Source organism: Apodemus sylvaticus, chromosome 11, assembly GCF_947179515.1.
Source record: "Apodemus sylvaticus chromosome 11, mApoSyl1.1, whole genome shotgun sequence".
Lineage (NCBI taxonomy): Eukaryota > Metazoa > Chordata > Mammalia > Rodentia > Muridae > Apodemus > Apodemus sylvaticus.
The window spans coordinates 84,988,427-85,060,515 of NC_067482.1; positions in this window are offsets into that span (position 1 = coordinate 84,988,427).

The window sequence follows — 72,089 nt, forward strand, 5'->3', positions numbered from 1 at the left end:
AAGAAAACTTCTCTAACCTAAAGAGAGAGATGCCCATGAATATACAAGAAGCCTACAGAACTCCAAACAGACTGGACCAGAACAGAAATACTTCCCGTCACATAATAATCAAAACACCAAATGTTCTAAACAAAGAAAGAATACTAAAGGCAGTAAGAGAAAAAGGCCAAGTAACATATAAAGGAAGACCTATCAGAATCACAGCAGACTTTTCACCTGAGACTATGAAGGCTAGAAGGTCCTGGGCAGATCTCATGCAGACTCTAAGAGAACACAAATGCCAACCAAAACTACTATATCCAGCAAAACTCTCAATCACCATAGATGGAGAAACTAAGATATTTCATGACAAAACCAAGTTTACCCAATATCTATCCACAAACCCGGCCCTAAAAAGGATAATAGGAGGACAACACCAATACAAGGAGGGAAACTTCACCCTGGAAAAAGCAAGATAGTAACCTTTCATCAAACCCAAAAGAAGTTAAGCATTCAAATTTAAAAAATAACGTCAAAAATGATAGGAAGTAACAATCACTATTCCTTAATATCTCTTAACATCAATGGACTTAATGCCCCAATAAAAAGACACAGACTAACTGAATGGATACGTAAACAGGACCCTACATTTTGCTGCTTACAGGAAACACACCTCAGGGTCAAAGACAAACACTACCTTAGAGTAAAAGGCTGGAAGACAATTTTACAAGCAAATGGTCTCAGGAAACAAGCTGGAGTAGCCATTTTAATATCAGATAAAATTGACTTTCAACCCAAAGTCATCAAAAGAGACCCTGGGGGACACTTCTTGCTGGTCAAAGGAAAAATACAAAAAGAAGAACTGTCAATCCTGAACATCTATGCCCCAAATGCAAGGGCACCCTCTTTCGTAAAAGAAACTTTATTAAAACTAAAAGCACACATTGCACCTAACACAATAATTGTGGGTGACTTCAACACTGCACTTTCCTCAATGGACCGATCAGGAAAACAGAAACTAAACAGGGACACAATGAAACTAATTGAAGCTTTGGACCAATTAGATTTAACAGATATATATAGAACATTCTATCCTAAAACAAAAGAATATACCTTTTTCTCAGCACCTCATGGTACCTTCTCCAAAATCGACCATATAATTGGTCACAAGACAGACCTCAACAAATATAAGAAGATCGAAATAATCCCATGCCTCCTATCTGATCACTATGGAGTAAAAGTGGTCTTCAATAGCAACAGAAACAACAGAAAGCCCACATACACGTGGAAACTGAACAATACTCTACTCAATGATACCTTGGTCAAGGAAGAAATAAAGAAAGAAATTAAAGACTTTTTAGAACACAATGAAAATGAAAACACAACATACCCAAATCTATGGGACACAATGAAAGCAGTGCTAAGAGGAAAACTCATAGCCCTGAGTGCCTCCAAAAAGAAAATGGAGAGAGCATACATTACCAGCTTAATGACACACCTGAAAGCCCTGGAACAAAAAGAAGCTATTTCGCCCAGGAGGAGTAGAAGGCAGGAAATCATCAAACTCAGGGCCGAAATCAATCAAGTAGAAACAAAGAGAACCATACAAAAAATCAACAATACCAGGAGCTGGTTCTTTGAGAAAATCAACAAGATAGATAAACCCTTAGCCAGAATGACCAAAGGGCACAGAGAAAGTATCCAAATTAACAAACTTAGAAATGAAAAGGGAGACATAACAACGGAAACTGAGGAAATCCAAAAAATCATCAGATCCTACTACAAGAGCCTATACTCAACACAACTGGAGAATCTGGAGGAAATGGACAATTTCCTTGACAGATACCAAATACCAAAATTAAATCAGGACCAACTAGACCATCTAAACAGTCCCATAATGCCTAAAGAAATAGAAGGAGTCATAGAAAGTCTTCCAACCAAAAAAAGCACAGGACCAGATGGCTTCAGTGAAGAATTCTACCAGACCTTCAAAGAAGAGTTAACACCAATACTCTTCAAACTATTCCACAAAATAGAAACAGAAGGAACACTACCAAATTCCTTCCACGAAGCCACAATTACGCTGATACCAAAGCCACACAAAGATCCAACAAAGAAAGAGAACTTCAGACCAATTTCCCTTATGAACATCGATGCAAAAATACTCAATAAAATTCTTGCCAACCGAATCCAAGAACACATCAAAACGATCATCCACCATGATCAAGTAGGCTTTATCCCGGGAATGCAGGGTTGGTTCAATATACGGAAATCCATCAATACAATCCACTACATAAACAAACTCAAAGAACAAAACCACATGGTCATTTCATTGGATGCTGAAAAAGCATTTGACAAAATTCAGCATCCCTTCATGCTTAACGTCTTGGAGAGAACAGGAATTCAAGGCCCATACCTAAACATAGTAAAAGCAATATACAGCAAACCGGTAGCCAGCATCAAACTAAATGGAGAGAAACTTGAAGCAATCCCACTGAAATCAGGGACCAGACAAGGCTGCCCCCTTTCTCCTTATCTTTTCAATATTGTACTTGAGGTACTAGCTCGGGCAATTCGACAACATAAGGAGGTCAAAGGGATACAAATTGGAAAGGAAGAAGTCAAACTATCATTATTTGCAGACGACATGATCGTCTACCTAAGTGACCCAAAGAACTCCACTAGAGAGCTCCTACAGCTGATAAACAACTTCAGCAAAGTGGCAGGTTATAAAGTCAACTCAAGCAAATCAGTGGCCTTCCTATACTCAAAGGATAAGCAGGCTGAGAAAGAAATTTGGGAAATGACCCCCTTCACAATAGCCACAAACAGTATAAAGTATCTTGGGGTGACTCTTACCAAACATGTGAAAGATCTGTATGACAAGAACTTCAAGACTCTGAAGAAGGAAATGGAAGAAGACCTCAAAAAATGGGAAAACCTCCCATGCTCATGGATCGGTAGAATCAATATAGGTAAAATGGCCATTTTGCCTAAAGCACTATACAGATTCAATGCAATACCCATCAAAATCCCAACTCAATTCTTCACAGAGTTAGAAAGAGCAATTATCAAATTCATCTGGAACAACAAAAAACCCAGGATAGCTAAAACTATTCTCAGCAACAAAAGGAAATCTGGGGGAATCAGTATCCCTGACCTCAAGCAATACTACAGAGCAATAGTGTTAAAAACTGCATGGTATTGGTACAGTGACAGGCAGGAGGATCAATGGAACAGGATTGAAGATCCAGAAATGAACCCACACACCTATGGCCACTTGATCCTCGACAAAGAGGCTGAAAACATCCAATGGAAAAAAGATAGCCTTTTCAACAAATGGTGCTGGTTCAACTGGAGGTCAGCATGCAGAAGAATGCGAATTGATCCATCCTTGTCTCCTTGTACTAAGCTCAAATCCAAATGGATCAAGGACCTCCACATAAAGCCAGACACTCTGAAGCTAATAGAAAAAAACTGGGGAAGACCCTTGAGGACATTGGTACAGGGAGAAAGTTTCTGAACAGAACACCAATAGCGTATGCTCTAAGAGCAAGAATTGACAAATGGGACCTCATAAAATTACAAAGTTTCTGTAAGGCAAAGGACACCATCAAGAGGACAAATCGGCAACCAACAAATTGGGAAAAGATCTTCACCAATCCTACATCAGATAGAGGGCTAATATCCAATATATATAAAGAACTCAAGAAGTTAGACTCCAGAAAACCAAACAACCCTATTAAAAAATGGGGTACAGAGTTAAACAAAGAATTCTCACCTGAAGAACTTCGGATGGCGGAGAAGCATCTTAAAAAATGCTCAACTTCATTAGTCATTAGGGAAATGCAAATCAAAACAACCCTAAGATTTCATCTTACACCAGTCAGAATGGCTAAGATTAAAAATTCAGGAGACAGCAGGTGTTGGAGAGGGTGTGGAGAAAGAGGAACACTCCTCCACTGCTGGTGGGGTTGCAAATTGGTACAACCACTCTGGAAATCAGTCTGGCGGTTCCTCCGAAAACTGGGCACCTTACTTCCAGAAGATCCTGCTATACCACTCCTGGCCATATACCCAGAAGACTCCCCACCATGTAATAAGGATACATGTTCTACTATGTTCATAGCAGCCCTATTTGTAATTGCCAGATGCTGGAAAGAACCCAGGTATCCCTCAACAGAAGAGTGGATGCAAAAAATGTGGTATATCTACATAATGGAGTACTATTCAGCCATTAGAAACAATGAATTCATGAAATTCTTAGGCAAATGGATGGAGCTAGAGAATATCATACTAAGTGAGGTAACCCAGACTCAAAAGGTGAATCATGGTATGCACTCACTAATAAGTGGATATTAACCTAGAAAACTGGAATACCCAAAACATAATCCACACATCAAATGAGGTACAAGAAGAAAGGAGGAGTGGCCCCTGGTTCTGGAAAGACTCAGTGAAACAGTATTCAGCAAAACCAGAACGGGGAAGTGGGAAGGGGTGGGTGGGAGGACAGGGGAAGAGAAGGGGGCTTGCGGGACTTTCGGGGAGTGGGGGGGCTAGAAAAGGGGAAATCATTTGAAATGTAAATAAATTATATCGAATAATAAAAAAAAAACAGAAAAAAAATAACTAAAATCCCTTTTTAAAGGAGAACATGAAATTGAGAAGTTAAGTTAGGGTGTATTATAAAAAGAATTGGAGGGAAAGAAGTGCAGAGGAGTCGATGAAAACACTTATACATGTATGACTTCTCAAATAATATGTTTAAACAATATCTCTAAATGCACAGAGATCTGTCTCTCTGCATTGTGATTACTCACATTATAGATATGTACCTCAACACTGGCATTTTAATATTATATTTTTATTAATTATTTGATAATTTTATAATTGATACAATGTATTTTGATCATATTTCCATTTTCTTCAAATTCCAAACAGTTACAGCCACCATTGCCAACTCCTCTCTTGACATATTTACACACACAGACACACACACACACACAAACACACAGAGAGAGAGAGACAGACAGACAGACAGACAGACAGACAGACAGACAGACAGACTCAGATACACACACATCCCATTGACTTCAATGTGTACTATCTATTTATGTATAATAATGTGTGGCCCTGTATTGCAGCATGGTTGCCCTACCAGGACTAAATCTCTCACAAAAACCACCTGACTCTCATTCTCTCACCAGCCAACAACTTTCAGTAAATAGCTGTTCAGCTACATGTGGTTGTTTATGATTTTTCACCCTTTTATGTCAAAATGTTGATTCGATTTATCTTATATGGGTCTTATACAGACAACCACAACTCCATGAGCGCATGTCTGTAGTTGTCTTGCCATATCCAGAAGAGACTGTGTCATAACAGTCTCTCCAAACTCTGGCTTTCACAATCTTTAACCCTTAATTCTGATATTGTCTTAGCCTTAAAAAGAACGGGCGTGCGATATAGTTTTTGCATTTGTAGGAACACTCCATACACATTTGGTATCAGATCTTTGACCAGTTGTGAATTTCTGTGTTAACCACTGTCTACAGCAGAGGGAAACCTCTCAAATGAATCCTTAAAGCTTTACAAATATTTGCTTACAAATTTACCTAATTAGAGGACTGTTTGATATTACATCTACTTAATAAAATAGTAATAGAAGGTTCACCAGGCAGTGATGTGGGTCTCAAACTCAGCCAGAAAGTAATTGGTTACACCTATAACACTCCTGTAATTATTACACTCCACTCATATGCGTATCTTGACAAGTTGGTTCTTTTTTTTTTTATTATTGAGTATCTTCATTTTCATTGCCAATGGTAAAACCTTTCCCAATTTCCCCCTTCCAAAAAGCCCCCTCTCCAAAGATTCCCAACCCCTCATCCCACCCCCTGCCTTCATGTATATGCCCCTCTACCGGACTCACTCCCACCTCCCCCCACCTCCACCCCAGTCCTTTCCCTTTGTTGGGGATTCTATTGAACCTTTACCTGACCAAAGACCACTCCTCCCACTGATGCACAGCAAGGCATTCCTCTGCCACATTTTTGGCTGGAACCATGTGTACCCCTTGGTTGATGGTTCAGTCCCTGGGAGTCTTGGGGTATCTGGGTGTTGAAGCCATTTTTCTTTCCATGGGGTTGTAAACCCCTTCAGCTCCTCTGAACCACCCTCCAGATCCTCCACTGGGGACCCCAAGCCCAGTTCAATAGTTGGTTGCCAATTTCTACCTCTGTATTTGTAGGGCTTTGGCTTTGGTACTGATCCTGCCAATCCATGAACATAGGAGATCTTTCCATCTTCTAAGACTTTCTTCGATTTCTTTATTCAGAGGCTTAAAGTTCTTGTCATATAGACTCTTCACTTGTTTTGTCAGGTTCACACCTAGGTATGAAATATTATTTGGAACTATTGTGAAGGGTGTCATATTCCTAATTTCTTTCTCATCTTGTTTATCCCTTGAGTAAAGGAAAGCTACTGATTTGCTTGAGTTAATTTTATATCCAGCCACTTTGCTGAAGTTGTTTATCAGCTTTAGGAGTTCTCTGGTGAAAGTCTTGGGGTCGCTTATGTATACTATCATATCATCTGCAAATAGTGGTTGTTTGACTTCTTCCTTTCCAATTTGTATACCTTTGACCTTCTTTTTTCTGCCTGATTGCTCTGACTAGGACTTCAAGTATTATATTGAATAGATAGGGAGAGAGTGGGCAGCCTTGTCTGGTCTCAGATTTTAGTGGGATTGCCTCAAGTTTCTCTCCATTTAGTTTGATGTTGGCTACCAGTTTGCAGTATATTGCTTTCACTATGTTTAAGTACGGGCCTTGGACTCCTGATCTCTCCATGACCTTTATCATAAAGGGATGCTGAATTTTGTCAAAAGCCTTTTCAGCATCTAATGAAATGACCATGTGGGTTTTTTTTTCTTTAGTTTGTTTATGTAATGAATTACATTGACAGATTTCCGTATATTGAACCATCCCTGTATTCTTGGGATGAAGCTTACCTGATTGTGGTGAATTATAGTTCTGATGCATTCTTGGATTCAGTTGGCCAGGATTTTGTTCAGTATTTTTGCATCAATGTTCATGAGAGAGATTGGTCTGAAGTTCTCCTTCCTTGTTTGGTCTTTGTTGGGTTTAGATATAAGCATGATTGTCACTTCATAGAATGAGTTGGGTAATGTTCCTTGAGTTTCTCTTTCGTGGAAAAGTTTGAAGAGTATTGGTATTAACTCTTCTTTGAAGATCTGATAGAATTCCCCACTAATCCGATCTGGTCCTGAACTTTTTTTTTGAAGGGAGACTATTAATGACTGCTTCTATTTCCTCAGGGCTTATGGGACTATTTACATGGTTTATCTGATCTTGTTTTAACATTGGTACCTGTTATATATCTAGAAAGTTATCCATTTCAGCCAGGTTTTCAAACTTTGTTGAGTATAAACTCTAGTAGTAGGATCAGATGATTTTTTGAATTTCCAGTTTCTGTTGTTATCTCTCCCTTTTCATTTCTGATTTTATTAATTTGGATACTGTCTCCATGCTCCCTGACTAGTCTGGCTAACGGTTTCTCTATATTGTTGATTTTTCTCAAAGAACCAGCTCTCTGTTTTGTTGATTCTTTGTATAACTCTTTTTGTTTCTGCTTGGTTGATTTCGGCTCTAAGTTTGATGATTTCCTGCCATCTACTCCTCTTGGGGGTATTTGCTTCCTTTGCTTCTAGAGCCTTCAAGTGCGCTGTCAAGCTGTTAGTGTAAGCTCTCTCCATTCTCTTTTTTGAGGCACTCAGAGCTATGAGTTTTCCTCTTAGCACTGCTTTCATTGTGTCCCATAAACTTTGGTATGATGTGTCGTCATTTTCATTGAATTCTAAAAAGTCTTTAATTTCTTTCTTTATTTCTTTCTTGACCAAGCTATCATTGAGAAGAGCATTCTTCAAAGTCCATGTGTATGAGCGTTTTCCATTGCTTTTGTTTGAGCTTAAGACCAGCCTTAGGCCATGGTAATCTGATAAGATACGTGGAATAATTTCAATATTTCTGTATCTGTTGAGGCCTGTTTTGTAACCAATTATATGGTCAGTTTTGGAGAAGGTACCATGAGGTGCTGAGAAGAAGGTATATTCTTTTGCTTTAGGGTGGAATATTTATAAATATCTGTTAGGTCCAGTTGGTCCTTAACTTCAGTTAGTTTCACTGTATTTCTGTTTAGTTTCTGGTTCCATGATTTGTTCATTTTTGACTGTGGGGTGTTGAAGTCTCCCACTATTATTGTGTGGGGTACAATGTGTGCTTTGAGCTTTAGTAAGGTTTCTTTTATGAATGTGGGTGTCCTTGAGTTCAGAGCATAGATGTTCAGAATTGAGAGTTCATCTTGGTAGACTTTTCCTTTGACCAGTATGAAGTGTCCCTCCTTATCTTTTTTGACAGCTTTAGGTTGAAAGTCAATTTTATTCAATGTAAGAATGGCCACTCCGGCTTGTTTCTTGGTACCATTTGCTTGGAAAATTGTTTTCCATCCTTTGACTCTGTAATAGTGCCTGTCTTGTCACTGAGGTGGGTTTCTTGTATGCAGCAAACCGTTGGATATCCAGTCCGTTAGTCTATGTCTTTTTATAGGGGAATTGAAACCATTGATATTAAGAGATATTAAGGAAAAGTGATTGTTGCTTACTGTTATCTTCTTAGTTAAAGGTGACATTCTGGTTGTGTAGCTATCTTCTATTGGATTTGATGAAAGATTACCTTATTAGTTTTTCTATAGTGTGGTTCATGGTCTTATGTTGATATTTTCCACCCATTATCCTTTGCAGAGCTGGATTTGTGGAATGATACTGTGTAAATTTGCTTTTGTCATAGAATGTCTTATTTTCACCATCTATGGTAATTGAAAGTTTTGCTAGGTATAGTAGTCTGGGCTGACATTTATATTCTCTTAGGGTCTGTATGGTATCTGCCCAGGCTCTGCTGGCTTTCATAGTCTCTAGTGAGAAGTCTGGCGTAATTCTGATAGGTCTGCCTTTATATGTTACTTGACCTTTTCCTCTCACTGCTTTTAATATTCTTTCTTTGCTTAGTTCATTTGGTATTATGTGACAGGAGGAATTTCTGCTCTGGTCCAATATGTTTGGAGTTCTGTAGGCTTCCTTTATGTTCATCAGCATCTCTTTCTTTAGGTTAGGACGTTTTCTTCTATAATTTTGTTGAAGATATTTATTGGACCTCTCAGATGTATATCCTTGCTTTCTTCTATTCTTATAATCCTTAGGTTTGGTCTTCTCATTGTGTCCTGGAGTTCTTGGATGTTTTGGGTTACAAGCTTTTTGCATTTTGCATTTTCTTTGACTGTTGAGTCAATGATTTCTATGGAATCTTCAGCATCCGAGATTCTTCTATCTCTTGTATTCTGTTGTTAATGATTGCATCTATGAGTCCTCAATTCTTTGTAAGGTTTTCTATTTTCAGAGATGTCTCACTTTTTGATTTCTTTATTGATTCTATTTCCAGGTTTAGATCCTGGATAGTTTTTTTCAGTTCCTTCACTTGTTTGTCTGTTTTTTCCTGAAATTGTTTAAGGAATTTTTGTGTTTCCTCTTTAAGGGCTTCTACCTGTTGATCCATGTTCTCCTGTGTTTCTTTTAAGGATTTCTGTGATTCCTCTTTAAGGGTTTCTGCATATTGACCCATGTTCTCCCGTATTTCTCTATGGGATTTTTGTATTGCTTCTTTAAGGGCTTCAACCTGTTGACCCATATTTTCCCAAATTTCATTAAGAGATTTTTGTTTCCTCTTTAAGGGCTTCTACCTTTTGATCCATATTCTCTTGTTTTTCTTTAGGGGATTTTTGTGCTTCTACCTGTTGACCCATGTTCTCTTGTATTTCTTTAAGGGAGTTATTTATGTCCTTCTTAAAGTCCTCCATCAGCGGTATGAGATGCGATTTTAAATCTAGTTGTTGCTTTTCTGATGTGATGGAGTATTCAGGATTTGCTGTTGTGGGAGAGCTGGGTTCTGATGGTGCCATGTTGCCTTGGTTTCTGTTGGTAATGATCTTGCATTTGCCTTTGGCCATTTGTTATCTCTGGATTTAGCTGGTCTTGCTGACACTATCTTCTCTATCCTGCAGGCCTGTGTTTCTGTACTCCTGGGATTCTCTTTCTGTCCAATGCCCTGCAAACAACTGATTCTCCAGGAAGTATCAGTTGGTGGTTGCCAATTTGTCCTTTTCACAGTGTTCTTTGCCTTACAGAAACTTTGTAATTTTATGAGGTCCCATTTGTCAATTCTTGATCTTAGAGCATAAGCTATTGGTATTCTGTTCAGGAACTTTTCCTCTGTGCCCATGTCCTCAAGAGTTTTCCACAGTTTCTTTACTATTAGTTTCAGTGTGTCTGGTTTTGCATGGAGGTCCTTGATCCACTTGGAGTTGAGCTTAGTACAAGGAGATAAGAATGGATCAATATGCATTCTTCTGCATGGTGACCTCCATTCTTATCTCCTTGAACCAGCACCATTTGTTGAAAAGGCTATCTTTTTTCCATTGGATGTTTTCAGCCCCTTTGTCGAGGATCAAGTGGCCATAGGTGTGTGGGTTCATTTCTGGATCTTCAATCCTGTTCCATTGATCTGCCTGCCTGTCACTGTACCAATACCATGCATTTTTTAACACTATTGCTCTGTAGTATTTCTTGAGGTCTGGGATACTGATTCCCCCTGAAGTTCTTTTACTGTTGAGAATAGTTTTAGCTATCCTGGATTTTTTGTTATTCCAGATGAATTTGAGAATCGCTTTTTCTAACTCTGTGAAGAACTGAGCTGGGATTTTGATGGGATTGTGCTGAATCTGTAGATTACTTTTGGCAAGATGGCCATTTTAACTATATTAATCCTGCCAGTCCATGAGCATGGAACAGGTTTCCATTTTCTGAGGTCTTCTTCGATTTTCTTCTTCAGAGACCTGAAGTTCTTGTCCTTATAAATCTTCCACTTGTTTAGTGAGAGTCACACCAAGATACTTTATATTGTTTGTGGCTATTGTGAAGAGTGTCATTTCCCTAACTTCTTTCTCAGCTGTGACCTCCCGCTGCCCACTGCTCTCAAGAATAGCAGCCAGCAACCTGACCACCCACCTCCTGAAGAACAAGAAGAACCAGTTTCCAGCCTACAGGGGAGGGGATTGGTCTGCCTTTGTTTCCTGGGAGAGAGGCATTATCATTAAAGATGGAGACTTGAACCAAAAGCCATGTGTTTTGTGTCTTTCCATGTAATTTCTCTTGCAGCCTCTTCCTCACGCATCTTTCCTTCCAGAGAACCCACGATTAAGATGTGTGAGCTGGACCCAACATATGGCGCCCAACATGGCATAAATGGAAACAGAGAGGCAAAATGAGGTATGTTTGTCTGGATTTAGGAGCTCCAAGGAAAAAGAAAAGGAAAAAGTTTATGTATCGGGCACGGTAAGCAACAGGGTATTAATTTAGCGCTAATAATGTAATTTATTTCTAAAGAATGTTGCTGCAGAAGTGTGTAAAGATACAGGCTAGACTGACTCAGTATGTAGGCCCTGCACTGAGATCAGCTGGGATATAGAGACAACATGGAACAGGAAATTAATTTAGGCAGGCATTTGTCCGCAGTCTAAGAATTGCACTAGGCAAGAGAAATAGGGCACAAAATAATATAAAACAAAATAAAAACAGTAAAAATCAAAAAAACAAAAAATATTTCTAGAAACATAAAAGAAAAAAAAATGAATGCAATTGCTTAACAACAAGCATGCTTATCTTTCTATGTTGTTTGTCCCGGTGCAGCGATTGTATGTCTACATGTATATTTATTTGTCTATGTTTTGTGTGAATGAGTGTTTGTTTCATGTTAAAAATAAAAATTGATTAAAATTCCATCTACTGGGGCCTTGAGCCAGCAGGCCGCAGGCTAATTCAAAGCTGAGTGCAGCAGCTGGGCTGGGCGGTGGTGGCACACGCCTTTAATCCCAGCACTTGGGAGACAGTGCAGGGACTGAGCCCATAGCTCAGTGGACCTTGAGCCTGTGGCGGTGGTCGTGTGCTCAATCCTTTCTTTTTTTCTCTTAAGCCCAGGCTAAAGAGAGTCCAGAACTCTGCGGGCCATGAGCAGGTTGCCCAGGCGGCACCGATGGCGGCCTGGCTACAAGGAGACCAGTATTCCTCGGGCCCTAGGCCAATGGCCCCCCGCTGCCTGCAGCGGGTGACTCAGCCTTAGCAAGCGGGCGGCCCTGGTCGAGCAAGCACGCACCGGTTGCTCCAGGCCCGGTATGCATGCTGCCTGTGGGAGGAGAAAAGCGGGGTGGCCCAGGCAGTGGTGGTTGCAGTGAGGTGGCCTGCAGCAATGGAGGAACACAAAGCAGTGTGGCATGGGCAGGCCTGGGACACAGGCTATGACTCTAGACTCGCCAAGTGGCCTCTGGCCATGGCCTAAGGGACTCAGGTTTTTCTTGGGTCTCCCCTGCCACTTCCTCCCTGCACGCCATGCCTGGGGCCGTGGTTTTCTAAGTGTATGGTACGGTGGCATGGTGTCTAGAGTCCGCTCAATGCTAGGCTTGGGCTCCCTGCTACTTCTGGATAGCAAGGCACAGAAGTATGCCCTCCTCCCTCCTCCTCTGCCTTGGTGCTCTCCCACCAGGTGCGCTCCGCTCCGGGCCTAGAAAATATTGTGATAGATTCATGCAGATATAATTCAAAATACAATTCAAATATAGCCTTGTCTTGTGTGAGAAGGAGTGTTTTGTCTTTGCTTCAGTAGAAGAAGCCGAGATCTTACATTTTTAAATATATTTTATTTATAAAAATCTCTTTTGTTTTATAAAAATATTTGTTTATAAAAATGTTTTGTTTATAAAAAACAGGCCTTTGCTTATGGGTTTTTAAAATATTTTAAATAAATAATTTTCAAAGGTTATTAAATAAGTTAATTGGCTAAGACATCTTTTTAAGTTTGCCACAGGAAAAACTATTGATGTGGTGTTAAAATGTTATAGAGATACTTTGAAGAAATGATTTAAGTGCCTAATAAAACGTTTATTCCTTGCTTCAAGCAGCAATCAAATTAATTATTATTAATGGTTGATCTATTACATGGCAAGCCTTTTTAGACAAAATTAATAATTGTTATCCAAAAAATAAGTTGTTGCAATTTACTTTATATTTCTATATGTACATCCCATAAATTATACATTAACTATGGGACTAAAGTTTATATAATGTGTATTCCTTTAAGTTTTCCCTGCTTCAGCACTTGGGTGCTATAGCAGCTATTTTTAAGATGTTAAAAATCAATCTTTTAATAATAGTAAAAACATATAAATCTCATGGTTTACAATTGCTTAAAATTGTTCTATTTTTAATACTGCTAATTCTTAATTTTTACAATTGTTTATACAAATATAATTCAAATTTCAAAGGATATGTTATCTAAGTTACTATCCTTTAGATATTTATATGCTAACCCAAAGGCTGGAGAGATAGCCATGGGTGCTATATTTTATGTTTATAAGACTAGAGAGATAGCTCAGCCGCTAAAGGCTAGGTCCTCATTCATGGAGCATGAAATCCCAGCGACCACATGGTGGCTCACAACCACCTGTGGTGGGATCTAATGCCCTCTTCTGGTGTGTCTGAAGACAACTTATTTATAATTTAATCTTTAAAAAGGTGCCTAGACAGGACCCCTTGGGTCAGGGCACATAAAGTTTGTATCCCAGACGGCTATATAGAGACAGTCGAATATACAAGCATATTGTTTATATCCATCAAAAAGATAATGGCTTAAAAAATAATTTTATATTTTTATATACATCAAATTATAAAGATTTGTTCTTGATGTCCTCAATTTCTATTTCTACCACATAATGCTGTTGATTCTAGAAGACTTAATTAACTTTAACAGATAATTGATATTCATATTTCTAATTTAAAAAATCAAAATATGTGCATATAACTATGATTCATTTGGGAGCATTCTAGTTGCAACTGCTCTACCAAAAGGCAACTGATAATGCTATATTTATTTTCTATAGTTACATAGTTATTGCATATGTTATGGTATATGCTTGGTGTTCCAACTTAGATTGGAACAAACAATAAAACTGGCCATTTAATAAATAAAGGCTATTCATTTGAGGTATCTTTGACAATTTGATTCTTTATTATCTTCAAAGATGAGGTAATATAAAACATTTTTTTTATAAAACAAAACAATATATTCTTAAAAGGAAAAACAGAGGGGGAAATGGTATCCCCGTGCATTTCATTTGAATTATTCATATATATTTTTAAGAAATTTTTAAAATTTGGATGCCAAGGAAATCTTGCTAAATGTATATGGCTTCCTATCACTAGGAATGCTGGTGCCTAGATGACATAGAAGAATTCACTTATTGGCATTGCTGTTGTCCTCAAGATAGATTAATAATGTTTCTTAGATATGCATGAAGTGGCATTTCCAAATATGATCTTTATAGCCTCTGCATAAAAATACTCTAGATTTTCATAGATGGCTCTTCTGAAGGAAGAGCTAGATATCTTATTTATAATCAACAGGTGGTTATAGAAACACCTGGGCTCAGCTCAGTTAGAGCTGACAATGATACTAAATGTTTTTCAACCTATAAATAATACTTTTAATCCTTTTACAATTATCTTGTATGTTGCAAAATTTGTCCTTTATTGGAAACTTATGGCATGTTTAATTTTAATACGCCATCAGGATCCTTGTTTTCACTATTGTAAAACAATGCCCTAACGCCTTTTTTTATCTCCAGCTCCCAATTTAGGGGTGTATCTATGTGGCCTTATGCCCTATCATTTTTGACAAATGGATGTAACTCACTATGCAAAAATTGGAAAAAAAGATTTCTTTTCACTTCTCTACATTCAAGAGAAGCCTCTAAATGTAATCTATCATTGTTTACAAGCCTTTAATACCACGGGATTACACAAGGTCATTAAGACAGACAATGAACCAGCCTACTCTGGTAAGAACTTTATCTTGTTTTGTAAAGAATTTGGTATTAAAACATAAAACTGGAATTCCTTATAACCCAAAGGGTCAAAGAATTGTCGAGTGTGCTCATCCCACCCTTAAAGACTGGCTTTTTAAAACAAAGAAGGGGAATCTATACCCCCCCCCCCCCCCGAGGTCACCCAAAGCACACCTTGCTTTTGTTTTATTCATTTTAAATTTCCTGCAGACTGATGCTAATGGTCAATCTGCAGCGGACAGGCACTGGTACCCTACCAATTCTAATTCCTATGCCATGGTTAAATGGCGCGACCCTCTAACTAATACATGGAACGGCCCAGATCCCGTTTTAATCTGGGGCAGAGGGTCGGTTTATATCTTTTCTCTCAAAAAGAAGATGGAGCCCGATGGCTGCCAGAAAGATTGATATGGTAGGTAAATAGAGACCCTAAATCAGCTGGTAAGTATGACTAATTCAATAATGTTCTTAAGCCTACTTCTCCCATATTGGGAAGGTAGGCTGCTTTTCCACTAGCCATTAATTTGCAAGCCAGGTTTTATTCCTGAGCTACTAATTTACAACCAAATTAAATACCACAGGCCCTCCAGAGAAACAGTCCAAGCAGTTTTCCCCTTTAATCTCTTATTTTGTGTTTCAAACAGATATCTTTCAGATACAACACTCGAAGGTGGGCTGCTACAGCAATGGCTTCCAGGACTCGAAGATGGGCAGCTATGAAAGCTAGCCTACTCATATTCACAGGGCATTTACTTTACCAGTGGATCCTCAGATAGGAGGCTGCACAGACCTCAGATCTATGCATGTTTGTTAATTAAAACAAACATGGGCACCAGTTAATAGGTGCGAGGAGAGGCACTTCAAGGGAAAAGGAAATGTCCTGTTTCTGAGTTTCCCTGAAAGTAAGCCTGGCTGCATAGGGGTCGACATTGAGAGACTGTCCTTTAAAATAATAAGGCAGTCTATTTCCCCTCCCCTGAAAAGGACATCAATTAATATTTAAGGGGGTCGAGGCCTCTGCTTTCCCTCACTGGTCAACACCCATCGTCTTCTGATGAATATAGTTATCCGCTGATTTTCCTTAAAAAAAAAAAAAGGAGGAATTGTGACCTCCCCCTGCCCACTGCTCTCAAGAATAGAAGGGAGGAATTGTGACTTCCCCCTGCCCACTGCTCTCAAGAATAGCAGCCAGCAACCTGACCACCCACCTCCTGACGAACAAGAAGAACCCATTTCCAGCCTACAGGGGAGGGGCTTGGTCTGCCTTTGTTTCCTGGGAGAGAGGCATTATCATTAAAGATGGAGACTTGAACCAAAAGCCATGTGTTTTGTGACTCTCCATGTAATTTCTCTTGCAGCCTGTTCCTTACCCATCTTTCCTTCCAGACAACTCATGATTAAGTTGTGTGAGCTGGACTCAACAGTCAGTTTGCTTATCCTTTGAGTATAGGAAGGCCACTGATTTGCGTGAGTTGATTTTATAACCAGCCACTTTGCTAAAGTTGTTTATCAGCTGTGGGAGTTCTCTGGTGGAGGTTTTCAGGTCACTTAAGTAGACTATCATGTCATCTGCAAATAGTGATAATTTGACTTCTTCCTTTTCAATTTGTATCCCCTTGACCTCCTTATGCTGTCTAATTGATCTAGCTAGGACTTCAAATACTATATTGAAAAGATATGGAGAGAGAGGATAGCCTTGTCTAGTCCCTGATTTTAGTGGGATTGCTTCAAGTTTCCATTTAGTGTGATGTTGGCTACTGGTTTGCTGTATATTGCTTTAATGATGTTTAGGTATGGGCCCTGAATTGCTGTTCTTTCCAAGACTTTAAGCATGAAAAAATGCTGAATTTTTTCAAATGCTTTTTCTGCATCTAATGAGATGATCATATGTTTTTTTTTCTTTGAGTTTGTTTATGTAGTAGATTGCATTGATGAATTTCCTCATATTGAACCATCCCTGCATCCCTGGGATGAAGTCTACTTGATCATGGTGGATGATCATTTTGATGTGTTCTTGGATTCGGTTGGCAAGAATTTTATTAAGAATATTGCATCAATATTCATTAGGGAAATTAGCCTGAAGTTCTCTTTCTTTCTTGGATCTTTGTGTACTTTTGGTATCTGCATAATTGTGGCTTCATAGAAGGATTTGAGTAGAGTTCCTTCTGTTTCTATTTTATGAAATAATTTGAAGAGTATTGGTGTTAGGTCTTCTATGAAAGTCTGATAAAATTCTGCACTGAAGCCATCTGGTCCCATGCTGTTTTTGGTTGGGAGACTTTCTATAACCCTTTTTTATTTCTTCAGGTGTTATGGGACTGTTTAGATGATCAATTTGATCCTGATTTAGTTTTGGTGTCTGATATCTGTCTAGGAAACTGTCCATTTCCTCCAGATTCTCCAGTTGTGTTGAGTATAGGCTTTTGTAGTAGGATCTAATGATTTTTTGAATTTCCTCAGTTTCTGTTGTTATATCTCCCTTTTCATTTCTAAGTTTGTTAATCTGTATACTGTCTCTTTGCCCTTTGGTTAGTCTGGCTAAGGGTTTATCTATCTTGTTGATTTTCTCAAAGAACCAGCTCCTGTTTTTTTTGATTCTTTGTATGGTTCTATTTGTTTCTACTTGATTGATTTCAGCCCTGAGTTTGATGATTTCCTGCCTTCTACTCCTCCTGGGTGAAATAGCTTCTTTTTGTTCCAGAGTTTTCATGTGTGTCTTTAAGCTGTTAGTGTATGCTCTCTCTATTTTCTTTTTGGAGGCACTCAGGGCTATGAGTTTTCCTCTTAGCACTGCTTTTATTGTGTCCCATAGATTTGTGTATGTTGTGTCTTCATTTTCATTAAATTCTAAAAAGTCTTTAATTTCTTTCTTTATTTCTTCCTTGACCAAGGTATCATTGAGTAGAATATTGTTCAGTTTCCATGTGTATGTGGGTTTTCTGTTGTTTTTGTTGCTATTGAAGAACACTTTTACTCCATAGTGATCTGATAGGAGGCATGGGATTAGTTCGATCTTCTTATATTTGTCTTGTGACCAATTATATGATCGATTTTGGAGAAGGTACCATGAGGTGCTGAGAAAAAGGTATATTCTTTTGCTTTAGGATAAATATTCTATATGTATCTGTTAAATCTAATTGGTCCACAGCTTCAGTTAGTTTCACTGTGTCCCTGTTTAGTTTCTGTTTTCCTGATCTGTCCATTGAGGAAAGTGCAGTGTTGAAGCCACCCACAATTATTGTGTTAGGTGCAATGTGTGCTTTCAGCTTTAATAAAGTTTCTTTTATGAATGAGGGTGCCCTTGCTTTTGGAGCATAGATGTTCAGGATTGAGAGTTCTTCTTGTTGTATTTTTCCTTTGACCAGTAAGAAGTGTCCCTCAGAGTCTCTTTTGATGACTTTGGGTTGAAAGTCAATTTTATCTGATATTAGAATGGCTACTCCAGCTTGTTTCCTGAGACCATTTGCTTGTAAAATTGTCTTCCAGCCTTTTACACTAAGGTAGTGTTTGTCTTTTACACTGAGGTGTGTTTCCTGTATGCAGCAAAATGTAGGGTCCTATTTACGTATCCAGTTGGTTACTCTATGTCTTTTTATTGGGGCATTGAGCCCATTGATGTTAAGAGATATTAAGGAATAGTGATTATTACTTCCTGTCATTTTTGATGTTATTTTTTAAATTTGATTGGTTAACTTTTTTTGGGTTTGATGAAAGAAGGTTATTTTGCTTTTTCCAGGGTGAAATTTCCCTCCTTGTATTGGTGTTTTCTTCCTATTATCCTTTGTAGGGCTGGGTTTGTGGCTAGATATTGGGAAAACTTGGTTTTGTCATGGAATATCTTAGTTTCTCCATCTATGGTGATTGACAGTTGTGCTGGGTATAGTAGTTTTTGCTGGCATTTGTGTTCTCTTAGAGTCTGCATGAGTCTGCCCAGGATCTTCGAGCTTTCATAGTCTCAGGTGAGAAGTCTGCTGTGATTCTGATAGGTCTTCCTTTATATGTTACTTGGCCTTTTTCTCTTACTGCCTTTAGTATTCTTTCTTTGTTTAGAACATTTGGTGTTTTGATTATTATGTGACGGGAAGTATTTCTGTTCTGGTCCAGTCTGTTTGGAGTTCTGTAGGCTTCTTGTATATTCATGGGCATCTCTCTCTTTAGGTTAGGGAATTTTCTTCCACAATTTTATTGAAGATATTTGCTGGCCCTTTAAGATGTAAATCTTCATTCTCATCTATGCCTATAATCCTTAGGTTTGGTCTTCTTATTTTGTCCTGGATTTCCTGGATGTTTTGGGTTACTAGCTTTTTGTAATTTTCATTTTCTTTAACTGTTGAGTCCATGGTTTCTATGGTATCTTCAGCATCTGAGATTCTTTCTTCTATCTCTTATATTCTGTTGTTGATATTTGCATCTATGTCCCCTCATTTCTTCCCAAGGTTTTCTATCTCCAATGTTGTCTCCGTTTGAGTTTTCTTAGTTGTTTCTACTTCTGATTTTACATCCCGGATGGTTTTACTTAGGTCCTTCACTTGCTTGTTTGTGTTTTCCTGTAATTCTTTAAGAGATTTTTGTGTTTCCTCTTTCATGACCTCAGCCTGTTGACCAAAGTTCTCCTGTATTTCTTTAAGTGATTTTTGTGTTTCCTCCTTATTGGCTTTTGTATTCTCCTGAATTTCTTTGAATGATTTTTGTGTTTCCTTTGTAAGGGCTTCTAACTTTTGATCCATTTTCTCTTGAATTTCTTTAAGTATGTCCTTCATGTGTTCCTGTACCAGCATCATGACCAGTGATTTTTAAATCCAATCTTGTTTTTCTGGTGTGATGGGGTATCCAGAACATGCTGTTAAAGGAGACACTTCCCCAACCAAAGCTCCTTTCTCTGTGATAACTCCAACCTGTGTCAAGTTGACACACAAAACTAGCTAGTACAGTGATGTTCCTGCATTTGCCTTTTGCCATCTAGTTCTCACTGGTGTTAGTTGGTCTTGTTGTCAATGCTGGACTCTCCAGTGCAAGCTGCCTCTTCCCAGCTTGCCTCTGGTTCACAGCTGACCTCCTGCACTGCCTGGAGACAGGTTGCTCTGGCCCAGGCTGTTCAGATCCAGAAGCAGACACCTGAAGCTCCCATCTCGGGCCTGCTGGACTCACCAGAGCACACTGACTCCTCCCAGCTGGCCTCCCGGGTGCCCTTCTGGCCTCTTGCAGGGCCTGGAGATGTGGTGTTGTAGCCCAGGATGTTCTGTATCCTGAAGTGGAGATCTGAAGGCTCCTGCCAGAGGCCTCAGGCCTGGAACCTAAGCTCCGTGGGGCCGGACCCACCGGAGCAAGCTGTGTCCTCCCAGCCTGCCTCTGGGTGCACAACAGGCCTATTGTACTTCCTGTAGACTGAGTGTCGTGGCCCAGGCTGTTCAGATTCCGAAGCAGACAACTGAGGACTACCTCCTGGGACCTGCTAGACTCACCTGAGCACACTGACTCCTCACAGCCGGCTTCCTGGGTGCCCCTCTGGCCTCTTGCAGGGCTTGGAGATGTGGTGTTGTAGCCCAGGCTGTTCTGGATCCCGAAGCGGAGATCTTCTATATAGAGATATTTCAAACCTAGCATTGAGCTTTCTAATTTTTGGGACAATGATTTCTGAAAAGAACATTATTTTCTCTTTGGGTTGCTCCAATTAAGTGTGTGTGTGTGTGTGTGTGTGTGTGCACGCACATATATGTGTGTGTATGAGAGAAAGAAATGGGAAATGATAGAGAGGGAGTTTTAAGTGAGAAGGTGATGGAAGGGTAGAACAGACAAGGGAGTATGGTAAGGGGCAACCAATAGCAAACACCCATCAACCAAAAGGATGCATATCAGTGTGTTATTATCAGAGTATAATATTTTTCATTAATTTTCTTAATGGTACTTGAACTAATATAATGATTCTTATGAGAGATGATAGGAATTTCCTCACTAATTATTGAAAATAAAGAGAAATAAAATGCATAAAAAATTAACAAGAGTAAAATAGTCCTAATACTGGAATAAAAATACCAATGTCTACCCAGATGATTGAGGTGAGTGTCTGAGTCATTGGCATTCTGGAGCAAACTATGTACAATGCTGCATGGTGTTACAATGACCATGGTTTTAACACCTACAACTTCAGCAACCAGGGTGAAGATGGCAAAGGAATATGTCTCTCACACACAAGGAAAATGTGTGCCAGCAGATGATATCATAGCTGTGTAGATGGATGTAGAGGGAAATATATTTTTCTGATAAATTCATTTGGGACTCTATTTTTTTCTTCCCATTTAGGATTGTGAGAAATATGGCTAAAGTGATTCTTAATTCCTTTCAAATAGATGTTCCTTTCTTCTTATCTACATTTATTTTTTACTCTGGTTTCCTATACCTGGGAAATCATAAGCTTTGATTTGTCAGGCCTAAACTCTTCCCTCTCACTAGGATTTTCATTCTTCCCTATTGGAAAACTTCCTTCAGGTTGAGAATGTCTTCATGAAGTCTGTGGCTTTATCTGTTCCTTCTATTTGAGCATGCATATGGATTTCAGCACACATACCAGCTTACATCCTAAAGTTGTATTCAAACTTACAACTTAAAATGTTGTAGTTCTTTGAATAGGAATGGCTCCCATAGACTCATTTGTTTGAATGTTTTGCCCATAAGAAGTGGCACTACTAGGAGATGTGGCCTCCCTGGATCAAGTGTGGCCTTGTTGGAGGAAGTATGCCAGTGTGGAAGTGGTATTTAAGGTCTTCCATGCTCAAGGTATGCCCAGTGTTGCACACAGTCTCCTTCTGCTGTCTACCTATAGATCAAGATGTAGAACTGTTAACTCCTTCTCCAGCACCATGTCTGCTGGGACACTGCCATGATTCTCACTATGATGACGATGGACTAAACCTCTGAAACTATAAACAAGTTCCAATTCAATGTTTGCCTTTACAAGAGTTGCCTTCATCATGGTGTCTCTTCACAGTAATAAGACCCTAACTAGGATACATGCATAACTGATATTTAACTTTTTTTATTCTTCCTAGACCTATAGCATATAGCCCCTTTAATATTTATTCTTCATCTCATAATTCTTTTCCTCTTGAAGATTTATACTAAATACATGTAGAATATTAACAATACAGTAATATTTAATCTAATTTATCACTATTTTAAAGATACATTTTCAAAAGTTCCATGAAGCCTAATAAAACAACTCACTATTTAGCTGTAACAGAAGATGATTTTTGAACTTCAGAATCTTTTGTCTTTGTCTCCCAAGTGTTGAGATCATAGACATGTTTCACCATGCCTAATGTTAAAAGATATTGAGGTCCAAACCAAGGACTCCATGGTGCTTTAGGCAGGCACTCTACCAACTGAGTTACATCACATCCTTGGTCTGAATTTTTACCTTGTAGAGTGATCTAATAGTTCTTTTCTTCTCCCCAACTTCCAATACTTAATCTAGTTTTTTATTGTTCAATAATAAAACAACTTATAAAAATTCATGAGATGATATGGTAGCAATGTATATTTGAATTCTATATTCTTAAATTGATCTGGGAGCTTCAGTTCGTTGAGTGGGAGTTCAGTTGACTCTGACTAGACTCTTCATCACAGTGTCATCCATGACTACAAGCTTGAATTATATGTCTGCAGAACACAGTCATTTAGCCCTGATCAAGACTTCAGGATAACGCTAAGAGCTGTCTGTATGGAAGTATGTGAACATTAGGAAAATTATGGGATGGATATCTTCAGATGAAAATGTATGCTTACAGCCACTAAATAATGGTCTTCCGGAAGTGTCATGTCCAGTTTTCTGAGGAACTGCCAGACTGATTTCCAGAGTGGTTGTACCAGCTTGCAATCCCACCAGCAGTGAAGGAGTGTTCCTCTTTCTCCACATCCTTGCAACACCTGCTGTCTCCTGAGCTTTTAATCTTAGCCATTCTCACTGGTGTGGGGTGAAATCTCAGGGTTGTTTCGATTTGCATTTTCCTAATGACTAATGATGTTGGACATTTCTTAAGGTGCTTCTCAGACATTCAAAAATTTTCAGGTAAAAATTCTTTGTTTAGCTCTGTACCACATTTTAATAGGGTTATTTGGCTCTCTGGAATCTAACTTCTTGAGTTCTTTGTATATATTTGATATTAGCCTTCTATTGGATTTAGGGTTGAAGATCTTTTCCCAATTTTTTGGTTGCCATTTTGTCTGATTGACAGTGTCCTTTGCCTTACTAAGAAAACTGGGCATGACACTTCTGGAGAACCCTGTTATACTGCTCCTGAGCATATATACCCAGAGGATTCCCTGGCATGCAAAAAGGACACATGCTCCACTATGTGTATAGCACCCTTATTTATAATAGCCAGAAGCTAGAAAGAACCCAGATGACCTACAATGGAAGAATGGATACAGAAAATGTGGTATAGTTAAACAATGGAATACTACTCAGCAATTAAAAACAATAAATTCATGAAATTCTTAGGCAAAAGGTTGGAACTAGAAAATATCATCCTAAGTGAGGTAACTCAATCACAAAAAACATACATGGAATGCAATAACTGATAAGTGGATATTAGCCCAGAAGCTGTGAATATCCAAGACACAATTAGCATATCAAATCATTCCCAAGAACAAAGAAGGTGAGGTCCTTGGTCCTGGAAAAGTATTGTAAGGGATTACAGGACAGAGAAGTGGGAGGGGGGTGATATGGGAATGGGCAGAGGGAAGAGGGCTTATGGGACTTATGGGGAGGGTAAAACTGGGAAAGGGGAAATCATTTGGAATGTAAATGAAGAATGTAGGGAAAAAAAATGGGCTTGATGAAATCACATTCTGGAGTAAAGCACATTCCAGAACAAAAAGCAACTTTCTCTTTTAAGTTTGACCAGAAGCTCTTTCATTGTAATTGAGAAATCCCGAAGCACAGGTGTGAGGGTAGCACTCTAAGTAGAGTGCTTGTCAGTTATCTACAAGCCATAGAAATCAATCTTCAGCACCAAAGCAAATGGACAAGTAAGTAAATAATAACTAAATAAGCACATAAATGAATAAATAAATAAGAAAAGTTAGGTAATTAAGTATGAAATCATCATAAGGATATCCATTATTCTGTTCCTCATCTAAAAATTCCAAATAAATAAACAAAGTGAAGAACACTAAAAAACCATTAGCATAAGAATGGCAGGGTGATTAGAACTACAAGGCATGCAAAGCATGCTTGTGTTCTTTGTGACATCCTGGTTGTAGCACTGAATGAATAATTCACTGGTTGCATTTATTCTGACTTCTTATTTTTGTGCATGTTTCACTTTGAAGAAACTGCCTCAGTTTTACTTCTAAGACACCAGCATATACTATCTTTGAATTTCCCTCTCAGCTCTCTATTTGTTCTTATGCACGGATCCAGCATCTAGCTGATTTTCTATTCCAGGCAGGCAGTCTGCTAGCTCTCCCCATTTTTGTTCTTCTATTGTCCTGCATATAGTTGACTACGCCCTATTTATACAATTGGATGTTAGGTAGCTGCAGCAACTAACCAAAGCCAATGACAATGCTCACTGTCAGCGCCTGAATTTAATTTGTGGCCAGAGGTTGAAAATTGAATCTTCATGTACTCCTTTGTTTAATTTTACTCAAAACACCAGGGGAAAAAGCTTTCTTAACTTGCATTTATTATGACTGAATTCCTAGTTCAACTTGCTCTTTTCTACTCGGTTTGTTGGGCCTACCCAGAGGACACAGACAGTTCAGCTAGGAAGCTGATACATGAACATTTTGGGACTATTGATGCTGACCTTTTGCTACATTCTGGAAGTAAAGCAAAGTTGATGGTTATTAGCCCCATACATGTAGGTAAAAGGGCATTTTCTTTGAAGTCTTCAATGCTTCTTGGAGTGCTGAGCCCACCTCAAAGTCAGGACAATAGCAGAGGCTAGCCTGTGGGAGAACAAGCACACAATTAACAAGATATGGGCATCATTGCACTTGTCCCATTGACTAATTACTTCAGTATCAGCAGATGATAATTAGCATTTTAAACCTAAACACAACCCATGTCCTTAAGTTTATCCTGCTGCACTGGATATCATATTTTTGTGCTTTAGAACTCAGAGTCAGCAACTAGCATAGTGACAATCTGTTTGTGTCCAAAGGAAAAGATGCTTATGCTCAAAGTAGCATCTGCTTGAAGAGCCCCTCACCCCACAGAGCACTTTTCCCAGAAGCCATTAAAGACAGAAATGCTCTCCAAACTGCAGCTTATCTTATGTTCCACTTCAGAAGCTCTAGTCATTACTTTACCATGTCCTACAATGCTGGTCACCGATGCAGGTAGACATGAAAGTAAGAGAATTACTCTGAAGAATAAACTCACACTGGAAAACTCAGTCCTTAGACTTACAGATTTGAAAGTATCTAGAGTGTCCTCAAAATAATGAAAATAAAATCTTTTTTTGTTGTTAAAAATGTTGTTTTTAATACTGTAACAATTAAATGTGAAAATGTTTTCTTATACATTATCTAAAGAATAATAAACAGACTGCAAAGTCATTCCCTGCACCCCCCCAAAAAACCAAAAATACCCAAAACATCACATTTCACGATCCAGGCTCCATGGCCCTGAATGCTAGTTGACTATTTTTAGACTAAGCATAAGACTTCTATTCAGAGGCTGAAATCAGCTGATGTAGCAATCTTTATGTTCTTATCCAACTGAAATTGATGAAATTGGGGTGCTTGCAAGTTCCAATGTAAAGCTTCAACTGTGTCTCAAAACATAGGTCAACATACAGAGCCTGAACACTGAGGGTCAGGGAAACTGGAGTCTGTTTGCCTGATAATTTCTCTATGGCCAACAACATTTGCAACTCTTTTAAAACTTAATCATAAAGATGAAATTTCAAAAAGAGATAAGGAGACATATCTTAAATGATAAGTTAAAAACCATTTAGAATGGTTTGCAGCTTTCCCTGACTACCACTGGATCCTCAGAAGTCACTCTGAAACTTTATTTAGCCCTTCTCCATCAAACACAGGAGTGCCTAAATGTACTTTCATGAATACTTTACAAATATGGATCTGTTTTGTAGGGAGATTTTTCTGATAAAATGATAATATATCACTTCACATGTAAATTAATGTATAAGCTTATGTCTTAGGATTTCCATCACTGTGAGGAGACATCATGACCAAAACAAGTCTTATAAGGATAACATTTATTTGGGGCTGGCTTATAGGTTCAGAGGGTCAGGCCATTATCATCAAGGCAGGAGAATGGCAGCATCCAGGCAGGGATGGCATGAGAGAAGATGAGAGTTCTACCTGATGGTCACTAGAAGTCTGGCTTCCAGGGACCTAGGAAGAAGGTCTCTTAAATCCCACCCCCATAGTAACACACTTCCTCCAGATTTCTTAATAGTACCACTCCCTGGGCCAAGCATATTCAAGTCACCACAGCATTCTAGATATGTTGATCAAAACTAACTGTATTTCTATCAAAGGACTGATAGTCCCAACTCTTTTTTCTCTTATTATTTATTAGGGTCTAGAATTAGATACCTTCACAACTTATTAACAAAAGTACTCTTCCACATTACCATAAATGATAATTGATAGTAGATTTTACACCATGGATCTTTAACTTTATGAAAAATATCTAATTTTATAATAGCATTTTAAACTGCTATTCTTTGGCCTCATTTTCATTCTAATTTATTTTCAAATAGTTCAGCTTATTGTGAGAATTCTAAATAATACTCTTTAATAAAAATGATATAACTCCTTTGAAACAAACCAATATACACGTAAATGAGTATCATGTAAAGTTAGCCAGGGTGATGGAATTTCCTGTAACTAGATTTTATCTTTTTTCACAAAGGTACATAGATAGGTATATAGAAAGATAGATGGATGATGGATAGATAGATATCAATGGTAGATAATAAAGACAGATAAATATATAATAGACGATAAATATTATTGATAGAGATATGACTCATTCATACAAAGATCACATAGAGAGAAAGACAGGGAGAAAAAAAGAGAGTGAAATAACAGATTCAAGAGGCAAAACTTTACTGAAACTGTGATTTTAGCTACTATTACTATTCATTAGTTTGTAGAGTTAAATATCTTCAAAACTTATTAACAAAATCTACTCTTCCACAGTATCATAAAAGATTATTGCTAGCAGATTTTATACTATGTATCTTCAAATTTATAAAAGGCATCTAATTTTATAATGATATTTTAAATTTTTTATTGGTCTTATTTCCCCAAATCTACATGCTTTTAGCTTAAGCATGGTTTAAATTTGATATGCTATTTCTTCATTTTTAGAAATCCTGTGGATGTATCATAGCCAGATGTGAGTTGCTGTCTGTCACCAGCATTGCCAACTAGGACTGATGATATTTCCTTCCCACAGGGAGTCATTGCCAGGGCTCTGGGGGCTTTTTGTAATGATGTGCAGGTGGTGCTAGCACATACAATGTCTATTAATGGCTTAATTCAACATATTTATGTTAACCTAAAAAAACTGAACCTGAAAATCTTTGAAAATTGGAAATGCACAAAGTATCTGGTCCACAATCACACCATCAAAAGATGGAGAGTTAAATATATCCTGTTACATTTCAGCCACCTCGCAGGCAACTGTGTATCCAGAAAGCAGAACAATTAAAAAAATAATAATAACACACATAAATCCCAGTCCTCTCTCCATCCTATGTAACACATGTTTTTCTTAAGGATTCACCAAATCAAACTCAGAGGTGAAATTTGTGTAGTCATAGGCTCACAAACATTCTTAATGGGTCTCCAAATATAAGACCAGATAGGTGCCTACACTGATTAATTTTTTTCAACTTAACACAAACATAATATATATGGTAAGAAGAAATCTTAACTGAGAAAAATGCCTGTAGGCAATTCTGTAAAGCATTTTCTTAGTTAGTGCTTGATATGAGAGGGCCTAGCCCATTGTACGTGGTGTTGATCCTAGAGAAACAGTCTTAATTGGTATAAAAAATAAGGTTGAACAAACCAGGGAGAACAAACCAGTTACCAGACTTCTTATGTGGCTTCTCCCTTAATTCTTGCCTCCAAGTTCTTGCCTTGTATTCTTTCCCTGACTTTCCTGGATGATGGACTACAAGTTGTAAGATGAGACACACCCTTTACACCTCAACATGCTTTTAGTCATGATATAACAGCAATATAATCCCCAACTAAATCAGAAATTGGTGCCTGGAGAGGGATATTTCTATGATAGACCTTTACCACATGTTTCAGAGATGGGGGTGGAAACAATTCAATTTTGGACTTGGGAAACCAGCCATTAAGTCTTCATGCTTTTCATATTAATTTATTAATATATTAATATTAATGCTAATATTATAACATATAACTAAATTATTTGAAAGTCACACAGTCTTTAAAAATTCAGTCTCACTCTACCACTGCCTCCCTGGTTCTTTCCTGTGTGGTAGAACCAGTGCCAGTTCTACCACAGACAAGAGCTCATTTACTGATACTTTCTAGAGAACCAGCAGCCTGCAGGGCATTCAACATTTGCCTGGTCTGCCACAGGGAAGAACACATCTCCTGATATTTCCTGGAAAACCAGCTGTATGCAGGACATTTGAGAAAAAAGGAATCCCAGGAGTACAGATAAACAGGCCTACAGGACATAGAAGCCACAGTCAGAGACAGCAAGACCAGCTAACACCAGAGATAACTAGATGGTCAAAGTCAAACTCAAGATCATTACCAACAGAAACCAAGGCAACATGGCACCATCAGAAACCAGTTCTCCCAAAACAGCAAATTCTAGATACTCTATCACTTGGAAAAGCAAGAGCTAGATTTAAAATCACATCTCATGATGTTGATAGAGGACTTTAAGAAGGACATAAATAATTACCTTAAAGAAATACAGGAGAGCTGGGTGGTGGTGGCACATGCCTATAATCCCAGCACTCTGGGAGTCAGAGGCAGTTGGATTTCTGAGTTCGAGGCCAGCCTGATCTATAGAGTGAGTTCCCGGACAGCCAGGCCTATACAAAGAAACCCTGTCTCGAAAAATAATCCAAAAAAAAAAAAAAAACAAACAAACAAACCAAACCAAACCAAACCAAACCAAACCAAACCAAACAAAGAAAGAAAAGAAAAGAAAAGAAAAGAAAAGAAAAGAAAAGAAAAGAAAAGAAAAGAAAAGTAATACAGGAGAACATGGATCAACAGGGAGAAGCCCTTAAAGAGTAATCACAGAAATCCCTAAAAGAAACACAGGAGAACATGGATCAGCAGGTAGAAGACTTAAAGAGAAACACAAAAATCCCTTAAAGAATTTCACGAAAACACAAACAAGTAAAGGAACTGAACAAAACTATCGAGGTTCTAAAAATGGAAGTAGAAACAATAAAGAAATCACAAAGTGAGACATCTCTGGAGATAGAAAAGCTTGGAAAAATTTCCAGAGTCATAGATGCAAACATCAACAACAGAATACAAGAGATAGAAGAAAGAATCTCAGATGCTGAAGATTCCATAGAAAATATTGACTCAAAAGTCAAAGAAAATGCAAAAACTTGTAACCCAAAACATCCAGGAAATCCAGCATACAATGAGAAGACCAAATCTAAGGATTATAGGTATAGAAGAGAGCGAAGATTTACATCTTAAAGGGCCAGTAAATATCTTTAACAAAATTATAGAAGAAATCGTCCCTAACCTAAAGAAAGAGATCCCCACGAACATACAGGAAGCCTACAGAACTCCAAACAGACTGGACCAGAGCAGAAATTCCTCCCATCACATAATAATCAAAATACCAAATGCACTAAACAAAGAAAGACTATTATAAGTAGTGAGGGAAAAAATTAAGTAACATATAAAGGCAGATCTATCAGAATTACACCAGATTTCTCACCAGAAACTATGAAAGCTAGAAGATCCTGGGCAGATGTCATACAGAACTTAAGAGAACATAAATGTCAGCCCAGACTTCTATACCCATTAAAGTTTCAATTATCATAGATGGAGAAAACAAGACATTCCATTACAAAAGCAAACATACAAAATATTTTTGACAAATCCACATCTACAAAGGATAATGGGTCTACAAAGGACATAACAACAGAAACTGTGGAAATTCAAATATCAAAACAAGGCAGGAAACCACACTGTATAAAAAGCAATAAAGTAATCTTTGAACAAACACAATAGAAGATAGGTACACTAACAGAATTCCATCTTTAACAAAGAAGAAAACAGTAAGTAACAATACCTTTTCCTTACTATCTCTTAACATCAATAGTCTTGATTCCCCAATAAAAACACATAGACCAGCAGGCTGGGTTCATAAGCAGGACCCAACATTTTGCTGCATACAAGAAACCTACCCCAGTGACACAGGCAGTCACTACTTAAGAGTTAAAGGTTGGAAAACAATTTTCCAAGCAAGTGGTCTCAAGAAACAACCTGGAGTGACCATTCTTATATAGAATAAAATTGACTTTCAACCAAAAGTTGTCAAAAAAGATAAAGGACACTTCATACTGGTCAAAGGAAAAGTCTACCAAGATGAACTCTCAATTCTGAACATCTATGCTCCAAATGCAAGGGCACCCACATTCATAAAAGAAACTTTACAAAAGCTCAAATCACACATTGCACCCTACACAATACAAGTAGGAGACTTCAACACCCCACTCTCAACAATGGACAAATCATGGAAACAGAAACTAAACAGAGACACAGTGAAACTAACTGAAGTTATGGACCAAATGAATATAACAGATATGTATAGAACATTCTACCCTAAATCAAAAGAATATAACTTCTCAGCACATCATGGTCCCTTCTCCAAAACTGACCATATAATTGCTCACAAAACAGGCCTCAACAGATATAGAAATGTTGAAAGTATTTCATACACTTATTAGAGCACCATGGCCTAAGGCTGGTCTTAAGTACAAACAAAAAGAATGGAAAACATACATACATGTGGAATTTGAACAATGCTCTTCTCAATGATAGCTTGGTCAAGGTAAAAATAAAGAAAGAAATGAAAGACTTTTTAGAAATTAATGAAAATGAAGATGCCTCATACCAAAATTTATGGGACACAATGTATGCAGCGCTAAGAGGAAAACTCATAGCTTTGAGTGCCACCAAAAATAAAATGGAGAGAGCTTACACTAACAGCTTGACTATGTACCTGAAAGCTCTAGAACAAAAAGAAGTAAATACACCCAAGAGGAGTAGATGGCAGGAAATAATCAAACTCAGGGCTGAAATAAAAAAAATAAAAACAAAAAGAACTACACAAAGAATCAACAAATCTAGGAGCTGGTTCTTTGAGAAAATCAATAAGATAGATAAATCCTTAGCCAGACTAACCAAAGGACACAGAGGTAATACCCAAATTAATAAAATCAGAAATGTAAAAGGAGACATAACAACAAAAACTGTGAAAATTCAAAAAATCATCAGATCCTACTACAAGAGCTTGTACTCAACAAAATTGGAAAATCTGGATGAAATGGACAACTTGCTAGATACATACCAGGTGCCAATGTTAAAGCAGGATCAGCTAAACCATCTAAATAAGGACTTAGTAGTCTTAGAAAGCCTCTGAGAACTTTCCTCAGACTTACTAGTCCCGAGGAAATAGAAGCAGTTGTTAATATTCTCCCATCAACAAACAAACAAACAAACAAACAAACAAACAAACCCCAAGACCAGATGGGTTTAGTTGGGAATTCTATCAGATCTTTAAAGAAGAGCTAATACCTATACTCTTCAAACTATTCCACAAAATAGAAGCTCAAGGAATACTACCCAACTCATTCTATGAAGCCACAATAATGCTTATACCTAAACCAAACAAAGACCAAAAAAGGAGGGAGAACGTCAGACCAATCAATCTCCCTCATGAGTATCGATGCAAAAATACTCAACAAAATTCTGGGCAACCTAATCCAAGAATGCATTAAAACTCTAATTTACCACAATCAGGTAGGCTTCATCCCAGTGATGCATGGATGGTTCAATATATGGAAATCTAACAGTGTAATTCACTACATAAACAAACTCAAGGAAAAAAAACACATGGTCATTACATTAGATGCTGAAAAAGCCTTTGACAGAATCCAGCATCCTTCCTGATAATAGTCTTGGAGAGACCGGAAATCCAAGGCCCATACCTAAACATAGTGAAAGCAATATATTGCAAACTAGTAGCCAACATCAAATTACATGAAGAGCAACTTGAAGCAATCCTACTAAAATCGGGGACCATACAAGGCTGCCCACTCTGTCCCTATCTATTCAAAATAGTACTTGAAGTCCTAGCCAGAGCAATCAGACAACAAAAGGGGGGCAAAGATATACAAATTGGAAAGGAAGAAGTCAAAATATCACTATGTGCAGATGATATGATCATATACTTAAGTGACAAAACTTCTACCAGAGAACTCGTACAGCTGTAAAACAATTTCCACAAGGTGGCTGGACATAAAATTAACTCAGACAAACAGTAGCCTTCCTCTACTCAAAGGATAAGCAGGTTGAGAAAGAAACTAGGGGAATGACACTCTTTACAATAGTCACAAATAATGTTACATACCTTGGTGTGACTCTAACCAAGCAAATGAAAGATCTGTATGACAAGAACTTTAAGCCTCTGAAGAAAGAAATCAAAGAAGATCTCAGAAGATGGAAAGATCTCCCATGCTCTTGGAATGGCAGGATTAATATAGTAAAATTGGCCATCTTGCTGAAAGTAATCTACAGATTCAATGCAATTCCCCTCAAAATCCCAAGTCAATTCTTCATGGATCTAGAAAGAGCAATTCTCAAATTCATCTGGATACAAAAAACCCAGAATAGCAAAAGCTATCCTCTACAACAAAAGATCTCCTGGGGTAATCACCATCCCTGACCTCAAGTGCTACTACAGAGCAATAGTAACAAAAACTGTTTGGTATTGGTATGCAGTCAGGCAGGAAGATCAATGGAATAGAACTGAAGACCCAGTAAAAACCACACACCTATGGTCACAAAGGAGCTAAAAACATCCAGTGGAAAAAAGACAGCATTTTTAAGAAATGGTGCTGGATCAACTGGAGGTCAGTATGCAGAAAAATGCAAATCAGCCCATTCTTATCTCCTTGTACAAAACTCAAGTCTAAGTGGATCAAGGACCTACACATAAAACCTTATGAAGTTTTTAGAGGAGAAAGTGGGGAAGAATCTTGAACACATGGTCACAGGGGAAAAGTTTCTGAATAGAACACCAATGGCTTATGCTCTAAGAACAAGAATTGACAAATGGGACCTCATAAAACTACAAAGCTTCTGTAAGGCAAAGGAAATGGTCAATAGGACAAAACCACAACCAACAAATTTGGAAAAGATCCTTACCAATCCTACATCCAATAAAGGGCTAATATCCAATGTATACAAAGAACTCAAAAGTTATATTTCAAAGAGTCAAATAACACTATCAAAAAATGGGGTATAGAGCTAAACAGGGAATACTCAACTGGCGAAACTCAAATGGCTCTAAAGCACCTAAAGAAATGTTCAATGTTCGACATCTTTTGTTATCAGGGAAATGCAAATCAAAACAACACTGAGATTTCCTCTCACACTAGTCAGAATGGCTAAGATAAAAAATGCAGGGGACAGCAGATTCTGGAGAGGATGTGTTGAAAGAGGAACACTTCTCCATTGTTAGTGGAATTGCAAGCTGGTAAAACCACTCTGGAAATCAGTTTGGTGGTTCCTCAGAAAATTAGACATAGTACTACCTGAGCACCCAGTTATACCACTCCTGGGCATATACCCAGAAGATGCTCCCACATGTAATAAGGACACATGCTCCACTGTGTTCATAGCAGCCTTATTTATAATAGCCAGAAGCTGGAAAGAACCCAGATGTTCTTCAACAGAGAAATTGATACAGAAACTGTAGCATGTATACACAAGGGAGTACTATCCAGCTATTAAAAACAATGAATTCATGAAATTCTTAGGCACTAAGAACTAGAAAGTGTCATCCTGAGCAAGATAACCCAATCACAAAAGAATGCACATGGTAGGCACTCACTGATAAGTGGATGTTAGCGCAAAAGCTCAAATTAAACAAGTTACAATTCACAGACCACAGGAAGCTCAAGAAGAAGGAGGACTGAAGTGGGGGTGCTTTGGTTCCTCTGAGAAAGGTAACAAAATATTCACAAGAGCAATAAAGGAGACAGAGTGTGGAACAGATACTGAAATAAATGCCACCTAGAGACTGCCCTACCTGGGAATTCATCCTATAAAGTCACCAAACCCCAACATTATTATGGACGACAAGATGTACATAGCAATAGGAGCATGTCATGGTTGTCTCTGGAGTGGCCCTGCCACAGCCTTACACATATAAAGGCAGGTGCTAGAAATCAACCATTGGAATAGGCCTGGGGTTCCCAATGGAGGAGTTGAAGGGTAGTCCAGAGGAGCTGAAGGGTTTACATCCGCATGGTAGAACAACAATGTCGGCCATCCAGATGCCCCAGGACTCTCAGGGACTAAACAACCAACCACGGTGTGCACATGGTTCCAGCCAAAAATGTGGCAGAGGAATGTCTTGTCAGGCATCAGTGGGAGGAGTGGTCCTTGATCATGTGAAGGCTCAATAGATATCCCAAAAAAGGGAAGTGGGAGGAGGGAGTGGGTTGGGTGGAGGGACATATATTTGGAGGCAGGGGGTGGGATGAGGGGTTGGGAGTTTTTGGGGAGGGGGGAACTGGGAAAGGTAAATGAAGATTATATTCAATAAAAAACAATATGGGTTTTAAATTAAAAAAAAAGAATTTAGTCTCAGAGGCCTGCACCTCTCCTCCTGCTGAGGACAAGATAGATGTTCCTGCCCTTCACCTGGGCCAGTATGGGAGAGTTGACCCTGGTACTGATGCAGAAAAGATTGTGGGCTCACCAACTCAATTATTACCCAAGCTCAGATTCAGGGCTTTGAGTTGGCCTACCCTGATATCTACCTTATTTATGATCTGGAGGAGAATGAGAAGGGCTGGTTGTGCAGAACCAAAACTACAGGATCTCAGGACAACAACAGGATATCCAAGAGGATTCTCAGTGAGGTCCCAGAATTGCTGGTAAAGCAGAAACCAGAAGCTTGCAACCATCCCAATTCAACTGCAAGTTTCTATGGAGATGAGGATGGTGTTAAATTCACAGATATCTACATGCTTCTCTTCCTGAATTTTATTTCATTTATTAAATATTCCCCTTATCATGAGTCTCCCTAGCATTTTGTGTTGATATGTATAGATGAAAATCACTGTATAACGTTGTCATTGTTATAGTTTCCATCTCATTCCCTTGCCTTCTTGTTTTCCTTATATGGTTTCTACACGTGTTCTCTTCCTCCCAATTCAAACAAGACAGCTATAGCTCCAAAGCCAACCCCAGTATTGATGACAGTTGATAAATATTGGGAACAAGGATCATACTGCACAGCCTCCACATAGATAAACAGGTTGGAGAGTGTTCTTTCCAAGTGACTCATTATAAACCTCTTCCAGGCAATTGGGCTGCTTAATACTTTATCTAGGAAGCTTGTTTTATCTCAGTCTTCAGTGAGGGAGGGGGGGAGCCTAGCATATTTGGTCAGTTTCAGGGATTTCCTCTGAAGCTATTTTGAGTTGCTTACTTTCTGTCTTAAAGGACTTCTCAACAGGGAGGGAAGTTTCAATCTAGGAGAAAACTGCAATATATTACTTTCTCAGAACATTATGTTGCTTTATAGTTGTGTAGTAAATATATGTTCAAACAGGCATATGAATTTGCTGCTGTGTTCATTAGTTAGATTTTTTTGTAGCATCCACACATATATGTTCCCTAAGAGCAAGGTATGTCTTCTCATCTTCCACTTTATCCAGTGTACAGAAATACAGATACTCTTAATGTGAGGCTTTCCAGCAACATTCCTTGAATTACAAAGAATGAGACCTTAACTTCAACAATGTGTATTAAAGCAATCTGTTGCAATGCATAATTTACAAGTTCAACCTGCCTTCATAATTTACTCATTACTACACTACAATTATATAATTTTGTAATGAACTTGATCACAAACACAGATGCAAATTCAAGGAACATAATTATATGGTAGAACCACATTGTATGGTAATTTTAAAGACTCTAAGATCTTTGCCATTGTGGCTATTATACTAACTTGTCATAAACTGAATGACTCATAGTGACTGAATGTTTTTCTATATCTTAGAGACTATAAAGGTCAAGTATAAGGTATCGTGGGTAGACATGGTATGTTGTGATCATCTGCTACTTGCTCATAGGTTAGTGTCTTCATACATCTTCAATTTGTGGAAGGTGAAAGGCAACTCTTGGTCTTTTTTATGGGGAAAGAATCCTACCCATGATGCTATGCCTTCTAGAGAGAATATGTTGTGTATTGTATGGATGCATTACCTGTCAATTAAAAAACCCATAGCCTATAGGAAAGGGCAGACTAAAAGGTGGGACATCCAGGAGTCGGAGAGAATTCTGGGATAGAGCCAGGTGTGAGAAAGGCACTCAGAAGATGTGATAAGAGGGACACATGGTACCTGAGCACAGGTAACCAGCTACATGACAGAATGTAGATTAGAATAAATGAAATAATTTAAGTTATTAACTAATAAGAGAAAAACCTAGCTATATAGACAAGGTATTTGTAAATATATTTTGACTCTGAGTCTTATTTCTGGGAGCATGGAGCTGAAAAGAAGAAACAGGCACAACTTCTACATGGCCTCCTCAGGCCCTAATTAACTTTACAAGATCCCACTCCCTGAAATGATCTCATGGGCACTATATTTCAATAAGTGAATTTGGGAGTAGGGACATATAAATCCAGCCCACTGTAGATTTTGTCATGATGATAAAGTAGAAACAAAAATTTCAACAACTCTATTTCTCATTGGAACAAATGTATGATTTTAGTTTTTTTAAGATGCTGACCACCTATGGATATGTGACACTAACTGGCCTAGTGAATACATGATTTTAAGTTTGGTGGTGAGTCCTAGAGAGAGGTCTGGCCTGTGAATAGACTTCTCAAGGGCTGGTTCAGTTAACAATTTGACTGGTAATAATCATCAGCACTAGCATTTATGGTTCCTTTCTCATCACAAATGTTTGTGTTTACAAATAATTTTCATAAAAGGCAGAGGAGTGTTTTTACCTGTTTTCACTTTTTTTTCTGCAATACTGCAGTGCTTCAACATTAGCTATCATTGCTGAGCAAAGAAAGCTGCATTCACAGGTGCTGCATTCTCACTGCTGGCAAAATAGTGTCTGATTGAATGCAACACACTAAGGATGACTGCAGTGCAGCTTCGGAGCTCCTGGCTGCCTTCTTGGGAATTCAGCCTCATCAATGGATCAAATGCTTGTAATCTTTGTTGTATCCAGTTGCTAGATAGACATAGGGCACAGTTACAACTGAGTTTCAGGTTGATGCCTGTAATTCCAAAGATGGTGGGTTTTTCTATAAAAGAAATTATAAAGAATCTGGTAAGTGAAGTTGCATGACTGACAAGTACATTTAGTCATTTGAGCCACTGTTTTCTTAGACTAAAATTGTTAGAAATTATAGTTTGTTTGTTTGTTTGTTTGTTTAATAAACTAAGGCAAAACTGTTGAATTTATTTCTAAGACCCTTACATATCCCAGACTGGGCAAGCTTTTAACAATGACAGCTTGTTAACACAAACCTGCTTACTTGAATTTACACTTGTTAAATTTTATTGAGGTCTATTTCACATGAAAGCTAAAAAGAAAAATCTCTCAGACAACTAAATCCAAGGCTTTAAGGGAAGCTACCCTGCTGATCAGAACTCTAAGAATAAACCCTCTTTTATATGGGCCTTTCAAACTTATAGGGTCACAAAGTGTCTTGAAATAAATCTCAAAGGGAACAGGAAATTCTGAGTCACACCTAAACTCTTTATGTCCATGACTGTAACAGAGTTAATAAATCGTGGATATAAATGAATAACTGCAGTGTCCAGCTCGCAAAGCCAGCCTGGAGAATGTTCATCAGATAAAAATGACCAGGTGCTGAGGAACAGTATATAGGGATTATAAACAGTGGTTTTCATATCTTGGAAATTTAACTTATGTTGCAGAAAGCTAGGGAGTGTAGTGGAGAGGAATGGAGTGGAGTCTTGGAGATGAATGCCCATCACAGATTGTTTTTAAATGAGAGGAAACAAGCAGCTGAGAGGATTATCATATTCATGAGTTTGCCAACTGTAATTGGTGAGATCTTTTTAAAAATAGAAACCCCCAAGAGCTTTGACTGTTCATTTTCTTGGATTATCTCCTGTGTAAAAACTGAGAGTGCCTAGCCATCCAGCCTCCACACCCCACTTCACATAAGATGATAATGTCCACCCCTTTTTTTTTTCATTCTTTATTTCTTCCTCTCTTTCAGATTGAAAGGGAACAAGTGATCTCAATGGAAGATTCAGCTCATTTATAGCCCAAGATTCTAAGACTCCATTCCTTTCCAGACACAGTGCAGAAACAGATACCAAGGAACTGGTTCTTCTTAAGGGACCATTTTTTCTCTTCCTCTGAGCTGTCTCCTTGACTCTAGGCTTTCTACATAATACAAATTATGTAACTACCAATTTAGTCTCATGCTTTTTCTCTGGCTCACATCAAAGCAGTCCTTAAAAGGATCCATCCATGTGTCATCCATTAGTTATTTCGTTTATGGCATGCAATTTCATTTCTCCATGTTATTTATTTCCTTCAAAAGAGCAACCCAAATATGCTTTGTAAGTTTTTATTACTTATTAAATTTCAGTAAAAAAGGAATTCTTATTTCTAACCGATTACATTTATAACTCTTAAAAGGTATACATATTTTACTAAACTTAATTCTCCAAGGTAATTAGGGGCTCTTTTCTGATTTCTACTAAGCCATAAATCACAGGAACTACTCTTATACTCTGGCATTTACTGAGCTGCCTTTATCATTAGCTCACCATAAATCTATTTTTGGTAAAGTTTTATTTCTTAAGGCAACTTAGAATTATATTAATAGATCATATTTCTGATTCCTTCATTATGTAATAACTGTAGTGTCTGGCTTACCATAGATTTTCTCAACCCAAAGAGAGGCATAACTCAGACATTATCTAATGCAAAAGTGTTGTCAATGTATTAGCAAAATATAATATATGACCTTGAATTTTCAGAAACTTCTGCTAATTGAAGATGAAAATCACCCACTATCCAATGAGAAGTCATACACATTCAAGAGTGTATAGGCAGTAACCATTGTACTAGGTGGGCTAAAAAAATTAAAAAGGAACACACAAAATTCAGTGGGTAGAAAAAGAAAGTTGGCTTCAGATGGAGTCTGGAGATGAGAATGAATATCTTGAAAACACAATGTATGCAATTCCCAAAGAACTAGTTCAAGTGAGAGAAGAATGTTTCAATTGTTTTAAGAACATTTAAATGCTTACTTTTATTTTCATGGCCAATATTAAGTTAATCTTCTATTTACTGTATGAAGAAGATAATACCTTTTAACCATCTGCCTCCTGGATATTCCATTGTTTTCATTTTAAAATTTCCTTTAAAATTACTGTTTACTGATTTCAGTACCTTGGAATTATTGTCAAAAATCAAATAACTATAAATGTTTTGCCGTATAGTTTTTGTATAATTTTTAAAATGAATTGCAACTATTAGAAATGATCAGTGTTACATTTTATCAAAATTGAATCAGTCATCAAATTTGAAATTGACTTTGAAAATCAACTTACACTAAAATGTCAATAAATCTTAAAATACATTCATTTTAAACATTTATTTTAAACATTATTTATATATACATATATGTTGCACATAGAAGAAATTTGAATTATATGAAAAAGCTTGCACATATGTAAGTTGCCAATAGATAATAATTTACTACCACATTCACCATATATTTGAGGAGAGAGAAACCTAGGTACTCAGAGGGCAACAGAGCCTGAGAAAAATTCTTCAACAAGATCCAATCCGTAAAGGCAGTTTACCTGGAGATCTTTAAGCAGAGAAGCTGCAGGAAGAAAGTATGTGATGTATATTTGGAATATGCCCGATGCCCAAGGCAGTGAGTGACTTTTATGTCCATGGTAGAGCCAATGGCAAAACGCACAGCCTAATGGTGGACAGAGAAAAACTGTCCCCCCATGAAAGGGTCAGTTGATATCCAAACCCAAGGTTAAATATCAAAGTTGAGCAAAACTAAACAAAAATGACATTGTGCTATAATCTAATGCCTATGGAAGTAGCTTAGTTGTGATTGCCCACTGTGCATCAGTTGTGTTCAGGAAGCTCTCAGGCCACTTTCCTCCTCTCTGGCTTAGGTGTCATGTTGGCTTTCATACTCAAAGGAGCTGGAAGGAGAAAAACTTTCCCAAAGTTTGGGATTTAAGACCAAAACCTCTGCCTTTCCAAGCATCCCCTTGCAGCCTGAACATTAAACGTAAATAAATGGTGAGATGCTTATATTTCACCCTCTCCTCTAGTACGCCAGATATGCATATCTAAGCCCCCTGAGATTAAAGGCCATCCCATCAAAACATGGCAGGCAGTTCACTGCAGCCCTAAGTCATCATGCCTGTGATATAGAGTCATCAAATGTATGCAGCCTTGAGGTCTCTGTAAATTTTGCAGAGTACAGATAACTGAGAAAATGGCTGCCTTGAGCTAAAATATTTTTTCTTTTGTTTTAGTTCTGTCACGTCCATTTTAATCTAAAGAAGTTATATCTTCTGAACATACAAATTGAACCCTTAAAGAGGTCAATCTCTGAGGGCAGTAAGGAGCCAAGACAGCTGGTTCTCTTGTATGCACTGTGGACATGGATATGCTCTTTGGTTCATGGTTTGGTCCCTGGGGAATCTCCAAGGGTCCAGGTTAGTTGATTCTCTTGGTCTTTTTGTAGAGTTCCTCTACCCTCCATGTTTCTCAATCCTTCCCTCCAGCTCTTCTAAAATACTTCCTGAGCTCTGTCTAATGTTTGGCTGTGGGTCTCTGCATTTGTTTCACTCAGCTAAGCTCCTGTATGCAAACATAATAGTATCATTAATTGATGGTGGATGGGGTGGGAGGAGGAGAGAGCTCTATGATATACTAGAGACCTGGGATGGTGGAGACTCCAGCAAGTCTATGAAGGTGACTCCAGTGTTAATTTGTCAGAATACTGGGAAATCTCTTCCTAGAAGACATATTCCTTCTTTGCTAGAACTATGCCATAGGGAGTTACCTCCCTTCCAAGTCGAATTCTTGGGGAAATCTTAATTTTTTTTTTGGTCTGAATTGCAAATATTTTTACTAGTACATTTCAATAAAATGGAAAAAAATTTTTTGTCCTCATATCCCCTTTAATTAGCATATAACATAAGCATTCATGGAATACACAAGAAATAAAAATTTGTTAAATATAAATTATTCTTTTTTTCATTTTTTATTATTATTTTCTATATTCTTTGTTTACATTCCAAACGATTTTCCCTTTCCCGGTTTCTCCCTCCCCATAAGTCCCATAAGCCCTTTTCCCTCCACCCGTTCTCCAACCAACCCCCTCCTACTTCTCTGTCCTGGTACTCCCCTACAATGCTGGATCAATCTCAATTTTTTTCGTTAGTTATTTCAAGTATTTCTTTAGAACAGTGGTTCTCAACATTCCTAATGCTACATAACTCCTTAATACAATTATTCCTGTTGTGACCCCCAACTATAAACTTATTAATATTTTATAACTATAATTTTGCTGCTGTTATGAATTGCAATGTAAATATCTGACCTGTAGCAGGTCTTAAGGGACTCCTGTGAAAGGGTCATTTGATAACCAAAGGTTCATGACCAATAGGCTGAGAATCCCTGCTCCTCTTGTTTCAAAATGTCCCAAATCAACTTCAAGCTTTCTTTTTTATTTTGTCCTTGGGATTATTCACAAAGCTAGATAACATTTCTTTTTTCACTCATTTATTTATTCATTTTACATCTGATTGCTGCCCCGTCCCAGCCTCCCCTTCCCAGAATCCCTTCGCAGGCCCCTACCCTTCTCCTCTGAGAGCTTGTCCCCGATCCTCCCTCCCTGCGACATCAAATCTCTGCAGGATTATCCTCTCCCACTGAATACACACAAGGCAGCCCAGCTGGGAAATGGATTCCACAGATAGCCAGCAGCTTCAGCGACAGCCTCCTCTCCAGTTGTTGGAGGACACACTAGAAGACTGAGCTGTGCATTTTCTACAATTGTGCTAGAGTCAGTGGTAGGTCCAACTTGTGTATACTTTTCGGTTGAAGGCTGAGTTTCTAAGAGCCCATAAGGGTCCAGGTTAGTTGTCATTATTGGTCTTCCTGTGGGGTTCCTATCCCCATTCAAGAACCTCAAGCCTTCCTCCAACACTTCCATAAGACTCCCAAAGCTCTCTGTCGAAAGTTTGGCTCCGAGTCTCTGCATCTGTTTCAGTCAGCTGCTGGGTAGAGCATCTCAGAGGATAGTTTTGTAAGATACAAGGCTCCCATCTGCAAGCATAACAGAGTATCATTATGGTTGGTGATTGCCCATAGGATGGGTCTCATGTTGGGCTGGTTACTGGTTGTCTATTCCTTCAGTCTTTACTCCATTCCCCCATCCCTAGGTACATTATCTAAGTAACATTTCAAATTCCTTTGAACCTAGGTATTTCTTTTGATCATGTAGTCTCTATAACATAGAGGCTAGCTACTTCAGATGATCTTATTGATAAAAATAGTTTACCAGAAGACCATATAACAAACCGATTTCCTATTATCTGATTTGTGACAGTGTTATTTTTAAAGCTGCTCAAAAGGGCCAAGGAAATGAGCAATGTGGTTGTAAAAATCTTGTGCTCCCCAAAATGACTCATTGTAAGAAGAGAAAAACTATATACAAATTTAGTGTTTGTTTCTTTACTTTTAGAGTCTCACTATATAGCACTGCCTAGCATAACCCTACTACATAGATCATGGTGTCCTGGCACTTGGGGCAACACTTTTGCCTCTGCTTCCTGAGTGCTGTGGCCATAGCAATAAACCACCATACTTACCTTCTAAATTCATAATTTCATTCATCCTGCATACTATCAATAAAGACAAAAATTTTTAAATATCTTGCATATTTTACTTCTAAACTGCTTATAGAGGATTCAAAAAAGAAAAAAAGAAATTAAACAAGAAAACTAGATATCTTCCAGATGTATTTTATATACACCCAGTAATTCAAATATTCTTCATGAAAAACAAAAACCAAAAACAAACAAACACCACCACCAACAAAAAACTATGTGCAGTCTAAGTGCAGAAGCTATGTTCACCTGATCTGTGGGGCCAGGCCTCTGTGAGTGTATACTTGTTGTATGTACATGTAAAATTAAAACATCTTAGGGGCTGTTGATGCAGCTCCACTCTGAGAGTGCCAGTGTAGCATGCAGGAAGTCCTGGGTTTAATCTCCTACTTTGTTATGCATGATCATGCACATCTCTCATTTTAGTGGTCTGGAGATAGACTCAAGAGAACCAGAAGGTCAAGGTTAGGCTGAATTACATAATGTGCTCTAAGCCATCCTGGGTTTAGTAAGACCTTATCTCACAAAGCAAACAAATGCACAAACAACAAACAACAACAACAAAAAACAAAATTATTAAACAAGGTTACATTGTGTAATACAGGCAAGTCACTAAAACACGAGTGGTCTCTCTCTTACACACACAAACACCACACACACACACACACACACACACACTATACAAAGTGAAAAGATAATGGAAGAAAAAAAAGATCATGCTTTTAGATAGCTAGGCACACACTTCCCTGTCTATACATTTTCAAGGGAGGCAATATTTAGTGCTGAAGTAAAAGTAGTTAGTGCCCTTTGTCCCCACACTTCATCCTAAGTTCAACCACTGGCTAAAGTTGCCACCTCTTCAGTTAATTATCTTTAGTGAGAAAAAAAGCAGAATTTCTCATCTCTACAAAATAATGGAGTTTTTCAACTTGGAGCCAAGAGACGTAAGTTAATGTATCTTGTTTCTATCTGCTCTCAGGTCTTTAGCGTTTCCATTTCAAAGAAAAGCCTCCCTGCCCTTCTGAAAGTCTTTCTGCCTGTAAATGGAGAGAGACTTAGCTTTTAAAGAGATTGACAAACACCTCAAAGGCCCACACAAAGGACTTCACAATGACAGCTTTTCCAGAGGCTGTGCTCATAGAAAAGAGAGGAAGGCATTTGAGAGTATTTGAAATTTGCCTAAGACTAGTATTTACCCTTTCCGTGGCACAGGCCTCCCAAGGGGAAGGAGATGCTCCTAGAACAAAGCATATGTTTCATAAATGAGCTCATATGGAGTATGGGCTTCGTATTTCCTCACAGTTCCATGGGGCCTCATTAATAAGTCTCAAGGGAGCCATTTGCTTGTGTCTGAGTGTCTGACACAAGGCTGCAGCATTTGCTATTAACAAAAACATACAAGGAGGAATCTTCTAGACAGGAGTCAGACACCTAACGCTGCCTCCCTTAAGGTATTTCAGATTTTACAAACTGTGAGGGCAACAGGGTGATAAGTGTGAATCTATATCCCAGAAGCCCCTGCTGTAGTATACATTGTGTCTTAGAATAAAACTACAACATAAATACATGGTGAAATAGACACATTTATTAAGAAGGGGGGGGTGAGCTAATACTGAAGGAGCCCACTGAGAAGCCCCTTTGCCTTTACAGGTGACATACAAAGCACCTACCTTTCCTATTTCATTTATTGTGGGTTTTTCTTCATCATTTGTGTGTGTGTGTGTGTGTGTGTGTGTGTGTGTGTGTGTGTGTGTGTGTAAAATCCAGATAAGAAAGGGCTTTCAGTATTTCTCTGTCTGAGAAGACAAGGCTGATTCGAAGACAGACTTCAAATTGGCAGTTAAGGAGACTAGACCTAAGAACTGGGCAAGTCCAGTCAAGTCCAGGCCTCAGATGGGTCAGCAGCAGTTTCCAGACTTCCTCAGCTACTTTCTCAGCAACCGTTTCCAGACCTCCCCAGCAAGATTTCAGGCCCCACACCCCAGTAATAAAATATCTATAGAGATAGACCTATCAGATTAACAGAGGTCACTTACCTCAGAATTTCCTAATGTACTTTAGATCAGGCCTGCAGGTTCACTTGGGTGTCTCTCTCTGTCTTGGTAATAGGAGTCACCAGCATGCTGGACTTCTGCAGAATAACACACTCTTTGCATTTACACATTATTTGAGTCTAGGGTATCATTCTTCAGTGAATCATGGACCCTCACATACCAATTGGTTGGTTGGTTAGTTTGTTTTTTGTATTTCAATCTTGCTGCTGCTCTCTCCCAGCCCCATTTTCTTACCATAGGGACCTAAGTTTTAGGGCAAAATCAGTGTTTCTGAAAGGTGTTCATGATAGACTATATTCAAGTATTTGTCATAAAAGAGAGAGAGAGAAAGAAAGAGAGAGAGAGAAGAGAGAGACAGACATATACACACATACACAGAGAGGGGGGGGGTGGAGAGAGAGGGAGAGGGAGAGGGAGAGGGAGAGGGAGAGGGAGAGGGAGAGGGAGAGGGAGAGGGAGAGGGAGAGGGAGAGGGAGAGGGAGAGGGAGAGGGAGAGGGAGAGGGAGAAAGATTGTTCAGAAGCAGAGAGAGTTTTAATTGACAAATCTACTAAAAAAGCCCAAGTCCATCTTTTGGGCACTAGCAGGGTTTAAATGGAGGAAGAACCAGGGTAACAGGAAAAACATCAAGCTTCTGTATGGTTAATCATAGTCTCAGTTTTATATTTGTCAGAAGACACAACACAAGAGACGCACAACTGGACAATGTGTTCTAGTCTCTCATTCTCTGCACATTGTCTAGTTGTGGTTTTCTGTTAGCTACTATCTACTATAAGAAACTTCCTTGATGAAGGTTAAGTGAAGAACTGATATATAGGTATACTGTTCACAGTGCTAGAAAATATGTTAGGTATGCTACTGGAGAAAGAAAGGAGTTAGCAACATCACCTAGCTACAAATCCTGAAGATTACAGTAGCAGCACAAATGTTATGGGAGTAACCAGTCATTTTTTTTAAATTGGATTTAAGACTGACTTCATGAAATGGCACCCATACTCTGCTAAAGTGGCCAAGAATCTGTGACTATTAGGTCATTACCTAGGGGAAAACTTACTACTAGTATTCTGCTAAAGAAACAAGATAATAAAATGACTGCTAATGACACATTGCTTTACTCACAGAGCACTGCACCATACTGCTTTTGGTTATCATGTGAGCCCAAGTGAAGAGCCTGTGAAGAGGCAGTGGACGCCAGAGAAGAGGAAAGTTCCAGAAGATTAGAATAAATTGTCAGAGTTAGTTTAAGGCCAAGCAGAGCAATTCAGTCAGAAGCTGAGAGAAGCCAGTTTGAACCTGGAGAAATATTTGGGCCAGAACTGCCGAGGTGAACTAACCAGCCAAAGTTCAGAAAGAACTAGAAAAGAGTGATCTCATTCAGCAGTAAACCTCCAACATGAAAATTCCAACTTGAGAATAGAAGTTATATTTGAACAAGGCTATCCTAGAAAAGGTCCCAGTGGAGAATAAATTGATGTCACACAATCATATTTTTACAATGAGCAGAAAGAATGTTTCAGCAACTTAGAAGTTTCATCCCAGAAAAAGAGAATTAAGGGGGGAAAGAAGGTGGGGGGAAGGGGAGAGGGGGGGAAAGAAGGTGGGGGGAAGGGGAAAGGGGGGAAAGAAGGTGGGGGGAAGGGGAGAGGGAGGAAGGAAGGAAGGAAGAAAGGAAGAAAGACCAAAAAAAGAAAGAAAGAACAAAAGAAAGAAAGAACAAAAGAAAGAAAGAAAGAAAGAATGAAAGAAAGAAAGAAAGAGAGAGAGAGAGAGAGAGAGAGAGAGAGAGAGAGAGAGAGAGAGAGAGAGAAAGAAAGAAAGAAAGAAAGAAAGAAAGAAAGAAAGAAAGAAAGAAAGAAAGAAAGAAAGAAAGGTGAATTAGGGACCTCATGCTCTTAGGTTCACATGCTCTGCATGCTCCGTTAGGCATGCTGAATTTCTCTTTGAACAAGATGCTGCTAGAATGGACTTGCTGCAGGAATGGAAAACACTGCCAGGAATGGCACATGACAATGATAAGTTATGTTACACCAGGGTAGATTACAAAGGCATGGTTTGTACTGGTGACTGAAAGGATAGATGGAGGGATTAGCTTAATATCTGAAGTGAGGTGTTGAAGAACATAAGGATGCTGCCTGCTAGTTGTGAATTTGGTTACGATCAATCAAACTGTAGATAGTTGCTAAACATTGCATTGGATGTGGTGCCTATGTTTTTCCAGAGATAGATGAGTGGGTAAAGGTACTTGATCAACATATCAGTTTAATGAAACCTGTAAGTTCTAGATTTAGTGAGAGACCCTGTCTCACAGAAATAAAACAGAGAGTGATAGATCAGGTTGTCTAACATCCTCCTCTTGCTTCTTTATATGCATGTATGGGTACATGATTGTGCACTCACATGTATGTTTGTACAACCACACACACATATACACACACCCCCTACACATCTTTTTTGTGAGGCTGAACTGGATGGAGACTGCTACAAAGATACTGCAAGTCATTCCAGAGATCATTGCCTGTCATCAAGGATGACAATACCAATTTTTGGTGCCAGATCTGTTTCTTATCCTTTGTAGGTCTCTGATTTCTTGTGTGATTTCATTACCAACTCACAAATCCTTCAACCAATGTGAAATTTGCAGCACTGTAGTGGCTAGACTCTGGCAGTAGATGCACCCTGAATGGTTTGGAACTCTGGATTGTTAAATTTCTTTTTTTTTTTTTTTTTTGTTTTTTTTGTTTTTTTTGTTTTTTCCAAAACATTCTTTTTATTCGATATAATTTATTTACATTTCAAATGATTTCCCCTTTTCTAGCCCCCCCCACTCCCCGAAAGTCCCGCAAACCCCCTTCTCTTCCCTTGATCTCCCACCCACCCCTTCCCACTTCCCGGTTCTGGTTTTGCTAAATACTGTTTCACTGAGTCTTTCCAGAACCAGGGGCCACTCCTCCTTTCTTCTTGTATCTCATTTGATGTGTGGATTATGTTTTGGGTATTCCAGTTTTCTAGGTTAATATCCACTTATTAGTGAGTGCATACTATGATTCACCTTTTGAGTCTGGGTTACCTCACTTAGTATGATGTTCTCTAGCTCCATCCATTTGCCTAAGAATTTCATGAATTCATTGTTTCTAATGGCTGAATAGTACTCCATTGTGTAGATATACCACATTTTTTGCATCCACTCTTCTGTTGAGGGATACCTGGGTTCTTTCCAGCATCTGGCAATTACAAATAGGGCTGCTATGAACATAGTAGAACATGTATCCTTATTACATGGTGGGGAGTCTTCTGGGTATATGCCCAGGAGTGGTATAGCAGGATCTTCTGGAAGTAAGGTGCCCAGTTTTCGGAGGAACCGCCAGACTGATTTCCAGAGTGGTTGTACCAATTTGCAACCCCACCAGCAGTGGAGGAGTGTTCCTCTTTCTCCACACCCTCTCCAACACCTGCTGTCTCCTGAATTTTTAATCTTAGCCATTCTGACTGGTGTAAGATGAAATCTTAGGGTTGTTTTGATTTGCATTTCCCTAATGACTAATGAAGTTGAGCATTTTTTAAGATGCTTCTCCGCCATCCGAAGTTCTTCAGGCGAGAATTCTTTGTTTAACTCTGTACCCCATTTTTTAATAGGGTTGTTTGGTTTTCTGGAGTCTAACTTCTTGAGTTCTTTATATATATTGGATATTAGCCCTCTATCTGATGTAGGATTGGTGAAGATCTTTTCCCAATTTGTTGGTTGCCGATTTGTCCTCTTGATGGTGTCCTTTGCCTTACAGAAACTTTGTAATTTTATGAGGTCCCATTTGTCAATTCTTGCTCTTAGAGCATACGCTATTGGTGTTCTGTTCAGAAACTTTCTCCCTGTGCCGATGTCCTCAAGGGTCTTCCCCAGTTTCTTTTCTATTAGCTTCAGAGTGTCTGGCTTTATGTGGAGGTCCTTGATCCATTTGGATTTGAGCTTAGTACAAGGAGACAAGGATGGATCAATTCGCATTCTTCTGCATGCTGACCTCCAGTTGAACCAGCACCATTTGTTGAAAAGGCTATCTTTTTTCCATTGGATGTTTTCAGCCTCTTTGTCGAGGATCAAGTGGCCATAGGTGTGTGGGTTCATTTCTGGATCTTCAATCCTGTTCCATTGATCCTCCTGCCTGTCACTGTACCAATACCATGCAGTTTTTAACACTATTGCTCTGTAGTATTGCTTGAGGTCAGGGATACTGATTCCCCCAGATTTCCTTTTGTTGCTGAGAATAGTTTTAGCTATCCTGGGTTTTTTGTTGTTCCAGATGAATTTGATAATTGCTCTTTCTAACTCTGTGAAGAATTGAGTTGGGATTTTGATGGGTATTGCATTGAATCTGTATAGTGCTTTAGGCAAAATGGCCATTTTAACTATATTGATTCTACCGATCCATGAGCATGGGAGGTTTTCCCATTTTTTGAGGTCTTCTTCCATTTCCTTCTTCAGAGTCTTGAAGTTCTTGTCATACAGATCTTTCACATGTTTGGTAAGAGTCACCCCAAGATACTTTATACTGTTTGTGGCTATTGTGAAGGGGGTCATTTCCCTAATTTCTTTCTCAGCCTGCTTATCCTTTGAGTATAGGAAGGCCACTGATTTGCTTGAGTTGATTTTATAACCTGCCACTTTGCTGAAGTTGTTTATCAGCTGTAGGAGCTCTCTAGTGGAGTTCTTTGGGTCACTTAGGTAGACGATCATGTCGTCTGCAAATAATGATAGTTTGACTTCTTCCTTTCCAATTTGTATCCCTTTGACCTCCTTATGTTGTCGAATTGCCCGAGCTAGTACCTCAAGTACAATATTGAAAAGATAAGGAGAAAGGGGGCAGCCTTGTCTGGTCCCTGATTTCAGTGGGATTGCTTCAAGTTTCTCTCCATTTAGTTTGATGCTGGCAACCGGTTTGTTGTATATTGCTTTTACTATGTTTAGGTATGGGCCTTGAATTCCTGTTCTCTCCAAGACTTTAAGCATGAAGGGATGCTGAATTTTGTCAAATTTCAATGGTCTGATTTGCTTTTGTGATGAAAACATTTCATACCCTTGTTCATATCTGCATTATGTTAAAAATATTTGCTACATATCTGGTAGAATTTTTCCTTTTTGATTAATCTACTTTGTATTGGAAACTTATCACTGATTATGCTTGTCTGTCCTACCTGATCCTTGAAGCCAGTTAGATTATAATCTTCTACACTTATATCTAGGATTTCCTCCTGTCCACAATACCCTTACATCCATGTGAATAAACTTAATCTCTAGGATATTTAATAACAACAGCCAAGCTATGTTTTGAAATATTTATCTGCATATAATTTCTGGTATTTTGAAAGCTGTACAGGACCAGAGGGAGTCACCCAGGAACATGTTACATAATATAGAATCTCCAGTGAGAGAGCCAATTGTTGGGATTAGGCCTTTCAAACTGATCAAATTCCTTCCCATCTAAAACAGTGGTTATCAACCTCTGTGCCATGATCCTTTTAGGGGTTACATATTAAATATTATACCCATTAGATGTTAACATTACAATTTTTAACAGTAGCAAAATTACAGTTATGAAGTAACAATGAAATGATTGCATGGCTGGGAGCCAACACACATGAGGAACTGTACAACACAGTTACAGATTAGCATCAGGGAGGTAGAAAACCAGTGATCTAAGAAATCCATTCACTTTCCTCCAGGAGGGGGTACTTATTTTAGCTTAGAGTTTCATCCTTGAGAAGGCATGGTATAGATCATAGTAGTCGAAACATGAAACAGCTTGCCCATAGCTCAGTTGCTGTCCAGGAAGCAGAGACCTTCAGCTGAAACTGGGGTTGGCTATAAACTTCTAGTCTCACCTCTATGACTCCCTGATGGTCAGCTAGGCTCCATATTCCAAAAGAGCAACACCAGGAGGTGAGCAGTGTTTAAACACTTGAGCCCATGGGAATATATTTTCCATTCAAATCACAAGGGTGAAGTTATACAGATTAAGGATAGAAAGAAGGAATAGCAAAAGCTCATTAAAGCAAGAGACCCACCTGTGGATGGTAACCCAGTGCTGTGCAATGATGCACTTGAGGGAGATGGTGTTTTGTAAGGTATGTGTTAAACTTTTGGCCCAGCATTGCCCCTTTCCTGCATCACCTTCCCAGGCAGAATTTTCATAAGAACAGCTTGGAAGCTCAGATGCTTTCTGGCTGCCACTCTATCCCTAGGGTAATTACTGTGCTAATCACTAACACCTTGCAGATTAGGAAAGATTAGTGGGTTGAGGAGTGAAGAATCAGAATGGCTCAAATGCAGTTTTTGAGAGACTCCAGTGGTCTCTTGGTGACCACAGTAAGACGGAAACATAGAGAGAGCCATTTATTTCATTGCTTGTGGGTCTCTTGGCACCACAGAACTGTAAGGACTAGTGATCCAGAGACAGTGGGAATAATGTTGTAGTTCTAGTGTTTCAAAATGGAAAGCTAGGGACATATTTTTAACATAACTGGAGGATAATCCCGTGAGAGTAAAGCATATATGTTTACAATTGGAAATTCAGTGAATTCAATGAAGAGATTGAGATTTTAGTAATTGATCATTGCTTAGTGCTATCAAAGAGTCAGTTAGCATTATAAACCCTGAAGTCTAAAATACAGTATCTTGCAGTGACCAGCCTCATGTTGACTCTAGTCTTACCTGCATCAAAGCATATGTGCACTTTCAGATACTTACATATTTGTTTTTGCTTCAATGAGAAATGTTTCCACAGGCTCATCTGTTGAAGAGTTGGTCTGAACTGGTGTTGTTTGAAGAAGTTAGAAATCTTAAGGATGCAGACATTTGCTGATGAAAGTATGCTACTTGCTTTTGAGTTTGTGCAGCATGCCCCTACTTCAGGATCTTTTTTCCTCTCCTTCTTGGGTTTGTATAAAATATGAACTCTCTGTTCTCTGGCTGCCAGGATGACCTCATACCTCGCCTTTCCCATCGTGATGTTTTCTCTACCTCTTCTCTGGAATTATAAAAACAAATCCTTGCTTCCCTTAATTGCTTTTAGTCATTTTTAAAAATCACATTAATTAATTATAAGTAATCAATAAATACAATATTTTTTGTTAAATCCACTCATCTCTATGGTATTGAATATATCAGCAATAGCTAGAATGTTTGAAAAGCTTCAGTGGCATCCTCATGTGCAGCAGAGCTGAAATGTGAGTCAAGATCTGGCTGATTGCATCCTTAATGTGGCAATAATGGCGCATTTCCTGTGCTGGCGAAGAAGGTCTCTGAGCAGCTTAAACACTGCTTATGAGATGGCTTAAAAATATGAAGGGGAGAAAGCAGTCCTACTTCTAACCTTGGCTCTAATCATTTTTTAAGTAAAATATAAGATGAAGTTGAAGGTCAGCCAAGAATCTGAGAGAACTTTCCTTTCTTTTGATGGCTAAAGGAAATATTTGCATAGAAGATTATGAACTACTAATTAAAGTGCCAAATAAAAGACTATGGTGGCTGAGAGTGTGTCACACAAAGTTCCTGTGCTTGGATGCTCAGAGGAGAAGCAAAACTTCTCAGTGAGGCCCAGACAAGACAAGGTTAATTCTGTACCCTAGAGTCTATGGGACATAGTACCAATGTTTCATGCAATTTATCTTAACACCATGGAAAAGGATGCTCCTTGGGATCCTTCCTAGTGCATAAGAAATGCGGTATCCACAAGGTGGCCTTCCACAGGGTACATACCTCACCTACTTTGTTTGTTTGCAGGAAGATAGATACAACTGCACAAGGTGGCCTTCCACAGGGTACATACCTCCCCTACTTTGTTTGTTTGCAGGAAGATAGATACAACTGGAGAATGTTGGCAGGTAAATTGTGAGTTTCACAGAAACATAAATATTAAGTATTTTCTCTGACCTGTGGATATTATATTATATAGGTACCTAATGCCATGTGTTTATATAAAACATGACAGTAGATGTGATACTTATGACAAGGAAGAAGACTTAAGAGGCAGAAGAAAGAGAGCAACAAGAGTGAATGGGTGTATGGGGGGTACAGACAAATGGGTTATGTACTTGTAGAATGTTGTCCTTATGAAACCAAGGAATATGTTCAGAGAAAATATGCAAATAAAAATTAGTGACAGTATGATGAAGAAAATCTAACTGAAGTAGTTGACATATTTTATATTCAACATTTTTGAGTATAGTTAAAAAATGAGAAAGGAAGTAAGAATCTTACTTTCATGATTTCGGAAAAACATGAACACTAAACCAAGCAAACAAATAATGGCCCCTTACATAATGATTTACTAAAATGGTCCTGCTCTTTGATAAGTGATGATCTTTAGTTTCTTTGGTAATAGTTGTTAGGGAGTCTGCAAGCCTCATAACCAGCAGAAAGATAATCTGCTTAAGGTAAAGAATCAAACTTGAGTCAGTACTATCTTTGCAGGCACTGAGTCAAAACCTCCAGGATCCATCGGTGTGGCTTGTTTGTTTTACTCACTAAAACATAGAAATTTTGGGAAAAGGTGCCTACACATGCATTAGTCATAGCTAGAAAAGAAGGTAGCAATGCACCCCTGACCTTTATATAAAAAGTTGTATTAGCTGGTAAACACAGCTCAGGGCTAGATTCTATTGGTGAAGGATGCTTCCTTCTCAAGGATGGGTTCTACTTACTGAGAGCAAAAACTCAGCCTTAGGGCCAAAACAATGCTCAGGATATTGGGGGATTCAGATGGAGGTCGGCTCTTAATAGAATAGCAGGACTAGGTTGGTTGACCACTTACATTGTGGCATTACAAGGGACCAGGCATCTTTCATTTCCTTCCTTTGACGAAAATAGGCCTGCATGATTGACAATCCTGGCTTCTCCAATGCTTACTCTAATCTGTGTGCTTCCTACAAAGAGTGAAGTTGAAGGTAAGAGAGGCACTGTATAAAACCTAGTTCAAGAGGCAGTGTCAGTTAAACTAGTGAAAATGATGAATACTTAGTCTTGGCAGTTGCAACACCCATAATGTAGAGGAGTAGTAGTTCAGCTATTATTATGATGGTGTCAGGGTGTGTTCCATTTTGCCACTTAGTGCTGAGACATAGAATTCACAGGCGTATGTGCTATGTGGATATGGATGGTACATATCTCTTCTTTTCACTTCACTTTGACATAAAGCTGACTGAAGTTTTGAACCATGTGCTAAACAGGGAGAAAAAAGCTTGAAAACTCTCCACAAATATAGTAGTTTGAGCATGGGTCCCCTGAAAGATGGAGAGACAGAGAGAAATCCCCATTTTGTTTGTTCTGTTTTGATTTTTGCCCATCCTAGCCTCATGGCAAGTCCCAGTCCCAAAAGTACCCTTCAGTGGAAACCACAGCAGAAGCTATTGTTCATACAATAAAAACTCAGAGACAAGTCCTCCTCCTTGAAAAATGAGGGGAAGAAAAGCTTCTTTCATGGTCAGAGCAGTGGCCCAAATACTGTCACATTGTTCTTTTATCTGTGTCCTTGTGATTTTTCCCTAGAGGCCATCCAAACTCAGGCTGTGTGTGACAGCATAGTTGCTACAGAAGAGCACAGGTGTTCTTTGAAAATAATGAAAACTAGATAGTCATGGGAGCATGTTCTGTTATCCCAGTACCCGGGATGCAGAAGCAGGAGGAGAAGAAATTCAAGTTCTTAACTACATAGTCGAGTTTGAGTCAAAGCCTGTGCTAATGAGATATCTCAAAACATAATAGAATATATTAAGGAAGTAAAGAGAAAGTAACACCATAAGTGAAAAATTATTTTGAAGTTCAAGAGAATAAAGAGTGACTACAGAGATGGCTCACCAGTCAATAGCACTTGCTGCTCTCGCTGAGGTGTTGTTTGAGTCACTATAGCCACATTGTGGCTAACTATCATTATAACTTTATTTCTAAGCAATTCAATGTCATCGTCTATTGGTACCAGATATGCACATGCTACACAGACATACACTTATGCAAAAACATCCATGCCCATGGAAGAAGAGAAAGAAAATAAAATCACCACACAGAAATACAATGAGAAGAAAACAATAGATATAAAAATTTGTAAAAAGAAAAATGCAAGTTTGTCTAGTTATAGAGAATGTATTTTGTGCATAGATGGTTAGGGTTAGGGTTCAGATTACTAGAAATCTGAAAGAGATTTGATAGAGAAACAGAGAATGATAAAATTTCAGCATTGCCTTTCAAGATGTGAAATGTTCAGATTTCAATGTAATAAAATGCATGCCATAAAGTACTAAACACACAGTAAATTTGAGTTCTTGTCTTGTATCCCATGAGGACCTAAAAGTTTGAATCTCTTACAGTAAGGCAAGACTACTATTCATACCAGCAACCCTAGCTTAGGAGGAAATTGGAAGGGACAGAAATAAGGAAAGGCAGATTCAGTGAGCTTGCCGAACAGAAAGACTAGTACAAATGGTAGGATTCTGATTCAGGGAGAGACCCTGTCTTAATGGAATAAGGCAAAGAATTTAGAGAAAAGCACTTGATGTTGTCTGGTCTCTATATGTCCTTAGTCATTCAACCATAACACTTCTTGTGCATGCACTACAGACTTACCATACACATATGTAGTTGCATTTTAGAACATGCTCTCAGAAAATGAATAGGCAAGATATAGTCCAGAAGGAAGAATACAAGTTATGTACTCAAAAGAATTTAGATGTAGACCATATGAAATATATACATTAGAGAATGTAAAGATGTGAAGAGGTTTAATATATGCATATATATATATATATATATATATAATCAACCAAGCTCCCCGCCCCCCCAAAAAAGCAAGTCAAATCCCCATCACCACCACCAACCACAAAAACCCTTGACTACTTGGCTTTGTGGCACAAGATTTTAACTCTAGCATTAGAGAAGCAGAAGCAGACGGATTTCTGTGAGTTTCAGGGCAGACAGGGCTACAAAATAAGACCCTTTCTTTCTTTTTTTTAAAAACATTTATTTATTTATTATATATAAGTACACTGTGGCTATCTTCAGACACTCCAAAAGAAGGCGTCAGATCTCGTTATGGATGGTTGTGAGCCACAATGTGGTTGTTGTGATTTGAACTCAGGACCTTTGGAAGAGCAGTCATGCTCTTAACCACTGAGCCCGGACCCTTTCAACTTAACTCAAGACACACACACACACACACACACACACACACACACACACACACACATACACACACGTGCACGCACATACACACGAACACACACACACACATACACACACACACACACACACACACACACACACACACACACACATCATGGCAGGTGGAGAGAGACAGAGAGATAGATGCAGCAACAGACAGAAACAGAAAGACACAGACCACAGAGAGAAAGGGGTTGGCTTTTATGTCAAAAGATATTCAGCATTGCTATCTATTGAGAAATGGACATTGAAGCTTTAATATGACACTATCTCTCATTATTGGAACAAAAATCCAACATTGCCAAGTGCTTCTGAGAACATATTCCCAATGGAAACCTTATTTATCACTTGTAGGAGTGAAAAATAATGTCGGCCCTGTTACAGTAGTTGGATACATGTTTATAACACTGAACGGACACCCCCAGGAGTATCAGTCCTAGGGTTTTATATTACACAAATAAAAAATATGTTCCCATAAAGCTACAACACTCTGTATCAGCACAACTTCATAACAGTACAATCTGTCAGCAGCTAAGCATAAGCCAGATCACAGTAAATAGATGAAATTATTAATAAACCCTGATGAATCTATACAGACTATACCACTCAGACTTATGAACGAATAAGCCCTTGATATTAGGAAAGAATGCTGATCAATGTCAGTTACATTATACTTGGTGAACATTATAATGTTCTGAAAACATTACATAATGGAAGATTCCACATACATGACATTCTAGATCATGTGACATTTAGAGACAAGAGGACCACTGAAGAAACTAGAACATGGAGAACCACAGGTCATTGAAAGCCTGACATTTTTATGGTTAATGGTATCATGATGAGCCACCTTTGCTCTTCTGTGTCTGCTGATTATGAAGTGGGCATGTATTAAAGGGTATGGAATTGTCATGCTTGAAACACAAAATTTACTGAATGTGATTAGTAGAATATTAAGATATAAAAATCCACAATAATACATAAAATGGAACACTTCAGTTTTTTGGAGACCAGCAACTATTTGAATTTTTTCTTCTCTAGACACTGATTATTGAAACAATAAAGGCTTAAGGAAATGACTTTGTTTGCTGGCTAATAGAAAACATTAAGGAAGAGTTCTGAAGGTTTTACATTATGTTAAAGTGAGAGATGTTAAGAAAAATTAAAGTCACTGATGTAACACAGGGGGCTCAGGAGAATAGTATATGGCTACAAGAGTGCTTAAGCTGTCCACACTGAGTACAGAGCACATCTCCCCAACATAACACAGTTCCATGTGACGTCCACACAGGCCTGGGGCACCCATTTCAGTTTGTATTTACAAGGAGTTGATGATACATTGCTCTGTCTAAAATGTCCACAGGGAAAACGCTTCTCTCCTTCATGTTTCGGAATGTTTTATACATTTCTATAAATATTCCTTCTGTTCTAGAACAGAACTGTGAAAGAAAGTAATTCCCATGTTTTGTTGCCTAGTCTTACAGGCACTAAAATATGTGCTTTGCTGAATAAAAGCTAATTAATTGCATTCATATCTATTTGTTGGTCACTAGCCTCTCGATTTCTCTCAATTATCTATAACCTTGTATAATTATATCTTAAATAATGTATTAATTTGCTGACTCAAACAGCAACAGTTGATTAAGATTAAGTACATTCCTGCCATAAACTTATGAACTGTATTTCAAAGACTAAATTATTCTTTTAATGAGTAGGGTCCAGTTTAATTACCTAAATTGCATAAAGTATTAGTAAGTGATCTTTCTGCCTATCAAATTTAGTAGGTCGAATCATCTAGGCAAGATTCTTACACTCATTAGCATTTTATAAGTAAGTCCAATCAGTTTCACATAGGTTTGAATAATTTTTATTATTTTCAAAATTATTACTAACTCAAATATTATGAAACAGGTATTTTCATACACTGATACTCATTTAAACCATGAGCTGTTGTTTAATTAATTATGGGCCATTCAATAAAAGAAAATAGGGATTAGGCACAGACCTCAACATCTACACGCATCTAGATATCTGATTTTAGTAAATAAGTAAATGTCTCTCAGCATCAGTCCACAGTATGTGACTTCAATATAGAATGGTGTTTCCTTATTCTTAGAATTAAATATTTTTTAACACAGTGCCTAGAAGAAAATACAACATCTAATAAAGCTAATTTATTAGTAACTTCTATTATAATTTTGCAAATATTATCATTAAGTAAGCTATTTAATAGAAGAATAAGATTTATAAAGATAAATAAAAGAAGAAGTAACAGTAGTCCATATTCTTTTCTATTTTGTTACACATTGGACATTTATTTATGGATTGATTCGATTAAATAGATTGCTTTTTTTTTTAAATTGGCTATTTTATTTGATTACATTTCACATGTTATCCCCTTTGCTGGTTCCCCCTCTGCAAACTTCCTATCCCATTCCCCCTTACCCTGCTTCTATGAGGGTGCTCCTCCCAACCACCCACCCACTCCAACCTCACTTCCCTAGCATTACTCTATACTGGGGCAAAAAGCTTTCACAGGACAAAGGGCCTCTACTCCCATTGGTGCCAGGTAAGGTTCCTTCAGCTCCTTTAGTCCTTCCCCTAACTCCTCCATTGGTGTCCCGTGCTCAGTCCGAAGGCTGGATGTGAGCATCCACATGTATATTGGTCAGGATCTGGCATCAGCAATAGTGTCTGGGTTTGGTGTCTGCATGTGGTTAAAATTTTGGAGATGGGTGGGTAATCCCATCTCTCAGGTAGGTGGTCCCATCCCTCAAACAGGGGTAATGCCTAATCTCTGGATATGACCTTGACAGGTTCTCCCTCCCCTTTGTAGGGTATTTCAGCTAAAGTCATCCCATGGGGTCCTGGGAGCCTCTTGCTTTTCTGGTGTCTGGGACTTATTGGTTGCTACCCACAGTTCCCCATTCCCCATTGCTACAAGCCTCTGTTCAATTTTCTGACCCTCTGTACATCTCTTCCATCTTCCCCCAAACCTGATTCTACACCCTTTTTACCCTCCTCTTTCTCTCTTCCTCCCAAGTCCCTTCTATCCTCTACTTCCTTGATTACATTGTTCCTCCTTCTAAGTAGGACTGAAGCATCCACTATTAGGCCTTCCTTCCTCTTGAGCTTCATGTGGTCCATGAGTTGCATCATGTGTATTCCATACTCTTTGCCTAATATAAGGTATTATGAGGTGCTGAGAAGAAGGTATATTCATTTGTTTTAGGATGAAATATACTATAGATACTTGTTAAAACCATTTAGTGCACAACATCTGTTAGTTTCACTGTGTCTCTGTTTAGTTTCTGTTTTCATGATCTGTCCATTGCTGAGAGTGGGGTGTTGAAGACTCCCGCTATAATTGTGTGGGGTGCAATGTGTGCTTTGAGCTTTAGCAAAGTTTCTTTTATGAATGTGGGTGACCTTGCATTTGGAGCATAGATGTTAAGAATTGAGAGTTCATCTTGGTAGATTTTTCCTTTGATGAGTATGACATGTTCTTCTTTATCTTTTTTGAAAACTTTTGGTTGAAAATCAGTTTTAATCGATGTTAGAATGGCTACTCCAGTTTGTTTCTTGGTACCATTTTTGCCTGCAAATAATTCTTCTTGACCTTTACTCTGAGGTAGTGTCTGTCTTTGTCACTAAGGTGTGTTTCCTATATATGCAGCCAAAGGGACTACATCCATTTTCAGACAGAAGTCAGAGATTAGCATTCTACCTAGAATCTGAACTAGGGCTGAAGGAATGTCTGACTTAAGTGTCTTAAGAGAAAGTCTCAGAAATACTGTGTGGTATTGAAGTCCAAATGTGCCTTTAAATTATGCTTTTTCCTTCAGTTTTAAAAGCTGGTTGGTCAGAGGTCAGAATGTAGAAAATGGTAGAGACACTAGAAGATCTGCATGTAAGTCCATGTAAATGTGCACCTGGGAGAGATGTACTTCAACATGAGCTGAGGTTTATCAGGTGACAGAAAACATAAGACTCATTTAAGTGAGTATCTTACTGTGTCACAATCAATTGAACTTTCTCTTGAATAGCCTTGTGGCTTTATGCACACAATAGCATTGTCTTCAAAAGCCTTACAACTGTGCTCCAACAGTAGAATTTGCCTTTGAGTTCATTTTCAGTTTGAAAAAAAAAAGCTCCCTGTCTCCCAAGAAGGGAAAGAATGATAGAAAATTCTTATGAAGTCCCTAGGGCTGGGGAGAATGAACAGGTAGCAGACTTGGAATCTGGAGTTTCAGACTTTGTACATGAGAGATGGTAGGGAGGCAACCTGGTGTACCACACTATAGACCTGCTCATAGGCTTCAGTTATATTCAATGTGAGAAAACATCAGCTCCTGCAAGCCAACTCAAATCTTCTGTTGTCATCGTCACCAAGACCAACAGAAGAGAACATGGGTCTGCAGACCCATTGAAAATTAAAAGCCTCTTTTAGAAAAATTGAGCATGTACTAGGAAATACACTGTGGGGTGTTCTTCATGTATGCCTTGGTGGTAGCTAGCCAAGGAAATGAGGCTGAACCCAGCTGTAGTTTCACAAAGTAGGGCAATGATTTGTTCAGAGACAGTAGATTAATAATTGCTCAGTAGTACTTACTAATATTATTGGTGCTCCCTTTATGTCTTCTATCTATGTTTACTAAATTTTCTAATACTTATAATTTAGAAATGATGCTGTCTTCTGATCAAAATCATAAAGAAGCAATAATAGAATCCAAAATATTTAAGTTAGTTGTTGCAGAAAAGATTAAGCAATATCTAATGGAATGTGAACATCTTAGAAGATAAGAGTGTCACCCAAGGGCACTAACAAGGTTTGGAGCATAGAAGTTTCAACACACCCTTAGAAACTGTGGTTAGTATTTGTATATTAGGAAAAGCATTCTGACAATGGATTTAGTTTAGGATAGCTAGTTTCTCTTATAATTCATTAGCTGTGGACTTGTCTAAAATATGTCCATCCATGAGTGAACTAGTTTTAGAGTTTCAGAGCAGTTCATCTGTTTTCTGTACATATCTGATTTGCTTGATAAACATCAGCTTGATTAGTGAGTTGTCATTTCTTCTAATTTTCACTTCATTTCACAACCACACAGTAGGGTCATTATTAGAAGTGCCTTAAGGGGCAGATAGTTAAAATATTACCGTAGAAGAACTGCAAGGGTTTTAGAAATATCTTAGTATAATTAGTGAAATTGATAACCAAGATTTCTGGTTCTACATTACTCAGCTTTTCTCAATGCATTCCAAAAGTGAATATTCTATGTTACAAATATTTTATATTTTGGAATTGGATAAATTTGTCAGTTACACTGAGAGATAAAACTGGCATAAGCCTGAAAAAATTCGCATTCCCTTAACCAACTGGCTCTGCCGTTACTACTATCATTATTGTTATTAGTTCTGAGGTATAAGTCAAGGACTATTATATCCTAGGCATGTACTATACCACTGAGCAAAATTGCTAGCCCCATTTTGTTATTGTGCATTGAAACTTTTCTTGAGGTAGCTTTCTTTCCACTGGCACCAAGAGTTTGCATCTGAATTACATGATTTAAGGTGACAGAATATGTTATCATTTTATTGTATTTTGTGATCTGGAAGTCTAACCATCACAGAAAATTTAAAAATATCAATAAAACATTTTTCCTGTTAATCTTATACTGAGAATAAGTTCTGATTAATTCTAAAGATCTTCCTAGATTAATAACTGGACATAAAAGTAGGGACCAGGTGGGATATATTTAAATTTGCACAGACTGAAACTCAATTCCCTTCAAGTCTCAAGTAAAAACAGGTTGTTTGACAGGAAGATATGTACAGTGCATATTAGAGATTTTTTATGAAAATTTAATTCCCTTTTAGTGCTTTTCATGTCATGAAAATATGTTGAAGTAGAGAAAATGTATCATTTTTAGCATTTAATGAGAAACGAAATAAAGGTAGATCCAACTCATGACTCATGTATTTTGCATGATAATCAGCTCTAGGGCTTGCTCCATGAATCAGTGAGAGATTTGGAATTACAGCAATAAAGAGAACTGCTTAGGAGGCACACAGAGAATCTCTAGCTCTGTATTTATGGGCTTAGCAGTAGTATTTACCTATGTATCCAGTGTCAAGTGAATATAATGGAGGTGAAGTGGCCAGAGAGAGTCTCCCACTGAGTAGATATAGCCTCTAGGAGGCAGTGTAAATCAGCTTCCTATTTATAGAGCCTCTCTACAGGTTTAGGATCAAAGAGCCTACACAATAACAGTGTTATGTACTTAATATAGAATTCAGAATATTTGGGCACAAGGTTAAGAAGATAATGCAGGCTCAGCAGATCTAGATTATAAATAGACCTCAGTTTACACAAAAAGGAACTGAGCGAAATTATTCCAACAGATGGCAAAGATAATGGAAGTGGGAAAAGAGTGTGTGGAGGTGGGAAAGTGGGAAGATTTAGAGGATGAGTACCATTACACAGGGACAGACAAACAGGAGTTTTCATATCCACAAAGGTTTCGCTTCTCAGACTTGACATTCAGCATTTAATGTTCGAGGAAAATATCGCACACACATAGCTGGCAACATGATGCTAGATTTTGGATTTCAAGTCTATCCTGAGGGTCAAGGCCTTAAAGACTGCCTAGTCTTCAATATTGACTCTCAAATGTGCCCTGAGGGTCATGGCCTTAAAGACTTAGTCTTCAACCTGGATCTGTTGCAAAGTGGTGAGCCTTTAAGAAGAGGTAGCTAAAGAGACATTTTGTTGTTGTTGTTGTTGTTGTTGGAAGAATGCCTTTAAGAAAGATTGAGTGACGCTGGCTTTATTTTCTTCTTCTTTGCTTCCTGGTCACTATGAGGTGAACAGTTTCACGTCCTACTGCTTATCATCATGACATGCTGCCTTTCTCCAAGTCCTAAACTCTGAGGGTCATTTTATTTATTTATTTATTTATTTATTTATTTATTTATTTATTTATTTATTTGTTTGTTTGTTTTGTTTTTCAAGACAATGCTTCTCTATGTAGCCCTGGCTGTCCTGGAGCTCAGTCTGTAGACCAGGCTAGCCTTGAACTCAGAAATCTGCCTGCCTTTGTCTCTCCCAAATGCTGGGATTAAAGACATGCACCACTACTGCCAGGCTCTGAGTGGTCTTCTTGAAGTTCAAGGGAACCCCAAAGCTATGAGCTTCTTCCTTTTATAATCTGAGAACTGAAGTGTTTTACTTGATAAATTCAGAGTGTGATCTGTGACTATCCTATGGAAAAATGCATTTGTGATAACAAAAATAAAGGAAAAGAAAATGAAGATAATTCAGAGGGAAAACAAAATTTCATTGACATAAATTGAAATAGTTATTGACAGAAGATAGATTTTAGAAACGATTTCCCATTTTGCTGAGGAAAGAAAAGCAGGAGCAGAAGGCTTTAAGGATGTCTCCAGAGCTTTGCTTTGTTTAATTAATTAAAAGTTTGAATCAGTAGGGAATGATAGTCATACCTACCCAGCTCTGTATTTCAACTCTTCTTGGCATGATAATTAACTCACAGATTTGAATCCTGCATCTGGAACTCTGTATAGAAACTTAGGTGATGCAATGATACAATTACGAGGAAATTTTACAGGCAGTCATTAAACCCAGTTCCATTTCTTTTGCTTACTATTTTCAGTACAAGTTATATGTTTTTATGACAATAATACATGTTTCTACCAATAAACTAAGTGATGAAGTGGTTTAGTGACACTGTGATTTGCTGAGAACAGTTTTCAGGGAGCCTTCACAATTTGCGCATTACCTCACACCAACTAGCCACTATCAACATCAAAATGAAGTTCTCCATTAATTAAAGCATGGTACATTTTAATTTAAAAACCAAACAAAGAATGACAGGCTGGTCCTAGATGACAGAGAATGGATTCAAGGGAGACTTGACACAGAAGGAAACCCTAAACAGAAATTGGAGAGCAAGTTCTGGGTATTTGTGTATAACAGGCCAAAGGATCACATGCCCAAACTTGCATGTTTTCAGAAAATGCAAATCTAAACATTACCTTGACTGGCTCTCTGAGCTGAGTGAGTAATAGAGACAATCTTCCCAATGCTGGGTAGGGTGCAGACTCACAGGCTTCTGCCACTGTTTGGTTTCTATATTCTGAATCTTGTAGTAGATATTTCATATGCCCTCATGGGAAATGTTCTAGTGCCATCTTTCTTCCTTCTTCCTTGTCATTTTCTTTACAGGATGGATGGAGACAACAGCAGAGGTTTGTGCTAAAAAGATTATGGTATTCATCCCATCCCCCTCCCTTTTTTCCTGAAATGGGTTTTAACCATTTTGGATGACATTTTTTTCTTGTTGGGCACTCTGGATCCCTTCACCCAGAGATTTAGTTTCTGATAGGTTATGGAATATGTGTCCATTGCATTGACCCGAAGATCTGGAGGGAAAGTGTAGTCCTTGCTAGTCTTTGTGGTCATGTGTGTGTTTGCTTTTCCCAACTGCCCCATCACTGTAAATCTAACTCATTAGCCTTTCATTCATCCGTGCTTTGACTGAGCCATCTGTTTCCTTCCAGGATGTTTCTCACATGAAACTTTGTTTCTAGGCTTTGCACTGTTACAGATTTTCCTCATGTGAAACTAATTTTGTGCTTGAATGAGTGAGTCACTGAAACCTCAGGCTGACCCTGCAAAATAGCTTATGAATTACGTTAGTTTTCAACATAGCTTTGTTATGAAGGAGAATGTTATAGAATAAATCAAGGCCCTATTTAAGTGTAGGTTCAACAAACCTCCTAAGTGTTTATAGCCCTGCCAAATCTCTGCAGTGTGAAAGCTTCAAGATTCCTCCCATGGGTGTACATAGACGCTGTGGTGAGACAAAAAACACTTCAGTTGGGAAATGAAGATATACTCCTTTAAAAGCCTTTTTATCAGCTTATTTGGAGAAAGCTGCCATAAATAAAACATCATATATTCCTTTTCTGTAATTTCCCATCTGTCTTTTTTCTAGATCACTCTAGGCAGGTTCTGACATCCTGTTTCTCCTCTTATAGAACTACCCAGTGATGTTGTTTTCCTCTCTGTTAAGGATTCAATAGCACTGGGCAGTGGTGGTGCACACCTGTAATCCCAGCACTTTGGGAGGCAGAGGCTGGTGGATTTCTGAGTTCGAGGCCAGCCTGGTCTACAGAGTGAGTTTCAGGACAGCCAGGACTATACAGAGAAACCCTGTCTCGAAAAAACCAAATCCAAAAAAGAAAAAAAAAATCAATAACTACCCATGGACCAGGGGAGGAAGTGAAAGGTCATGGGAATGGATGACAAAACACTCTTTGATCTTCTCCATACCTGGCCTTTAAGCATTTGCCTTTAAGCAATTCACCCCCAAAGAAAATGTGTTCCCTGCACAGTGAAGTACATAGCCTACTTCAAATCCCATGCTTTCCCTTTCCCTCATATATGAAGGAATCAACTGATTTTATCTACTGGATTCAGTTTCATTTATAGTTCAAATTACATTTGAAGTAGCTATGAAAGAAGACTGTAGCACGCTTTCTTTTTTCTGTAGACTTTCTGTTGGCTTTGGTTATAACTTACTCTGATCCTCACTTTGTTACTATATATGACCACTTCTTCTGCCTGTATTCTTAGATTCTTTCATTTCCAGTTTTAAACAGTATCTATGGGATGTAATTGGTGTCAATAAATGTATTGGATTCATCTGCAATAGGCAGCAATGGGCATTTTGTTCAGCTTGGATTGTGGATAGAAGGAGGTTATTATTTGAATGCCTCTACCTTTGTGCACCATAACCAAAGTCTACCTGCACTGTGGTGGTTTTTCTGCAGTCTACTAAGGATTTTCAAAGAAAATTACTCACAGAAGCTTACTATTTGATGACAAATAATAGTTGCCTGAATTTCAAACCAGGCTACCAAGTCACGAATGAATAACATAAATGGGTTCAGTCAAAAGGAAGATTAATTTCTTTCTGAGAAGCTTTCCTTTCTCATTGTGCCAGAATAATTTTCTCAGATATTTCATAATACCATGAAGGGATAGAAATATCCATTTAGATTGTTTTTTTCATGATTTTAAAGAAAAGTTAACATAAACCCTTTCAATTTGTTCAAATGTAATACAATTCAATAGCTCTGATAAGATTCAATTATATAATGAGTTTATTGAAATTACATTAGAGAACTATTTGTCTAAGTTCTGCCCCACTAAGTAACATCTTAAATTTCTCTAGGAAAAAGTATTTTAATTCTGATGTGATGACATTAATTACAGTGGTTTCAGAAAAATCAGTATTTCACACATACTTCAGAACTACTTTTATTGACTCTGTACCATGTTAAGTTGTACTTTACTTTATATCCCAAACTAAGCCTTCTAGAGCGGTTTATAAAATAGTTTCCAAACAGCAAAACTGGATTTCTTTTTGCCCAATTTTTTTTCTTGTCAATAAAACCTCCTCTATTGAAGCTGAACTCATGTACACAATCATTGCACACATTACTTAGGTTCTTATAGGAAACACCTGCTCCAAAACCACACTTCCAGACCTTGCACAGATCCTCAGAGACATGTAGTATTGAATAGCATATTTCAAAAGAATTCATATTTTATAGCCTATTCCATAAAGGATTTGAAGAGCCTTTTAAAGTGAAACACTCATAAATCAGAGCAATTAAAGTTTAAAGGCAAATGAAAATCCAATTAGGAAGATGATAAAGGCCCATGTGATGGTTTCTTTAAAAGATTTAGTTGCATCCTTCCAGCACTACCTTTGCCCTGTGGTTTCTGTCATAGCACATGTGAGAGGAAATGGATATAAAGTTAGAATACTCATGTTTCATCTCTTCTTGGAGAACATTTTTAGCTCAGCTAATAAAAGAGTCTCAGGCTGGTAGCAGCATCCTCTGAAGATTTTGGAGCTGTACATATGTGTAAATACAATTTTAAAGAATAAAGGGACTTTTCCAAAGATCTGTCCTACAAGCTAAAGTGATTGATTTTAAGCCTATCCCAGTGGGTTCTGAACAACATGAACAGATTCATTTGTTTATCCCTTATTTATTTTTTTAAATGATGGTGCATATGGAAACAAGGTCATATTTTAGGCCTTACCATATGTTGGAAGTAAAGCACTGATCCCCAAATAGAATCTAATATAGGGGTCTATCCACTGTCAGCTAAGGCACTATGACTACATAGAACTAATCTGGAAATAAGTACTGAGGCGAGAATCTCTAATGAATGGAAAGTGCCCCTTAGTCTGAATGTCATTTTAACAAGCAGAAGAAACGCTATATTTCCCTAAATGTCTTAGATGTTACCCTTGCACTGGATTAGGTTCAAATCCTCTGTTACCTGATATATCTGTGTCTTTTGGCAAGTTAACTGACCACTCTGTTTCTGTTTTTATACTTTTCAAATATGTGTGTGATTTCCCTTATGGTTTATCATGAGAAAAGAGCACAAAACACCAGGGCTGGCTTCTGAGGAGTGTATGCTGCTTTCCTCTTCATTGCCCTGCTCAAGCTTGGGGTTTTATGTTCCCACTCATAACAAGGCATGAACTTGCCATGAGCTTCTCATTACTGCCTTTATAAATCATGATAAGTGATTTCTGATTACTCCTTTGCACTGACACCTGACCATCCATTCTCCTTTGCATTCTACTCTTAAGATTAGGTTTATTTGAAAACTGTTTAAGTAATATATTAGGCCAGTCAGTATTTTCTTTTTACCAGCTTCTGTCCTACTGGTGAAATGTCCCACGGAAGAGAATCACTTGAGTTTCATCCTCTTCCTATTGTGGTTCAGATCCTCATTTTTAAGTCACTCCTTTTGGGAATATGTATTTAACATGAACTCATCTCCTTGATGTTTTGGAAACTACTGATAAAAATACTACTTGCTGCCTGAAGGAAGGGTGCTTATGATTGGTTTTAATGTCAACTTGCCACAAATTAAAATCACCTTAGTAAGGAGCCGCATCTGAAAACTTGTCCTGAATGAAGTGGAAATGCCACTTGGACTGTGGATGGCACCTTGTGGTAGGAGCACAAATTTTAATAAAAAGGGTATGTCAGAAGGAAGTTTATTACTTGGCCTTTTGTTGCCTTGGTTTTACCTCTTACCAATGAGTTGTTGCTGCAATTGCTGCTGGATCCTTCACTTGACAGTAGAATTAGCATTCCTAAGCTTTCATCCTAGAATATTGACCAGCAGATCTACAGAAGCTTCCCAGACTCCCAGCACTAGATTTGGACTACAAAAGACCCTGTCTTATGGACTTAGTGACTACTTGCTATAACTTCACAGTGAGAAATAGCTGTTGTGATACGATTTCAAATTTTCAAGCACCCAGCATCAAGGATTGAGCAATTCTCAGCATCTCAGGTTATGTGTGTGTGTGTGTGTGTGTGCGCGCGCGCGCGCACACACACACACACTCTCTCTCTTTGATTCTGTTTCTCTAGAGAATACTGCCTAAAACAGATAGTTAGCTCTATGTGTCCATGTTCCATTGTGATAATGGCCACGAAGTCCATCCACTATCACCAGTATGAATTTCTAGGTTGGGAGATGGCCAGATAGAGGTGGCAATCAATCTTCAGGGTCTTTTATGTAAGGATGCACTTGACAGGAAATGAATGCTACCGTTTTCAGATTATTCCTATTACTATCTGCTACTACAGTTACTGAGCAGAGAGGTCCAAACAAGAGCATTAAAAAGTTTTGACCTTGGCTTATACTCTCACCAAAAAGAGATCATACTAAAGCTGAATAGTGCTACATTAAGCTGAGTTAATGAAAAAATATCTTAAGCTTATGCTTGATCATTTCTACTAATGAGTTAGAATTTGCTGGTTCTGCTTTCTCTTTGCTTTTTACTCACGTTTTGGTTCCAGAGAACCTTTTAAATATGGTTCTTAATTACTGGAAAACTTCATATGATATATTTTGATCATATTTGCTTTTGTCTTCTAACCCTTTCTAGCTCCAAAAACAATTTTCTATTTCCCACCAACTTCATGTTCTCTTTCATTTGTAAAAAATTAATAACTTATTCCTCTAATTTGTTTTGCTCATATATGTTTGGATATGGGATCATTCAAAGAAGTATGGCCAACCTACCACAAGCCAACCCCTTAAAAAATAACGTTCCATTTCCCAGAAATAAATCAGTAACTTCTCAGTTAGCAGTGGGAACTCATGAAACCCTTCTCATTTCATGCTAGCATGTTTACTGGCTTTATCATCTGTGAACAACAACAGATACTGTGATTTCATGAGTTCAGTGATTGTTTCTGGATAGAAGAAACTATTTTGTTCTGTCTTCCCCTCCCTTTGGTATCTATAATTTTCCTATCCCTCTTCTATAATCAGGTCTGATATCACCCAAGTACAAACAAAGCGAACTATACAAAGAATCAACAAAACCAGAAGATGTTTCTTTGGGAAAATCAACAAGATAGATAAACCCATCAGCCAGAATAATGAGAGGGAACAGAGACAGTATACAACCAGAAATGAAAAGGGAGACACAACAGCAGAAACTTAATAAATTAAAAAATTGTTATATCCTACTACAAAAGCCTATACTCAACAAAACTGGAACATATGGAAAAAATGGATAATATTCTAAACAGATACCATATACCAAAGTTGAATCAAGATCCGGTAAATCACCTAAACCACCTAAAACCTCTAATGAAATAGAAGCAGTCATTGAAAGTCTCCATACTAAAAAAGCCCAGGACCAGAAGGTTTTAGTGCATAATTCTACCAGATGTTCAAAGAAGACCTAATATTCCTCAAACTATTCCACAATATAAAAACAGGAGTAACACTACCTTATTCGTTCTATCAAGCCACAGTCATGCTGATACCAAAACCACACAAAGACCCAACAAAGAAAAAGAACTTCATTGGGTGATGGTGGTGCATGCCTTTAATCCCAGCACTTGGGAGGCAAAGGCAGATGGATTTCTGAGTTTGAGGCCAGCCTGGTCTACAGAATGATTTCCAGTACAGCCAGGGCTACACAGAGAAACCCTGTCTCGAAAAACCAAGAAAGAGAACTTCAGACCAATTTTTCTTATGAATATTGATGCAAAAAATACTCAATAAAATTCTTGTAAACTTAAGTTCTTTGTATATATTAGATATTAGCCCTCTGTCAGATTTAGGGTTGGTGAAGATCCTTTCCCAATCTGTTGGTTGACAGTTTGTCCTTTTGACAGTGTCCTTTGCCTTACAGGAACTTTGTAATTTTATGAGGTCCCATTTGTCAATTCTTGATCTTAGAACCTAAGCTATGGGTGCTCTGTTCAGGAACTTTTTCCCTGTGCCCATGTCCTCAAGGGTCATTCCAAGTTTCTTTTCTATTAGTTTCAGTATGTCAGGTTTTTTGTGGAAGTCATACCAGAGAACCAAATAACCCTTTTAAAAAGTGGGGTATGGAGCTAAACAAAGAATTTTCCCATGAAGAACGTCAGATGCCTGAGAAGCACCTTAAGAAATGTTCAACATCATTAGTCATTAGGGAAATGCAAATCAAAACAACCTTGAGATTTCACCTCAAACCAGTCAGAATGGCTAAGGTTAAAAACCCAGGAGACAGCAGGTGTTGGCAAGGATGTGGAGAAAGAGGAACACTCCTTCACTGCTGGTGGGATTCCAAGATGGTACAACCACTTTGGAAATCAGTCTGGCCATTCCTCAGAAATCAGGGCATGACACTTCCTGAGGAACCTGCTATACCACTCCTGGCCATATACCCAGAGGATTCCCTGGCATGCAGTAAAGACACATGCTCCACAATGTTCATAGCAGCCCTGTTTGTAATAGCCAGAAGCTGGAAAGAACTTAGGTGTCCCTCATCAGAGGAATGGATACAAAAAATGTGGTATATTTACACAATGGAGTACTATTCGGCCATCAGAAACAATGAATTCATGAAATTCTTAGACAAATGGATGGATCTGGAGAACATCATACTAAGTGAGGCAACCCAGTCTCAAAAGATCAATCATGGTATGCACTCACTGATAAGTGGATATTAGCCTTGAAATGTGGAATACCCAAGACATAATCCACATATTAATTGATGTCCAAGAGGAAAAGAGGAGTGGTCTCTGGTTCTGGAAAGACTCAGTGCAGCAGTATAGGGGAATACGAGAACAGGGAAGTGGGAAGGGTTGGATGGGGGAATAGGGGGAGGGAAAAGGGCTTATGGAACTTTCGGGGAGTGGGGAGCCAGAAAAGGGGAAATCATTTGAAATGTAATAAAAATATATTGAATAAAAAAATTCTTGTATACTGAATCCAAGAACATATCAAAACAATTATCCATCATGGTCAAGTAAGCATTATATCAGTAATGCAGGGATGGTTCAATATATGAAAATCCATCAATATAATCCACTATGTAAAAAACTCAAAGACAAAAAAAAAGAACACAAGACCATTTCGTTTGATGCTTAAAAAGCATTTGACAAAATTCAACAGCCCTTCTTGTTAAAAGTCTGGAAAGAACAGAAATTCAAGGCTCATATATACTAAAACATAAAGCTAAACATGATAAAAGCAATATATAGCAAATCAGTAGC